The sequence below is a fragment of the Rhinolophus sinicus genome, linkage group LG07 (assembly GCF_036562045.2).
Source record: "Rhinolophus sinicus isolate RSC01 linkage group LG07, ASM3656204v1, whole genome shotgun sequence".
NCBI classification, from domain to species: Eukaryota; Metazoa; Chordata; class Mammalia; order Chiroptera; family Rhinolophidae; genus Rhinolophus; species Rhinolophus sinicus.
In genome coordinates, this window is record NC_133757.1 from 47,026,790 (window position 1) to 47,091,065 (window position 64,276).

The 64,276-nt window shown below is 37.5% G+C and overlaps 2 protein-coding genes across 6 annotated transcripts; both read left to right on the forward strand.

Annotated features, from left to right (window-relative positions):
- The first annotated feature begins 1,095 nt into the window (after nt 1-1,095).
- VPS26A (VPS26 retromer complex component A) lies at nt 1,096-29,951 on the forward strand. 5 transcript variants are annotated; one of them, XM_019731726.2, is made up of 9 exons: nt 1,096-1,296; nt 5,177-5,326; nt 16,254-16,329; nt 17,323-17,479; nt 18,072-18,236; nt 20,268-20,374; nt 23,420-23,488; nt 26,024-26,166; nt 28,242-29,951. In XM_019731726.2, exons 1-9 carry the CDS (start codon nt 1,294-1,296, stop codon nt 28,353-28,355), a joined length of 984 nt encoding a protein of 327 aa, XP_019587285.1. In that variant the 5' UTR covers nt 1,096-1,293; the 3' UTR covers nt 28,356-29,951. The 5 variants fall into 5 exon arrangements, with proteins under 5 accessions (XP_019587285.1, XP_074195634.1, XP_019587286.1 ...); XM_019731727.2 differs by lacking the exon at nt 1,096-1,296 and adding an exon at nt 1,297-1,704; XM_019731725.2 differs by lacking the exon at nt 1,096-1,296 and adding an exon at nt 1,423-1,658.
- A 6,126-nt stretch (nt 29,952-36,077) lies between these two features.
- SUPV3L1 (Suv3 like RNA helicase) lies at nt 36,078-61,545 on the forward strand. The gene is made up of 15 exons (XM_019731887.2): nt 36,078-36,442; nt 43,351-43,428; nt 44,061-44,168; nt 45,136-45,250; nt 46,391-46,559; nt 48,938-49,049; nt 51,852-51,929; nt 53,005-53,096; nt 54,086-54,266; nt 54,797-54,890; nt 55,580-55,799; nt 57,336-57,416; nt 57,686-57,862; nt 60,097-60,245; nt 61,069-61,545. Exons 1-15 carry the CDS (start codon nt 36,169-36,171, stop codon nt 61,502-61,504), a joined length of 2,364 nt encoding a protein of 787 aa, XP_019587446.2. The 5' UTR covers nt 36,078-36,168; the 3' UTR covers nt 61,505-61,545.
- Nucleotides 61,546-64,276: the final 2,731 nt, after the last annotated feature.

The following is a 64,276-nucleotide window of genomic DNA, read 5'->3' on the forward strand; positions in this document are numbered from 1 at the left end:
GATTTTAAATCTTTCTTTACAAATATATGCATTTAAACTACAGATATCCCTCTAAATACTACTTCAGTTGTATCCCATTGTTACGTTGTACTTTCATCTTTTACTTGAATCTATTTTTAAATTTCCACTATTGTCTTTGCCACAGTGATTTAGAATTATGTTGCTTAGTTTCCAAATATTTGTGGATTTTCGGGCTAACCTTTTTGTTATTTCTAGTTTAATTCTATTGTGGTTAGTAACCATACTCTAATTTCAAGCCTCTTAAATTTGAGACTAGCTTTATGGCCCTGCCTCACAAGCTTGATTTTGTTTTGTTATGATGGGATAATTATGGTGCATTCTGAGTGACTTTTTTCCTTCTTCTTCGGTTATGTATAGACTGCACTGTGGTGGTTCACCACTAAGTTTTGAAATCCTAAAACAGTATTCCATCATCTGGAGGTCCTCCAGGCTTACACTAGTGATTAGGATGCGGTTAAAGCCAGAGTACTCTTTAGAAGCATCATCAGGCTTTTTAGGAAGGCTTTTCCCTCTCACGGAATGGCAGGGTGATACAACCGATCTGTGAAGCCTCTAGCAGCTCCGGGCGGATAGTTCTCTGGACTGTGTACTTCAGGCAGCAACGGATGTAGTACCCTAACATTTTTTTCTATTGGTAGTCTCTTCAGAGTCAACAAAGTTAACAAGTTCTCAAAACCCAGAAGCTCTCAGGGGAAGAGGGAGCTGGGTAGAGTTCAAGAAAGGTGCAATAATGCCTCATCCCTGGATTAAGAGAGCACCTATCCTGCGAGGCCTAAGGAAGCAGGGCCCCGGGTAACTGCTTCCCTTCCCCTCGGGGGTCAGTAACCTAACCGCAGAGAGCGCCTCTGCAACAAACTCTCTCACCTTCCTCCTTCCCCAGCTACTCAAACTTTCTCAGGGAAGAAGAATCAATGCAGCAAAACCCAACACCGAACCACCCGTCACGTGACGGAAAAGAGAGCAAAGAAGACCTAGAGAGCTTGCGGCCCCTCAGGCCCCTCCCTCTTTACGACAACTCAGTGGCTCCGCCCCCTCCGTTGCGGGGTGGAGCACAAGGCCCCGCCTCCAAACAGCCTCTCCTCGCCGGGCCTGGCAGGCCAGTAGGGCGGGGCCAGAGAGCCGGAGGAGACCGGTGCTGGGGGAAGGGAAGAGAGGAAGGGAGGGGTCACATGCGGTGGGAGGCCCAAGGTCACGTGACGGGGCTCCGGCGCTGGGAGTTCTCCTGAGCGAAGAGGAGTGAAGTGGGGGGGACGCGACGGCGCGGCGCTGACAATGGTGAGTGCGCGGCGGCCCGCGCGCTCGCTTCCAGCCCTCACCCCGGAGCGCGCCGCGAGACGGCCAACTGCGGGCTTGGCGTCGCGGGAGGGGCCGCAGGGAGCGGCAGAAGGAGGCAGGCTAGCAGGGCGGGGAGCCTGTCTGACCACGGCCTTAGGCCTGTCTGACCACGGCGGGGTCGGGGAAGTGCGGGCGGCGCCGTCTCTTCCCGGTCTCGGCGAGGCCAGAGCATTCGCAGGAGGCGGCGCGCTCTCCCGGCCATGTCAGAGCCTCTGCCCGCGTTCCTGGATCGGCTGTGGGGGCCCTGGCTGGGTGCTCGGACCCCGCCTCTGCGGGGGCTCGCCACTGCCTCCCCCTCCAAGGTAGCCAGTCCCTCCTCCCCTCCCGGGCGGCCTCGCTTCCCTTCAGGTAGGATGACCCTGGAGTCCCCCAGTTCCGGACTCGGGTGGAAGGGGACTGGGTCACTCTCTTCCAGTGTGTCACGAGCTTGATAAACTGACATTATGCGATTTCCTGACCCCAGTTCAGCCTGATGTTGACACTTGTAGAATGAGAGAGAGAAAGAAAAGGACCTTGGAATGGGGACATTTTTAACTGAAAAGACTAAGTTTTGGGTCCGCTGGTTTAAGCATTGGCTTTCATTTCCTTCCCCAAGCCATTTCTACGGTAGAAACTTAACGCTCTGGGATGTTGAAATGGCCTAGGGAGTTGAGGGAGGCAAATCAGAGTACTCGAGCCACAGTTAGTGGGAAGCACAAGCGTGGGCACGATGGCGTTTAACTTTGTGTGTGTTGACACTCTCTAGATTGGATCTCATTTCGCTCATTTTATGGTAATATTCGTTTCATTTAGCAAGCATATGTTAGGCACCTACTGTGTGTTCTTATACCACCTGCTTTACCAAAGCTCAACGGCTCAAACTGCGTGAGACTTTTGGCTAAAGACCAAGCTAGGTTTATTTTTTAAAAGTTACTTTGAATAAATACTCTTTACTTACTTTGCATAAGATTGACATGTTCATTCTTAAACTTGGAGCCTTTTTTCCTTTCATTCAACAGATAATTAGGTGTGCTCAGGGGCGGTGAGCAATACTGAAACAGACCTTGCTCTCTTGTAGTTTACAGTCTAGATAAACATTTGTGTAATTATTTGTTTAATTGGAAATTGCGGTTGTGATAAATACTAAGAAGGAAGTATTGGGGGACTTTGCCTACTTGGGAGTCTTTCTTTAATTGAATATAATTTGCAAAGAAAACTTAAAAGGCCTTCCTAGTTTTGTGCTTCTATTTAAAATTACTGCTTTTAGTAAGCTTTTGAATTATGGTCAAGAGCGATTTATTTTTATTTTCAGATTAGTCAAACTAAATTGTAAGGCTTTGAACACTGAAATGGGCACATGTGTAATATATGTATGAAAATTTGCTGTTTCATTGCTTGTGTATGGGCTGAGTAAATTGTGAGAGCCTCCCTTCTGCCTCACCTTGAGGTGCATTTCTTTTCATCCACTTGACCTAGTGAAATTTCTTCAGTGGGAGCTAAAAGTTTGTTGTCTTTTAATGTATCCACATGTAATTTGGCTAGATGGTCATGCTCAATATTGGGTTTATAAATTATATCTTATATGAAAAAAATCTTAAATTAACGTAAAGTCAGTGATACGAGGTTTAGGCCACGATTAGAAAAGTGTAAAAACAATTGCTAATAATGTTTTAATAGTCATATATTGCAGACTAATTATTTAAGGGCTACCTAAGACTTTTAACTTGTATATTAATTGTCTGTCTAGTATTGCTCCTGAAAATCTCATGTTCTAAATGCTTACTTGAAGGTATCTTTTCCAGAACTGAGTAGTCTTTCACTTTAAAGATCTCAAAACTGTCTTCTGTGATTTCAGCAAAAGTGTACGTTAATGTACCTAACCCTCTTTACAACTTTTATTCCCTTCTTCAAGGCCTCACCATCCTGACAATTTTGTATTTTGTTTTCTCTTTACATATCAGGAGAAGTATTATAATTTGATTGTGAATAATTTAAAAAATATTTTAATTTTACGACTTTTTGTTTGAAATGACAAAAGATGCACATCTTGAAATAAAAACTTCACAAGTGGTACTTTGGGTAGAGAATCTTTCAACTCCTTTTAGGAGGAAAACAAAAGACAAACTTTTTTCACAGATTTTTTTCTCTGTGTTGTTTACTTGTTAAATGTAAGACAGCCACAATTTCCTGAAGGCTTTTAGTAAGACTAGTTCATTTTTGCTATGACTTAGAGTAAAAACACATGATGTTGACCCAGTGCTAAATTCTCATGACCGTCATTCACTTAACGTTGTTAAAGTGTTATAGTTTATTTCTCAGCCTACTATTCTGCATATGTAGAATAAGTTTTTTAAATATCTTGCAATCTCTCCCAATCTTAGTATTTTAATTGTGTTGAAAATGCAGATTATAATTATCTTTTGTGTTAAGTCATAAAGGATCTATACTTAAGGATTTTTAAATATCCAAATTAATAGAATTATATTAACAAAACTAATCTTCTGTTACTAAAATAGGACAACATAGAATATGGAAAAGACTTTGGGATCATTAGTGCAAATGATGAAAAGCAAGTGAATTATCAGACTGGTTAAAACTCTACTAAGGGGTAAAATATGTATGTTATTTTTCATTAGGCATTTAAAGTCATTATATAAGGAATGCATAATTGATTATTTTAAAATGCATGAATTATATAGCATGTTACCTGCATGTGGTGACTAAGAAGAGACTCAGAGATTGCAATAATGCAAGGAAGTTTCATGTTGCACAGATTTAAAGATCTTATACTACAAAAGTAATAATTTGTCAATACATGTACACTCACTTAAGTATTCTGTAATAGTCTCTTCTTAAAAGCTGTTCCACAATATGTAGAGCTTTTCTCTCAAACTCAGTCTTCTTTCTCAGTCTCTTATAGTTCTGCTTTCCTTTTAGAAGCTTCTTCTTGGTTCAAGGCACTTGACTATTTAGTACCTGTGTTTTGGGGTACAGGGTACAGGGCACTGATTCAGCCCCAGGGAGTGTTGTCAGATGGTCCTGGATGGACCTTTGTATCTCCCTCAGAGGCTGTAAATATTTTAAAGGACTAGAAGACTAGCTTTCGTTATTGATAAAAATAATCCACAAGTATATCTGATATTGGAATTGCTAATGGATTCTGTATTATTACTATAATATGCTTTGGCATTCTTAAGCAATTGATCTTTGTCCCTTATAGTTCTGTCATGTTTGGGATTTATAGAACAGGCTTATACATTTTTGGAGGGAAAAATTTACAGAAATTTAGTTACTCTCCTCCATTAGAACCCGTTGCTTTCCAAGGGCTTACACAGTGTAACATCCTGTTCAGACCTATGTAGCAGTAGATTTTACAGGAAGTAGTATATTGTAATAATTTGGATTTGTATGAGTAATTTGGATTTTATGACTTCTGCTTAATTGAAGAACCTCATAGAGGTATGACTAAAGGTAGTTTTTCAAATCCAAATGTGAAGAATTTTTTAGATTTCTAGTATATATAAGTATTTGGTTATTTGTAGTGGTAGTTATGGAAATAATTGAAATTACATATTTAAATTTGTTTAGTTTTTGTCTTTTTATTGTAAAACTCATGTAATGAATTTATCTTAAATTATTAAGTGTACAGCACAATATTAACTGTATGCACATTGTATTACATTTATTTAGTTTTGATGTAGAATTTTATGTAAGTTCATTTCCTTGTGAACGCACAGATTTACAGTCTGTTTAACTGTAGGTCATCCTTAATTAAAATTGAATTATAAAACATAGTGACTGGCAAAACATGGTAACGATGAGTATTTTTCTTTTATTTTAGAGTTTTCTTGGTGGTTTTTTTGGTCCCATTTGTGAGATCGATGTTGTCCTTAATGATGGAGAAACCAGGAAAATGGCGGAAATGAAAACTGAAGATGGCAAAGTAGAAAAACACTATCTTTTCTATGATGGGGAATCTGTTTCAGGAAAGGTAAATCATGTGTCTGGGAGAATTACCTAGTTGGGGATGTTAGAATTGGTCATCAAAGTGGTCTGTGCTATTTCTAAATTTGATTTTATTAGAGATGGAATTTTTCTTTCAGAGGGTCCGCTAAAATCCTTGATTCATTAGAACATTTGTAGGAAAGATTCTTAAACTGAAGGTTTACAGGGGCAGAGTCTAAATTAAATTGGATGCAAAATTTTGTGTTTGTGACTGGACATGTTTAGCTTCAGACAGTTTCTCCAGTGGGGCTGCAATCCATACAAAGTTCGTTTCCCCGTAACATAAAGTTGAGTTTTAGAGATTAAGGATAATTCTCTAGTATACCTTTGTAAAAGTTTCTTTATCATTCTTTGTAGCTTATCGCTCTGTTCTACCACCATGTGTCTCTCTTCGTTTCTTGGTACTCTGTAGAGAACTTAAGTACATTTGGAATGTATCTATGCGTGGTCAGATACATTTATGATACCTTCTATATGGTTTCACTTTTTCCCCTTTTCCTTATCAAGTGATATATAAGATTATTCTTATACCTTAGGAAATATCAATATTCATTAGTCTGTGTTATTGAGGAATGGTAATATTATAGAGCAAATCAAGCTGTGAAACATTTGAAATAATTTTTAAAATATAAAATAAGATAATTTTGCTTTCCTTCTTGTTAAAGTAATATAGACAGACACATGGTAGACAGTTCGGGAAATAATGTAACTTTAATCCCATCATATGGAAAGAAGTCACTGTTAAAATTTGGGTGTTTCTTCCTAGTCTCTCTGCATTAATTAATGTTTATGTGTATGTAGTATATTAAGCATACTTTTCCCTATTACTGGATATTTATGTAGTTTTTATTTTTCAGATGGCTTATACTATATCACTGTATCTTTGATAATACAGACATCTATATACATAAATTTTTCTCCAAATTTCTGTAGGATAAGATAATTTCCTTAGAATGAATTCCTGGAAGTGAGTTGCTGGACATGAGTATTTGAAGGGTGTTGATACATATGAATCTGGAAAATTTGCATCAAATCACATGTCCATTTATAATGTCTTGTTTCACCCAACTTTCATTACATATCACTTTTTAATCTTTTATTTTGATAGGCAAAAATTTTATACATATATATTATTTATTGGGGTGACAATGGTTAGTAATATTACATAGATTTCAAGTGTTCATTTTTACAATACATCATCCACATATCACATTGTGTGTTCACCACCCAGAAAAATGATATTTTTATATTTAGCATTTCTTTGGTTACTAGATAGGTTGAACTTAGGTTTATTAGCCATTTTATTGCATTGTCTGTTCTGATCCTTTGCCAAATTACTTCTATTGCCGTCTTAGTGTTATACCTGAAATAAATATTTTGGTTTTCAACTTTACTCTTCTGGTACTCTTCCTTTAAGAAGATGGAGAGAAAGAGAGGCCTAAAAGAGAGCAAGTTAATCAGAAGGATGGAGCGTGTCAAATGAAAGATGAGTAAAGAAAATAGTGTTTGGTCTGTGGAAGAGAAGACTTGTTAATATTGTGGAGTCGGAGAGGGTAGGGATACCAATCTAGTCTTTCTAGAGATAGATTGAACCTGCTAATATCTCACATATTTAATTTATAGATCTGACAAGTAAGTATCTGTCCTGCTAGGTTGAAAGCTTTTTAAGTGATCAGAGAATCAATGTGCTTCTGTAGTCTCCATAAAATACATTACAGTTTGTTTATGTAATAAACTCACTAAATATTTATTTGATTTTATTTACTGTTTTTAAGTCTAGTAGTGAACATTTCCTGTCTGGTTTAAAATAATCTATGTCATCTGGGTCAATTAAGAGTTCATGGCTGATGTTTATGGGTTAAATAAAGGAAGAAGGGAATGTTTAAGGAAATAGAACCACTTAAGTGTGGTTTTTTAAAAATAGCTGGTATTCAAATTACATTTTTGGAATTGCTAGGGATCATGTGTAGATCTAATCAATAACTATAGAGTATATTTTTAAAAATGATACATCTCTTAGAGGTAAATATTTTGCTCAAAAGATGTTATATCTGGAATGTGATTATTTATTGACCTGAGATTATTTTTTTCAGTTTTCACCTTTTTGTTGTGAAATAAAACATACAGAAAACCATACAAAACAAAAATAAATTATTATAAGGCGTATTTTCTTGTAATCACCATTCAGGTCAAGAAGGAGGCCTTTGCCAACCACTCCTTATGTTCCATCCCCTTCCCCTCAAAAGCAACCACTATGCTCACATTTATGGTAATAAACTTCCTGTGTTTCTTAATCACTTAGGCTTGCTCCTTTAAAAAAAATTAGTACGGCTTTTAAGTCTCTTTCAATCTCATGTTCCCTCTTCATGCCTTTCTCCCCCCGCCCCTTTTTTTTTCCAAATTATTTGTTGAAGAACCTGGGCCATTGGCACTGTGGAGTTCTCTGTGATTACACTCACGATACAGTTATTGCCTGTAAATTGGCAGCTGGATCCAGATACTTGATCAAACTCAAATTAAATTCTTTTGGCTAACATTCAGGTGATGGTGTGTTTTTTTAGCAGGGGTACATGATATCTAGTTTCCTCTTCCTCTCTTTTTTTTTTTCTTTGCAACTCTTGTAACAGTTGTTAATACTGATTTCTGGCATACCTCCAGAATAGGTTATTAAATATTCATGAGTACTTTGAAAAGAAAGCTTAAAAGAAAAAGAAAACAAGCATTGGTTACCTGTGACCTAGCATGGGTCACTAAGAACAAGTCTTACCACACCAGTTTAGGCTTTTTGAAATGTCTGAGTATTAATAAAAAGATCATTGGGATAGAGTTGGAAGATCTAGCCTTGACTTTACCACTGTCCTAGTAGATAACTCTTGGTAGTCATTTAACTTTCTGGATCTCACCTGTAAATTGAGGAAGTTGCACTGAATCATTGGTTTCCAAACTTGGCTTTGCATTGTAGGATTCTCTACATAAAAATCCTTCATATATTAGATGTGATGTCGGAGACGGGGGAGGGCTGACATCCCATCCAAAGCAAGAATAAATTCTTTTATGATATTCTGACAGTGAGCTTCTGTATGCACTTTGTTTTCAGTTTTTTTAAAAGACTTTTTTTTTTTTTTTCACGTTCCGCCTTCCCCGCACTCCGATTCAAGCCGTTGTTTCTCAGTCTAGTTGTGTAGGACACAGCTCCCTGGCCTATGCTGGTGGTATTATGAGCCTTGTGCTCCCCTCGGTTGCCAGTCGGCCGCTCACAGCAGCTCACGGCAGCTCTTGCAGCTGCCAGCCCCTTACGTTGGCTGCTGGCTGCTCATGGCAGCACACGGTAGCCTACTGCGGCACACAGCAACCCACAACACCTCACGCCAACCTCCGGCTGCTCACGGCAGCCCAGCTTCAGGGAGAGCTGTTGTTCACAATCTTAGCTGTAGAGGGCGCAGCTCACTGGCCCATGTGGGAATCGAACTTGCGACCTCGTTGTTAGGAGCATGGTCCTCCAACCACCTGACACACTGGGCTGGCCCCCTGTTTTTTTTAAAGGCAGTTTTAGGTTTACATCAAAATTGAGGAGTTACAGAGATTTCTCATGTACCCCATGCCCCCACACTTAGACCCCCTTTCCTGTCATCAACATCACTCCCCCAAATGGTACATTTCTCACCAGTGACGAACCTAATTGACACATCATAATCACCCAAAGTCCATAGTGTACCCAAGGATTCACTCTTGGTGTTGCATTTTCTGTGGGTTTGGACAAATGTATGATGACATGAGGTGTGATAAAAAATATATGGTGAATGTTTACATTTAAAAAATTTTTCTTATAGTAAAAGACACATTGCCATTAATCCCTCTCAAAATACTTTCTCTTGCTTCGAACACACTTATCCCATCATTCTTGCCTCTTTCTGAAGCAGTTCTGGAAGTCCTCTTTTGTGAATGTCTTTAGTTGTGCTGTCGTGGCTGCCTTGATGTCCTGAATCATTTTGACTTTGGGGAAGAGCCAGAAGTCGCATGGTGCCAAATCTGGTGAATAAGGTGGATGAGGACACACTGTAATGTTTTTATTTGATAGAAATTGCCGTGTACCAGAAGCGATGTGTGACGTGGAGCGTTATTGTGATGGAGGGTGATTTACGGCACACTTTAAAACACACCTTCTCTCAACTGTAGCTCACACCAGATTGACTGCACCGAACAAATTGAAACTTACACTGTTACTAAGGTTCAACGTGCCACATTGAAGATCGCTACCTTTCCGTTGGATGGCACTTGGCAGCAGCATTCACTGTATTTTGTGATCACAATGGAAAAGCCCTGTGTCACACATCATTTCAGGTTTGACAGCAATTTCTGTCAAATAAAAACATTGCGGTGTGTCCTCATCCACTTTATTCACCAGAGCTGGTACTGTGCGACTTCTGGCTCTTTCCCAAAATGACCATGAAAGGTAAACATTTTGAATCGTTTCAGGACATCGAGGCAGCCACAACAGCACAACTAAAGACACTCACAAAAGAAGACCTTCCAGAACTGCTTCAGAAAGTGGCAAGAATGATGGGATAAATGTGTTTAAAGCAAGGGGGAGTAATTTGAGGGAGATTAATGGCAATGTGTCTTTTACTGTAATAAATTTTATTTAAACATTCACCATATTGTTTGATCACATGTCGTATATCCATCACTATGTCATATAGAATCTTTTCATTGACCTGAAAATCCTCTTTGTTCATCTCCCCTGTCCCCAAAACTATTAATCTTTTTATTGTCACCATAGGTTTGCCTTTTTCAGAATGTCATATAGTTAGAAATCATACTGTATGTAGCCTTTTCACATTGGCTTTCACTTAATAATATGCATTTAAGGTTCCTCTACGACTTTTCATGACTTGATAACTGGTATCTTTTTAATGCTGAATAATATTCCGTTGTTTCAATGTACCAGTTTATTTATCCATTCACCTACTGAAGGACATCTCAGTTCTTGAAAGTCTTTGACAATTATGAATGAAGCTTCTATAAACATCTGTGTACAGGTTTTTGTATAAAGTTTTCAGCTCATTTGGATAAATACTTGTAAGTGCACTTGGTAAGCCTGTCTTTAGCTCTGTAAGAAACTGTCTTTTAAAGTAGCGCTGCCATTTTGTATTTCCACCAGCGATAAATGAGAGTTCCTGTTGCTCCACATCCTTGCTAGCATTTGGTGTTGTCAGTGTTTTGGCTTTTGTCCATTCTAATAGATATACAGTGGCATCTCATTGTTTTAATTTGCAACTTCCTAAAGTATGATGTTGAACATCTTTTCATACGTTTATTTGCCAAATGTATTTCTTCTTTGGTGAATGCCTGTTCAATATTTTTTAAATTGAATTATTTGTTTTCTTGTTGCGTTTCAAGAGTTCTTTGTGAATTTTGGATAATAGTCCTTTTTCATCTGTCTTTTGCAAATATTTTTCTCCCAATCTATGGCTTTTCTTCTCATCGTCTTGATTGTTACATGGTGTTAATTTCCATTTCCCTGACATCTAATAAGATTGTGCATCTTTTCATATATTTATTGGCCATTTGTTATCTTTTGTGAAGTGCCTATTCATGTTTTTTTTTGGGGGGGGGTTCATTTGACTTTTTTCCTTATTGATGTTGAGGATTTTTTTTGTATGTTCTTGATAAGAGTCTTATGTTTCTAAATATAGAGTCCTTCATCTGTGTAAACCTATATATTGTGAATACCTCCTCTCACTTTCTGGCTTGACTTTTCACTATGTTAACGGTGTCTTTTGATGAGCAGTTATTCTTACTTTTAACACATTACACGTGTTTTGTTTCCTTTTTATTAATGCTTTTTGTAGCCTATTTAAGAAATCTTTGCCTACCTTATGGGCATGAAGATACTCTTGTTTTCGTTCTCCTGTAAATTTTGTATTTTACATTCAGATCCTCAGTTTGCTTGGAATTGATTTTGTCTATGTGACATAGGAATTGAGGCTAGTTTGTTTTTTTATTTTTTAACATAATGGATATCTAATTAGCCCACAATATTTATTGAAAAAGCCATTCTTTCCCCCTATTGTATTGCAATCAACTGCTAATCCCATTTGTCATAAAGCAGAGGTCATGTGGGTCTATTCCAACCTCTCTCTGTTCTGTTCTATTGATCTATTTGTGACATACACTTTTTCTTTTTTTAAAAACCTTATTGACTTATAATTTACGTACCACAAAACTCACCCTATTGAATTGTACAGTACAATTCAGTGATTTTTGCTTTATTTGCAGAGTTGTTTATCCATCACCACTATCTAATTCTATAATATTTTCATCAGAAAAGCACCCAGAAAAGCACCATACCATTATCAGTCACTCTCTTGGGGCCATAGATTGGATATTTGTGTCCTCATAAGATTCATGTGTTGAAACCTAATTCTCAATGTGATGGTATTTGGAGGTGGGGCCTTTGGGAAGTGATGAGGTTCTGAGGGCAAATCCCTCGAATAGGATTATTGCCCTTATGAAAGAGGCTCCCAAGAAGTCTTGCACCTTCGGCCCTGTGAGGACACAGTGAAAAGACAGCTGTGTATGAACCAGAAATCGAGCTCTCACCAGACAACAAATTTGCTGGTGCCTTGATCTTGGAACTTTCCAGCCTTCAGAACTGTGAACAATAAATTCCTGTTGTTTATAAGCCACCTAGTCTGTGGTAGTTTGTTATAGCAGCTCAAATGGACTAAGACACCTATCAAGTACTAATCTACAAATGCTTTCTTTCACTATGGATTGCCTATTCTGGACATTTCATATGAATGGAATCATAAAATAATGTGGCCTTTTGTATCTGGCTCCTTTCATTTAGCATGATGTTTTCAAGGTTCATATCTTTAAAAAATCTTTTTTGGTTAAAAAAATGTATAAAAAATAAAATTAGCCATTTTGACCATTTTTAAGTGTGCAATTCAGTGGCATTAATTACATTCACAATGTTGTGCAATCATCACCACCATTTCCTAAATTTGTTCATCACCCCGAACAGAAACTTGGTACCAGTTAAGCAATAACTACCCATTTCCCTTTTCTCCCAATTTCTAGATACCTCTAGTCTACTTTGTTTTCCTACAAATTTGCCTGTTCTAGATATTTCATATAAGAATGGTCATACAGGATTTGGCCTTTTGTGCCTGCCTTATTTCATTTAGCGTAATGTTTTCAAGGTTCGTTCACGTTGTAGCATGTATCCAAACATCATTCTTTTTGATGGCTGAATAATATTCCAGTATATGTCCATGTGCTATATGGTTATACCACATTTCCTTTATCTACTCATCAGTTGAGGACTTTGGTGTATCCACTTTTTGGCTATTATGAATAATGCTGTACTTGTGTGAACAATTTTTTGTGCGAATATATGTTTTCATTTCTCTTCGTGTCTCTAGGAGTGGAATTGCTGGATCATATGTTAACTCTGTTTAACTTTTAGTGGAACTGCCAAAGTTTTCCAAGCAGGTATACCATTTTACATTCTCTCCAGCAATGTATGAGGGTTCCAATTTCTTCACATTCTTGGCAATACTTAGGATTGTATTTTTTATTATGGCCGTCTTAGTGGGTGTGAAGTAGTATCCCATTATGGTTTTGATTTGCATTTCACTAATGAATAATAATATTGAGGATCTTTTCGTGTGCTTATTGCCATTTGTATATCTTTGGAAAAGAGTCTATTCTTCTCTGACCATTTTTTAAAATTGTGTTGTCTCTATTGTTGAGTTGTAAAAGTTCTTTATATATTCTGGATACAAGTCCTTTATCAGTTATGTTTTGCAAGTATTTTCTCCTGTAATTTGTCTTACTTTCTTGATGGTGTCTTATAGCACTAAAGTTTGAAATTTTGATGAAGTCCAATTTTTGTTTTCTTTTGTTGCTCATATTGTTGGTGTCATCTAAAATAACCATTGTCCATCCAAGGTAATGAAGATTTACATTTAGGTTTTCTTTTAAGACTTTTGTAGTTGTAGCTTGTATATTTAAGTCTTTGATCCATTTTGAGTTAATATTTGTATATTGTATGAGGTAGGGTTCCAACTTCATTCTTTTACATGTTGATATTTAGTTGTTCCAGCACCATTTGTTGAAAAGAGTATTTTTTCCACATTGAATTGTCTTGGGACTGTTGTAGCACATACTTTTTGTAGTTAAAATAATTGCTATCTGTCAAAATTTTTTGGAGAGTTTTTGAAGCATTCCTTAAGGCAATGGGGGAAATATTTAGATTATCATGAGATTAATAGGGAACATCTACTTGCTCAGGTTCTTTTTATCCTCAGTTAGAATATTTACTGCTTTGGTTCATGTGACAAATATTCTTTAAGTCTAGAACAATTTGGACTATATCCTAAATTATTATGCTTTAAGAATATGTTTAACCTAGGTTTCCACTTTTTAAAATACAGCTTGTATCTCTGTACTTTCTGAATAATTTTGGGAGAGCCTTGCTGACTGTGTTTAATTACTGAGGTACAGGTTTGTTTGTTGTTTAGAATTGTGAAAAATTTGACTAGTAATTTATCTGGCAAGTTGGAGGGGGTCATAAGTTATAATTTTTTTAACCAGGATATTCTTTTAGATTGGTCAATGATGAGCAAATTGTCTTGAAATGGTGGTATCAGTGCCAAGCCACCTATAGTGAATTCTACATCTATTACTTGTTGCAAAAGTGAAGAAAGACATATGTTTAGTTTGAGATTATAGGAGTGTATAGTTTAGTTATTTAAGCCAGGAATATTACTGTAGTATCTTTCATCAACATAAATATGGACCATATTCTTCTAGCAGCAGTTGGAAACTTATCTTGGATGATCACGATATCCAGCAACGATCATGTACAGATACCTTGGTGCCCACTATAAATGGCATGTAGTACACTGATATATGTTTGTCTTAAACACAATATGGATGAATTTAACTCTTTAAATAGATCCTGAAGACATCATAATTCGAGACATCTATAGATATTATACGAGTATGTATGCATGCATATATGTATATAGAGAGAAGATGGTAAAGCATATGGGATAAAGTATAAACATATGATGGGTTTGAGTAATGGTTATGTGGGATTTCCTTGTGCTGTTCTTGCAACTTTTCTATAAGTTTGAAATTATAATAAAAGTTACAAAAATATAACTGAGTTGGTGTTAAAATTCTTTAACCCAGTTCATTGTCATTATTTCATTTATTTTTCCATGTTCCCTTGCAGAATAGCTTTTAAACCAAAATACTTAATTATGCCTTCCAATTCTGGCATCCTTCAGGTTCCAGAATAGCTTGCATTAGGCTTAAAAGCAACTATATTTAATAATAGTGGAAGATTAAGGAAAATTTCATAGTTTAGGCAGTTTGGTGGGAAAATTGAACAACTTTGCATTTCTACCTCAATAATGTGGTTTCAAAGGGCTTTTGAAGAACTCTAAATTTTAAAAATATCGTGTATAGCTGTGTTCAAACAAAGACATTCTCATAAACTGTTGCATAATAGAATTGTTTAAAGTATACTTTTTTCTATGTGCTTTATTAGGTGCAAATTAGGGAATAGCTGTAATTACTGCCTGGCATATGAAACAGTTGGGAGTTATACCTGTTTTATTTGTGGTTCAAACCAAAAATTCAGCTTGTTAATATATGTGAAGCATTTCTAAGTACTACCCTTTTTTTCTTAAAAGAAGTATTTTTCTGACTTTGGAAGTATTACTTGCCTGTTATATAAAAAAAAAAAACCTTGAAAACTATAAAGAAAACAAAATTACCTGTAATCATACATTCCAGAAATGACTGCTGTTAAGAGTATTTCTTTTATGTGGTTTTAAAAAATATAATTGGCATTATACTTGTATACAATTTGACCATGCTTCCTTCATGTAACATATCATGCACATCTGCTGACATCATTAAAAATTCTTTGACCGTATTATTTTTAAACTTTAATAATATTCCATCATATGGTGTACCACAATTTTAGTTATTTTTTTTTTCTGAGATATTAATATGGAAGGCAAGTAACTAACTCATCCTGGTAACAGATAATGGAAGATAGAGAAGAGTGACTATTTTAATTTATGTAGTTTATAAGCAGAAGTAATTGGAACTCTGTTTTTATTGGTCCTTGATTTCTATTATATTTTGAGAAACATTGTTTGGAAGAAAAGCTTTTAAGAATCACATTACCAATATTTTTATAGTAAAGAATAAACCTGGATGTATGCTTTTTTGTTTAGCTAATCCATAAACATTTGGCACTTTAGTTTTAATATGTCAAATTAAAAATTTATAAAATTAAGGTTTTCATTTGGCAGGTAATGAATTTAGGGAATTTGAAGGTATATATTTTACTTCATAAGTATGTAAGATAAATCATACTCAAAATTTAAATCTTTGGACATTCTGTTTTAGGATAAGAAGCAGACCCAGGGCAATAAGCATTGGTTTTATGGTTAGAAATTACAACAATATAGTCTTGGTTACAAAAAGCTGAAAGTGATCCTTCAGGTCAATTCTTGGAATTAGTGATTACCTGACATTAAAATGCTGTTGTCGTAGAATTGTTTAACCATTTGACCGAAAAACATATTTGAATAGTTGAAAGTTTTCCGCCTTTTTTTTTTTATTGAGTCTTTATAGTTTTCTAGCTATAAAGAAGGATTCTTTCCTAACAGAGCAGATGCTTTAAGTGATAGGTTCGTTAGTGATCGCATGTAAGTTATACCTTCTCTGGTGCTGTAAGATCATCATGATCTGGGTACGTGATGTCTCAAACTTCAGAAATGAATACCTGAAATACTTACAATTGCATTCGTCTGGAAGGAATCTACACTAGTAGGCCCACTCATAGGATTAACATCTCTTAAAATTTCATGTTTTGGCAGGTAAACCTAGCCTTTAAGCAACCTGGAAAGAGGCTAGAGCACCAAGGAATTAGAATTGAATTTGTAGGTCAAATTGGTGAGTTTTAAAATAGTATTACTTTTTTTCCTTGATAACTGAGTTTGAAGAGGGTTGTATTTGGCACTTAAATAATTGAATTTAGAGCTTAGCTTTGTGGAAAGAACTGATTTTGCATAATAAAAGGATTTATTTTATAAACATTAAATCATGTTTCATTTAATTGTGTTAAATGATATTTGACTCATCCTGCCTTTATTAAAATTAATTAGTAAAAATGAAACGAGTTATGTAAGCTACCAGCCTTGAAAAATAATTCTTGTAAATTAGTTGACTCACTGAAATTTCCATCTGCCTACATTTTTTTCACCAGCTTTAGTCACAATTATGTGTCACCTTCATTCATCACTTTCTAATTACCCATGCTATTTGTCTTCCTAAACTAGTGTGTATCCTAAGCCAGACTCACCTGTCAACAGAAAATTCTATGTGAAAAGGAAAGACGTAATTTCTTCTTGACTTAGATCAACTTTTGTACATTTCCATACATGTATTTCCAGAGACTTTCTTGATTTAGCAGGAGTGTAACTGTATAAATCTTTTAGTACTGCAGATTCAGAAAAGAGAAAACAGGTCTTTATAATACTGTAACATAGTTAGGTTTTAAATCTAGTTTTCTAAGTTTTACTGTATGTTTTTAAAGTATCAAAATTGGAGTGGGTGGATATTTATTTACATATCTGTTCTAGATGAGATTATACATGAGGGGCAAATTATAGTAATTGACTGGTAGTTGTTTTAGTCTTTTGTGTATTATAGTTTTATCAAGGAAATATATTCGCCTAACTAAAGCAAAACAAAATGCTTTTTGCCTTGAAGAGAGGAAGTTCAGATAATTGCTGGAAATCTGTTTTTTAAAACAGCTTCATATTGGGCAAACCCTAACTACATTAAAGGAATGAATTCATTTTTATTTGCTTTGGAGGTAGAAGATTGGGTTTTAATGAGATGATGTTAAATATAATTGGTATTTTTCTTTTTAAAATTTCTTAGAACTTTTCAATGACAAGAGTAATACTCACGAATTTGTAAACCTAGTGAAAGAACTAGCCTTACCTGGAGAACTGACCCAGAGCAGAAGTTATGATTTTGAATTTATGCAAGTTGAAAAGCCATATGAATCTTACATCGGTGCCAATGTTCGCTTGAGGTATGAACTAGGTATACTAGACACTGTAGACATAGTCAAAACCAGAAGTAATACAGTTACTACTGAACGTCTTATTAGAACTTCTAATTATAATTCTGGAGTGGAAGACTTAAAATTTTTAAAAATTCTGTCAAATCTTTTGTTTTGTCTAACTAATGCTGATCTGAGGTAATAAGAGCTTTCTATCATTCTAGATTTAGAGAACCGTATGATGAGACGTTTCAGTCATATACTTCCTTTGTATGAACTGTCCCTTAGGTACTCATTTGTTGTGTAAATGGAATTACCCTCTAAATGCATTAGTTTCCCAACAAGTCTCATGTAGTGTACAGTTAAGGAGTGATCTAGAGAGGTTTCTTCCAGTAGGCTTGATGGTAGCACACCAAATTTATCTGAAAGTTACACAATTCTTTAAATTGAACGTTTTTTCCATGGTGGGGGCATTTATTTAAAAATTAGAACTCCTTTGTGAAGTAAGTTGATCCCAAAGGAGTTCCAGGAGGAGAAAGCAGAGTTGTAGTTAATGTTTGCTTTTTTAAACACCGTGATTTATCATAGGAGATTTAACTTGACCTCTCCATTAACTTTGTAGGTATTTTCTTAAAGTGACAATAGTAAGAAGACTGACAGACTTGGTAAAAGAATATGATCTTATTGTTCACCAGCTTGCCACCTATCCTGATGTTAACAACTCTATTAAGATGGAAGTGGGCATTGAGGATTGTCTACATATAGAATTTGAATATAATAAGTCAAAGTAAGTACCTTTCACAAACAACTTAAATGTTCAGGGATAACTAAGAATCTTTTCGGGTCTTTGTAGATTGGTCAAAGAGAGGATAGAATTGACATTAATCTGATGTTAACAGACCAACGGAATCTCTGAGCTGAAAGGAGCTTTAGGTGTTTGGTCTGGCTTCTGATTCATTGCAGGTGTCTTTCACATTCTATTCCTGGTAAGTCTCCGTGTGGCCATTTTCTGTAGAGAATCTTACCATCTCAGAGGCAGCTAATCCCTTATGTCTGTAAAAATTGATTTTACTGGCCTGACATCACTTTAACTTGGTTATCTCTTTAAAACTAAATGAAAATACTTTTTATCTGACTACATAAACAAATACATTTTCATTACTGAAAATTTTGACAATGTAGAAAAGTCAAAGGAAGCAAACATCTCACATATTTTCACCTTTGCCATTTAAGCACAATTATTATTCTCTTACATATCTTTCCATGAGGGAGGGGAAGGAAAGTATATGTGTTTATATATGTTATATTTTTACAGAAATGGGCCCTTTTGTTTATTGTTTAATGCCTTTTCAAACTTTATTATGGAAAATTTCAAATACGTACCAAAGAATATGAATAGTATATAATGAATCCTCAGGTACGATTGCCCAGTTCCAACTGTTGTCAACACATGGTTAGATTTGTTTTGTGTGTATTGAGCCCTACATTCCAGCAGCAAATTTCAGGCATAAAATTTCATTCATAAAAACTATGTATCATTTTTAACATAACCACAATACTGTTATATCTAAAAATATTAATTCCTTAATATCTTCACATAGCCAGTGTTCACATTTCCCTAATTGTTTCATAAATGTCTTTTTTTTGTTTCTCCACATGGTTTGCTCAAATCAGTTTTCAAACAAGATTTGTCCAAATCTAGTCCATCGAGACACATCACATTTGGTTGTTTGACTCTTAAATCTAATTTATAGGTTTTCTCCCTATTTTTTTATTAAAGCTTATTTGTTGAAGAAATGGATGTATACTCTTTTATCCCCTTCCTGTGCACTCTTCTGTTACATGATTTTTATTAGTTGTCACTCCCCAGTTTTTATCGCTGAATATATGATGTACATGCCTTCAGAGTCTTATATTGTTAGTAAAATTATCAGATAGTTTAGGACCTAAAAACTTGTCACTGGAAGCCTCCCTTCAGACTGACATAATTGCATTAATCAACTCTTGGGATATTATTTTGAGATTCAAACCTGGGAGAAGCTTAAAAAAGTCCTCTGGGTGTTGTGGGAATTTCCAGGTTTATTATCTCTTCATTTCAAGGTACCTGGGGAAAGGTCTTTGATTAGTAGATAGTATAGCAACAAACTCATCTAGGGGGTCTCTCTTTGATGCCTGGTGATTTGTTAGGTGCACTAGTCTAGCACTTGGAGTAGTAATGACACTAAACTCTTGTGTAGAGTTTTAATGTTCAAAAACATCTTCATAACACCAAATGAATATTTTTTGTTTGTTTGTTTCTCAAATGAATATTTCAAGCATAAAAATCTTAAATTTTCCATGCTTAAGTTCTTTGAAATTTAAGTTAACCTCTGAGTAAGGACCAACAATTAATCAGGCTAATTCTTCCTTCTGAGATATAGTGATGGTCAAGTAAAAGTTTGCTTCCTTATTTTATAGTATAGTCGTGTGCTACGTAATGATGTTTCCATCAACGACAGATTGCACCTACAACAGTGGTATACCATATAGCCTAGGTGTGCAGTAGGCTGTCATCCATGTTATGTAAGTGCGCGCCAGGATACTCACACAATGACGAAATCATGGTACATTTCTCAGAACGTATCCCCATCATTAAGCAGTGCATATCGTAAAATGATTAAAACTTTTTTGGAGGAACATTTAACAATATGAATACTCAAAATGGTATTCTTAAATAGTTACTAATCTAAAGATGTGTATTAAACTCTTTTAGGACATGTTTCACTCTTTTTGTTTGTTTTTTAAATTTTAGTAAGTGAGATATATTATTTCCCCAAAGGTATCACTTAAAGGATGTGATTGTTGGAAAAATTTACTTCTTATTAGTAAGAATAAAGATCCAACATATGGAGTTACAACTGATCAAAAAAGAGATCACAGGAATTGGTAAGTTGAAATAGCATATGAATTAAAATTCCTGTTTTAGTTGAAATTTTAAAATCTTAAAATATTATTTAAACATAAAATAAATGTCTACATTGGATACTAACTTTGATACTTAATATTGCTGACAGTAAGTTATTCATTGATGCTTTTTTAAATTAATTTTTGTATATAGTAATTCCTCTTAGCCGTGGGGGATACATTTTTAGGACCCCCAGTAGATGCCTAAAACTGCAGATAGCACTGAGCCCTATATACTGTTTTTTCCCTATACATACATACATACCTATGATAAAGTTTAATTTATAAGTTAGGCACAGTAAGAGATTAACAAGAACAACAATAAAATCAACAATTAGAACAGTATACTGTAATAAAAGTTATGTGACCTTTCTCTCTCTCTCTCTCTCCCCCAAAATATCTTACTGTGCTGTACTCACCCTTCTTGTGATGATGTGAGATGATACAGTGCCTACGTGATGAAATGATGTGAGGTGAATGACATAGGCATTGTGACGTAGCATTAGGTTACTGTAAGAGTAGGCATACTGTGATAGTTGATCTGATAATGAGATGGCTACTTAAGTAATTGATAGGCAGACAGTTTATAGAGTGTGGATACACTGGACCACATGATTCATATCCCAGGCAGGATGGAGCGGGATGGTGTGATATTTCATCACGCTACTCACAACAGCGAGCAATCTAAAACTTATGAATAGTTTATTTCTGGAATTTTCCATTTAATATTTTTGAACCGTGGTTGACCACAGGTAACTGAAACCACGGATAAGGGGGGAACTACTGTAGGTAATAAATTTACATGGTTCAAAAATAAAGTGTAAGGGGCCAGCTTCCGTGGCTCAGGCGGTTAGAGCTCCATGCTCCTAACTCTGAAGGCTGCCGGTTTGATCCCACATGGGCCAGTGGGCTCTCAACCACAGGGTTGCCAGTTCAATCCCTCGAGTCCTGCAAGGGCAGCACCCCCTGCAACCAAGATTGAACACAGCATCTTGAGCTGAGCTGCCGCTGAGCTCCCGGATGGCTTAGTTGGTTGGAGTGCGTCCTCTCAACCACAAGGTTGCCGGTTCGACTCCCGGAAGGGATGGTGGGCAGAGCCCCCTGCAACTAGCAATGGCAACTGGACCTGGAGTTGAGCTGTGCCCACTACAGCTAAGACTGAAAGGGCAACAACTTGAAGCTGAACGGTGCTCTCCACAACTAAGATTGAAAGGACAACAACTTGACTTGGAAAAAAAATGTCCTGGAAGTACACACTGTTCCCTAATAAAGTCCTGTTCCCCTTCCCCAATAGAAATCTTTAAAAAAAAATAAAAAAATAAAAAATAAAATAAGTGAATCTAAAAAAAAAGTGTAAGACCACACAGTAAAAAATGTCCTATTTTTGTACTCCAAGTATTATCTACTCATAGGTGATAGGTTTATAAGTTTTAAAATCCTTCTAGAGACTTATGCATATACAAGCCAAGTACCTCTATGTTATGCCCTTCCCCCCTTTTTAGTTAAATGCTTACATAAACTACATACTTTGCTTTTTCACTTAATATATCTTAGAGATATTTTCATATCAACATGTAAGAAAGAGCACTTGCTCATCTTTTTTTATAGTATTCCATTCCAAGGGTGTACTAGAATTTAACCAGTCTGCTGTTGGTGGACAGACAGGTTGTTTCCAGATTTTTGCTATTACAGACAGTGCTTCAGTTAATGACATCATTTTGCCTTAGGGGTGTGTGTTTGTAGAACTGCTATTTCAAAGGGTATATTCATTTGTCATTTTGATACGTGTTAATCAGTTTTGTCCTCTTTAGGGGTTGTAATAATCTGTATCTGCCAGCAATGAATGTAGGAGAGTGCCTCTTTTTCCTCTGTTCTCACCAGCACAATGTTATAAAACTTTTAGCTGATTTGATGGGTAGGAGAAGAAGTTCCCCATTGTAGTTTTAATTCAGTTTTCTCATTCTGAGTGAGGGTGAGCGTCTTTTCATATGTATAAAAGCCATTTCTGTAAACTGGCTATTCCATACCTTTTGCCCCATCGATATTGGATTACCAGCCTTTTCTTATTTGTAGAAACTATATATATGTTACAGAATTCAATCCCTTTTACTGTTAAGAGCAGCAAAACTTTCCCCAGTGTATCTTGCTATGGTGGGTTATGCCATGTAGAAGTTCTTGATGTTAATGTACTAGTATATAGATTTAGTTTATCCTCTTCAGCTTTTGTTGGTTTTTTTGCCGAAAATCATTTTAGGCAACACTTTTTAAGAATTTGTAATTGATAGTTATAAATTTCTGTTTTTCTTAGTCTCCATCTTTTACCTTCTAATAAAAGTCTAAGTGATTTAAAAACATTAAAATAAAACCAGGTTCCCATTTACTGTTTAAAAAGAAATTGTTTATTTAAACATTTTTTGTGAGTATAAAGATTATGTTCAAGTTTAGAAAATTTTAAATGAAAAATAATCTGTACTCATCCAGAACAGACGTGTATTTTACATCATTGGGATCATTACTGTGTGTTTTGGTATATTTTTTTCACTTACCATAATAGCGACTTTTTAAAAATATCTGGGTTCCAATAATTTCTTTGAGGTCAAATTCCCAAATTTCAAAGAACTATATGTAAATCAGATATTCAGTTTGATATTTTGTTTATGTTAAAGTTAACTAACTCTGAGAGAATACAGTTTGGGTGTTGGAGAGAAAACTAGCATGTCAGTGGTTAGTTCTGATGTGTATTACTAGTTTCTATTTTAACAGATACTGGAAATGACAAGGACCTCAGAAGAAGATTCTTTCTTGCGCTGTATATTACCTTTGGGAGGAAGGGAAAGAAACACTCAGTTTGGGCGTTCAGTATGTTAAGTGTAGATCAAGAAATAGAAAAGCATTATCAACATTTTCACAAAATGGGAAGATAAATTAGTACTAAAATAATGTAGTAGGAAAATAGGAAGAAGGTATAAGACTGGAAATTATATTCTGGAAATATTTAAATTAATATCATTTACATTGTTGCACTAGGACCCAGTACCACAACAGAAACAGAAACAATCGCTAAATATGAAATAATGGATGGTGCACCAGTAAAAGGTAACACACTTTTAATTTACTACTTTTTTGGTATAGGTAGTGCAAACAGCAAGTGTTCATGGCAATTTAGTTTGAAAGTATTTATTCAGTATGGGCATGTTTGAGAATTCTTAGAATGATTCTTACAATAATGGTTTTTAAAATCATCTTTGTATAGATACTGAGAAGACTATAATAGTACTTACTAGTCTGAAGTAAGGTTTAATTTTTTTACTCAGTTTAAATTTAGAATTTAGAAGACACGTGTATCTCTTCCCTAGTTCTGAATTTGTGATACTTTGTCTTCTGTTATAATAGTTCATCTCTGTAAATCTTTTTTATTCTTGATGAACATAAAGTACAGTATAGCTGAGCATTAATTCCTGTAGGATTCAAGAAAATAAGCAGTTCCATTACTAGATAATTTTCATTGTCTAAGATAATGAAGCCAGTATTTATCGTTTTAAATTTATATCTTTGAAGTTGTGGTATATATACACAATGGAATACTATTCAGCGGTAAGAAAAGATGATATAGGAACATTTGTGACAACATGGATGGATCTTGAGAGTGTAATGCTGAGCGAAATAAGTCAGACAGAAAAAGCAGAGAACCATGTGATTTCACTGATATGTGGTATATAAACCAAAAACAACAAAAGAACAAGACAAACAAATGAGAAACAGAAACTCATAGACACAGGCAATAGTTTAGTGGTTACCAGAGGATAAGGGGGGTGGGGGGTGGGGGGTGGGAGATGAAGGTAAAGGGGATCAAATATATGGTGATGGAAGGAGAACTGACTGGGTGATGAACACACAATGGGATTTATAGATGATGTAATACAGAATTGTACACCTGAAATCTATGTAATTTTACTAACAATTGTCACCCCAATAAATTTAATAAAAAGAAAATGTATATCTTTGGCTTTTTTTTACTCTGTTAGTAATTACTTCAAAAAGTAGCTACCATTTATTGAGTGCCAGCTCTGGAGGAGGCATTGTACTCTCTCAGGTGCTCTGAAGTTCCCTACCACCCTTTGAGTTAGGTGTTGGTATTCCTTATTTTACAGATGAAAACAAGATGCAAAGAAGTTTTAAAAATTTGTTAAAGGTGATATAGTGTAGGGAGGCAGAACTTTACTTCTGCCCATCATAGATTTTCTGCTGGGACTGCATAACAAAAAGATTAATAAGAGAAAAGATTTATTTAATGCATGCAGTGTACATCACGCAGGAGAAACCTCAACAAAAAAAAATAACTCAAAGCAGTGGCTTAAAATTTTAGCTTATACAGCATCTTTAAAAGAACCATAAATTTGGAGAGAAATGGCTGGACAAAGAAAAGTAGTTTTAGACTTCCAAGAGTGGCAAACTGTGGGAAGGTAAATACATGGGAGGAAACTAATGGAGTAAGGGTTCATTTGCAGATTCCTCTGGTTCCACTCCTGAGCTGATGAGTCTGTCTCCAGTAAAAGGAGAATTTATATCCTGCCTTTAGGCAGAAAAGGGGGAGACTTTCTGTTTTTGCTGCTTCTTGATTGCCTTCAGCTCAAAATAATTTGTACAAAGAAGCATATTTTGTGGTGACGTATTCTACTTGCCTTCAATAGCTAATCATAGCAGAGTTGGAGTTTGAACTTAGGCCTTTCTGATTCCAAGACCCATGTGTGTACTCTCATGTTATGCAACAATTACTTTGTAAAATTCCAGCAGCCACAAATTTTTATGTAAATTGATGGGTTGTATATCTTTGAGGAAATAGATATACACAAGAAAAGTATTACATAAAAAGATTCCAAACAGAAGATGCAAATAATTACCCTTAGGAAAAGAGAAGCCATGAAAATCTATATAGCAATCTTTGGTGATGAAGGAATGTCATCATTCTGAACATGCTAGTTTCTTTGGATGAATTAGTAATAAGTATTCAAGCATTTACACACATGATTAGAAATTATGGTAAACGTCATGAAAGCAGAAAATAACAATTATTAAAACAACATCTCTCTGCTGGCATGTAGTATTTTTACATGTAGTATTAACCCGTGTAGCCCTTACAACTTCTCTACAAGATGGATATTATTGGTATTCCCCAGATGAGGGACTTAAAGCAGAATGGTTAAGTGACTTGGTCAAGGTCACACAGCCAGTAAATCATAGAGTTGGGATTAAAATCCAGGCATTCTGGCTCTAGAGCAGTGGGTCTCATTTAGGAGCAATTTTGCCACCCCCACACTCCTCACCCCCAGGACATTTGGCAATGCCTGGAGACATTTTTGGTTGTCACACTTGGGGAATGCTACTGGCATCTAGTGGGTAGAGGCCAGGGATGCTGCTAAACCTCCTACAGGGCACAGCACCTTACAACAAAGAATTAACAAGCTTAAAATATTAATAGTGCCAAGGCTGAGAAACCTGGGTTTAAAGTTTTTGTTATGTTGCTGTCTCATGAGGAACTGGAGCATTCATATCTTCTCCATCATGTTCTAGGTGTTGTGTGACTTTATTTAATAAGCTTTTAGAATTAAATGGAAATTGCTTTTCTTTCAGGTGAATCAATTCCAATAAGACTATTTTTAGCGGGATATGACCCCACTCCAACAATGAGAGATGTGAACAAAAAATTTTCAGTAAGGTACTTTTTGAATCTAGTCCTTGTTGATGAGGAAGACAGAAGGTACTTCAAGCAGCAGGTATGGTGCCACCCAGGCTCGTATCCTGTTCAATGGCAGTTCTAAAAACACCTGAAAAGACTCGTTTTTCTAAACTTGATTGTACTGAGCAAGGGGGTTACTAAGTAAGTGAAAACACTGAGAGTATAAGGAAGTACGTAGGCATGAATGGGATTGTGTTGTGATAGATCTCTTCTCAAGCATTCTGTAGGATCCAAAATGGGCTATAATTTAGCAGGGCTTTTATTTTTCTCTTGAAAGTTTTTTTTGTTTTTTTTAAATAAAAACAATACCTGCTGTTTGTTTAAAAAAAAGGGGGTGGGGGTGGCCGGTTAGTTCAGTTGGTTAGAGCGAGGTGCTGATAACACCAAATTTGCTGGTTCAATCCCAGCATGGGCCACTGACCTGCGTCCTCCTTAAAAAAAAAAAAGATTAAAAAAAAAAATCAGGAAATATAGAACAGAATGAAGTAAAGGGCAACAAAAATTTCATCATGACGATGAGTTTTCCAGACCTATTTGTGTGTGTTTAGATCATATAAGGCATGTTGTTCTTTGATTTGCTTTTTTACTCAAATGTCTTAAATATCTTTCCTGTGTCAACAAATACAGATTTCCGGTATCACTTTTTATGACTCATTAATATGGTGGGTTCTGGGGTTTCCATTTTTTCCTTATTAAACAATTCTGTTACAAATGTCCATGAGATGACCCAGATCTAATACGTTTGATGTAAAATGTTTATCATAAAACTTGTTCTCATATCAAAATCAAAGTCATGGTGAATTTTGAATGAAGATTGATTAGAATAGATTTTTTGTATTCTGAATCAGATTAATATTTGAATGTCAATTGAGTGTTCAAAACTAATTAGAAATTATTCTGTGCTGAGTGCTGTGAAGAATATAAAAACTACCTTTTATAAACAGGGTTTGTCCTCAAGGGTCTCACATTGCAGATATGTGGAAAAATAAAAATTATTTAAGTTAATTAAGAAAAAACTTAATAGTTCTAATACTTTAGAAGAGAAAAAACTTAATTCCACTAATGCTGCCACCATAATGCTGTGTAATTAAACATAGGTAATTATAAGTTCAAAATAGATTATATGAAATTTACAATTTCCAAATCAATTACATATTGTGGCCCTATTGAGTAAGTATATCGCTTCCCATGGGCATTCATTTAGATGTTTAAATTCTGATATATTGGTTAAAAAAACAACAGCCTGTCATGACTGTCTGAAGCAAATAATTTGCAAGTAATTTTAGGAATTTGGAAGAGATCTCAGGATGGATTGGTTAGGGTCAGATTTAGATTGGCTGAGGAACAGAGTTGGAGGATATATTGGGGAAGATGTAGGACAAGTTTATTTGGAGTGCGTTGGAGGCAGTGAGTAACTCAGTTTGGGGGGGATGCGGGTCTAGGGAAGGAAGAGAGTGAGGTTGGTACATTGGAAAAAGTTTGTGGAGGGCCTTGCGTGCTTGGCTGGAGATGGGTCCTGGAGGCACTGAGAACTACCGAAGAGCAATGTAGGCAGTGTTGTAGACTAATCCGTGATGGGAAGGGTGGATAAAGGGGCCTCAGGCAATCCGAGGCAGTCCTCTACCAGGACGGCATTTTAGTATCTAAGATTGAAATGACAAGGGCATGAACATGAATGAGGGCAGTGGAATAGCAAACCAAAGGACAGGTTTTAAGAATTCTTTACTGATGCAAATAATTAGTTGGAAACTCATATTAAATGAGCCTTCCTAGATTAACACATATTTTAAACAAAGGTTCTTACTATTAAAAAAAAAAAAAAGAATTCTTTAAATCAATAATACCTAGAACTTTGTGCCAGATTGGATTGGTAGTGGTGGTGTGCATGGGTGCTGATTGGGGGAGGCAGAGTTGGCAGAAAGGGCATTTCAAGATTAGAACCAGAAGAAAGTGGGTCCATCAGGAAAGAGGAGGGCTTTAGTAGGGAAGACTTTAATTTTGTTTTTGTTAAAATTGAAGTGGCATTATTTTCATGTTGAAAATTTAAGGCATAATATGAGAACATTGATTTGTTAACATTGTGCTTTTTTTTTTTTTTTTTTTTTAAATTAGGAAATCATTTTGTGGAGAAAAGCTCCTGAAAAACTGAGGAAACAGAGAACAAACTTTCACCAGCGATTTGAATCACCAGAATCACAGGCATCTGCTGAACAGCCTGAAATGTGAAGTGAATGGGGAAAAAAAAAGAAAAACCAAGGCCTCCTATATCCACTGAGATTAAGTTTGGCAGGATAAAGATGGTTGCAATATGTATGGGGGGGAGGAAAGGCCAAAAGTCCATTTATAATAGTCTTCCTTTATCTTACAGTGCTGCATTTATTTTATGATATAACTAAATGTTCTTCGTGTATATACATTAAAAAATGTGCTTTCTTTGAAACACTGGGACTTTCTTAAGTTGCCTTTTTTTTTTTACTGTATACTTTGATGATAAGCACTCATATGCATCAGTATAAACATTAAAGATTTTCATGAGTGGGCTGGTATTTGTAATTTTGCTTTCTTTCTGCATAAGTTGATTATAAATCCTTTTCTCCTTTTTCATGCTAATGATTACCTCTTATTCTCTACTTGCAAAAAATGAAATATTTTGTGTTCAAATAAAAGTAGAAAACCTGAATGGCCCTTACATACTGCAGAGATTTAAAACATGGCATCTTGATATTTTTTCGTACTACATTTATGGTTTTACATATGTATTTGAGAATTGTATATGGAATGTTTCACTGTAGGTGCATCTGAGTCTACCATTCCGTGGGTTCCTGGATTTTATTCTCTTTGAAGTCTTCTGTGGTAAGAATATTAAATTTTTTCCACAAGGGATTATGTGGCATGTCATTGTAGCTTTTCCCCCCATGTTTAAGTAACCATTTTGCTACTACCCATCAGGTTCTACTGTGTGCTTTCTGCAGTGTGGAGTTGACTCTGTATTGTTGGCATTTTAGAATTTTTAAAAACTATATAATTTTTCCATTAACACTTTGAAATTTTTTTAAGGAATATTTTTACCACATACACACAAATGTAATTTTCTTGACTTCATAAATATTTTCTTCCCTTTTCAGGGGAGAATTTGAGGATGGGGAGATTCAGTTAGACCTGTTAAGCATGTAGTTATCCAGATCTGGACAATTTTTATGTTTGTTAAATTGGGACTTTGGCTAGTTCAAACTCAGTTTTAAACTTCACCCATTCTGCTTAAAAAATTTTAACACTAAATTCAAGTCATTTTTTCAAAGTCTGTAAAAAAGAAGGCTGCAGTCATCTGTTCATATGCATGAGGTCTGATCTCAAATACACTAAATGTGGGGTGTAGGAACTAAAACGACAAAGCCTGTTGTTTGAAACTACTTTCACTTATGGTTCATTGGTTTTTGTACCAGTATTTTTTATACACTTCAGTGCAAGTCTCGTCAGTTAACCTTACTTTATGAGTAAGCTAAGTAACCCAAATTACATTTCTTTAAACTTGTTTTACTACTATGGCACTTTGATAAAATGGTCAGTAACCAACTTTACTGGCTAAAGGTTCCATGTACCATGTGCTGGAGCATCTATTTTACATGTGGATATCTGTAAATGGTAATGTTTTCCTTCATGTAAGTGCCTGTTCAGAATTTCAGAATTTTAAAATGCCAAATATTTTCATGGTCACTTGCATGTAGTAATCTAGAAAATATTCAAAGAAAATTTGAAAACCAATTGTATTTAATCAGCCTCAAATTGTGCAACCATGATGTATAATAAAGAATTTGAAACAGATACTGAGCTTGCTATTTGAATGATTAAAATAGTTCTATTTTCAAATCTCTTCTCATTGTCAGATTTATCATTGAGGCCAGAATTGCTCAGTAGTTCAGTAAAGCTATAATTGTGATGATTAGAAGTTTTTATAAATGTCAGTTTCAATTTTAAAGAGCTATGTAATGCTTTTAATTAGGTGGCTTAAAACACTTGTCATAAATAGGATGCTTATTCACTTTGCTTGAGACTTTGTTGCATAACCAGTTTGAAAAATAAAAATTTGAATTCAGTATTTGGTGAACTGAGTAAAAAGTTGGCCAGGTAATCTGAAGTAAACTGGAAAAGAAATTTGTGTCTTTAATAGTGTACAATATCTAATCCAGTTGTTCTGAACCCTGGCTGCATATTTAAATCACTTCTGGAGTTTTTAAAAATAACTATGCCAAGTCCTACCCAGACAGACAAAATCAGAATTTCAGGGACCTGGACGTAAGCGTTAAAACTACCCAGAGTTGAGAACCACTGTCTAAACAATTTAAGTAGTTGTTTTTCTCACTAGTGAAGAATTTTTGTTGTCTTGAATTGTTGGGGAAGAAAAACTTTTTATCTGCTTTTTGTATGTTTGGGAACCTGCTAACTAAACTGACAAAAATTAGCAAGAGAAAAGAGATTTAATTGAGTAGGAGGGAGTTCACAAAAATGTGACTTAAAGGGGTGGTTAGAATTGGGGGCTTACATGTCATCTTGATAAGGGAAAGGGGATGAGGGACATAAATGACTTAGGGCATTTTGGGGGGAGAAAGGGCACTTGAGGGGAAAGCAAATCACTTTCAGGAAAAATATATGGGCCCTTAGGAGAACGCCGGGGTGCCAAAAAATGTATACACATGACTTGTATTCATCTTTTGTTATCGATATACATTGAGTATTACAATTTTAATAGTTTTTTCCTTTCTTAAAATGTGTGTACATTTTTTTGGCACCCTCTGTAGATGGTAGACATAATAGTTTTGTGACAGTTGGTTTAGGTATGGTACCAAATTTTCACTGTGGTGATGAAGTTAATCTTGCCTGGTTGCTCCCCGAGGGCCTTTATGACAGTTGAGTTCTTTTGGGAGGCTCCGCTTTTAGGCAGATACAGGATTTCAGGAACTCAGATGCCTTCTACTCAGAAATGTTATGCCACAGTGGTATATTCTGGACTCCTAATATGGATCAGGTAGTTGGAATACTCAATTATAATTACCATGTGAGTCAGTAAAGTCTTATATTTAATTATGTTCCTTTATAGTCAGCTGAATCTGTTAGACATATATAAAGGCATACTCCAAAGGTTTATACTAGCCTGGATTGGAATATAGCATATTTTAAGTTTCAAGTTAGGTAAAGGCATAGTAAGGAAAATGTGCGCCCTTAAATATAATATATCCTTTTCTTAGGCTTGGGGTCTTCTATGAGCATAATTCTTATGTCATTCCCCTATCTAAAATCTTTTAGTGACTCAATTCCTGGATAAAGTTGAAGTTCCATATTACCAAACACCTTCAGCCCCAGTTAATGCCAGACTCCATGGAGAATGCCCACCCTCCTTCCTGCACTCCAGCTAACTTCTAGTAAGGCTCTCCTGGCCAGTCTTGCCTGACACCATCTTCATCTCTAAGTCACAGAGTTAGATGTCCCTTTGTTGTGCTGCCAAGGCACACTGCACACCTCCAGGACTGCTGACCACACTTAAAAGACGTTAATTCTATGGATTTAAGCCTCTTGAGGGCTCAGCCTGGTTTGTTTTGGTATACTTTGTGCCTGTCATATACACTCAGTATCTGAATAAATGGATGAAACTAATTTTCCTAGTGATAAAAGTCCTTTAGAAAAAGATATGGTTCCAAATGCAATAAAATTACGGATAAGAACTGTTATACACCTCAGGATTAGAATAAAGGAAACAGACTAGCTTCCGTAGGAGTGTTACCAGGTTTTGGAGAAGAAAGCAAAACCAGAGCAGGACCATGTGGGTGCTATCTACAAGTTGCACAAATGCATCTGATAGTTGTCCTCTCCCTAGATTTGGGGGAATTGGATGAGATGATGTCTGTCAAGACCCCTTCTTGCTTTAATACTCCATGATTTTAAGAGTAAATTTATAAACATTCACTTAGGATAAACAATATAGTATCTAGATGATAACCTTACATAAGAAAAATACAGGAAACTTCAAATTACAGAATTTGGTTTAGGCAAGATGTGAGGAGGAGAAATCTACAAGGAGGTGCTTTTGGGAAACCTATACCAGGTTTTGTCAATAGCAAAGGCAGAGAAGAGAGAAGAACTTGCTCATTTTATTCCCTACCACCTGGGTTATCTTCTCCCACTTCCTTTCCCCCCCTCCCATTTATTTCTGTATTTACACAATGCATTCCGTATGTTTCTTGAGTATTTCATTAGCGCTATTTCATTATAGATTATAGTCCCTTCCTAACCTTCAGGTTAGGAAGGAACTATCCTCTATAGCAGTTCTCCAAGTGTGGTCCCCAGACCAACAACACCTGGAAACTTGTTAGAAATGCAAACTTGGGCCCCTCCCCAAACCTACTGAATCAGAAACTCCGGGGATAGGGCCCAACAATCTTTGTTTTTAACAAGCTTTTCAGATGATTATGATGCAGCCTAAAGTTTGAGAATTACTATAGAAACAATGGATAGAGTTTTAGTGCTATGATAGTGGTGTACTAGGTCCTATGGCATACCAGAAATGCACCCGATGTGTTCAGAGGTATGGAGGTGAGAAATGATGACAACTGGTACATAGTTCTGGCATAAACAGAATAATAAATTTGGGGAGTAGAGAGGTTAGGCTGGAAGAGGAGTATAAGGAGAGCCAATTTAGGAAGGGACTTGGATGCTATACAAATGAATGGAATATGGGCTTTATCTGAACATTTATTCAGAATTCACTGAAGCATTTTAAGCAAGAGTAACAACCAGATTTGTATTTTGAAAAGATTGTAGTGACTGCAAAGTATGGATGGAGCCTTGATAGACTAGGATACCAGTTACATGTTTATTGCATTCATTTTTTTCAGCAAACAAAACACATATGGAGGCTCTAATATGTGCAGGTGCTGATAACAGTGCTATAAATCTCTCTCAAAGGGAATGACAGCTCTATCCTGTAAAAGCAAAATATTTATGTTGAATTTTTCCATTTCAGTGTTTATAAAACTTTATGAATTGCTGAAGAGGAAAATGTATATACATGCTTATCATAAAATTCAGACCGTACTTTATACCTGCAAGGAAGTACAAAGTTACCAGTTAAAATAGTTTTACGATCTATTTTTTCTGCAAAACTATATTAGAGTATGTTACTACATTCATAAGATTAGCAACAATTGTTGGTTCTGGCCCAATAATATAAATGGTTGTAGGAATACTAACAAAAGGAGTAACACTAGCCTCAGATGCATATTAAAAGTTTGGCTTATCCTCCCAGTTTCCAAATATGATGAGACATCCTTGTTTAATGCCATTCTGTCATAGTCACTAAATTGTCTAAGGACTCTTTTGTAAAGCCCATTCCATATACATGGTCTCTACCATAATTCAGATGCTAATCCACCATCTTCACCTAGAACATTTGCTATAGTTATAATTGGTTTTCCTTCCTCTTTTATTTATTTATTTATTTTTGGGTGGGGGGGTTTGTTCCAGTTGTGAGGGAGGAAAATAATTTTTCCTCCTATTCTGTAAGTTCTGGCTGGACTAATAATCAAATTAGCATGAAGACAGATTAACGGAACCCTTGTATGTATATACTTATTATGTATATACATACAAGGGTTCCAAGAATGAGACAGAGACCACATAGGATTGCATGCTATCTTGAGCTAAGAAGGGGGCGTTGGGTTGTGATTGGGACTTCAAAGAAGGAAGGCAATATACGTGGAGATGGAACAGCAAGTGTTTGGTAAATAAATGTTTGCTGGGCCATCTTTAACAATGGGATACAGAGAGGACTTTGATCAAATGGGTCTTGCTAGGTTCCTCCCTGCCTATCACACCTAGTTCATATTAAACTACAGGTATCTAGTATAAGGATAGCTCCCTACCAGGAGCAGGTCCTCTACTGAAATTGTTTTTTTAGATTTTATTGGGGAGCAGTGTGTTTTTCCCAGGACCCATCAGCTCCAAGTCAAGTTGTTCTTCAATCTTAATTGTGGAGGGCGCAGCTCAGCTCCAAGTCCAGTTGCCATTGTTCAATCTTAGTTGTGTGGGGGGCGAGGGGGGAGGTGTAGCCCACCATCCCTTGCGGGAATCAAACCGGCAACCTTGTGGTTGAGAGCACGTGCTCCAATCAACTGAGCCATCCAGCTGCCCGGGAGCTCAGTGGCAGCTTAGTGGCAGCTCATTGTCTTCATTCTAATTGCGGAGGGCACAGCCCGCTGGCCAGTGTGGGAATCGAACCGGCAACCCTGTTGCCCAGAGCTCACACTCTAACCAAGTGAGCCACCCATCTGCCTCTCTAAATTCTTTTAGGCAGTTATTGGTCTTTTGTTTCTTAACAATAACCAGCTTAAAATAATATCAAAAAAGTGTATTTTAGAGTGGCAAACCTGTTTCCCTTCACAGTCTATCCTAGACACTTTCTAAATTGAGTTCTCAAAAATTTAATGATTTTTTATAGAACATAGAATGAGGCCTGCCTTAACTCTGGTATTTAAAAATTTTCAGCATGCCTTTTCCATAGTTAAGTCTCTACTTACACCATTTCCTCTGACTGGAATTTCCTTACCTCTTCTCTACTTGTCTTGTTTTGTTGGCTTTTAAGTCTGGCCGAAATCTCCTTAGCTCTGAAAGTGCTCATTATTTTCTTTCTTTCTTTCTTTTTTTTTTTTTTTAAGATTTTATTAGGGAAGGGGAACAGGACTTTATTGGTAAACAGTGTGTACTTCCAGGACTTTTTTCCAAGTCGAGCTGTTGTCCTTTCAATTTAGTTGTGGAGGGCACAGCTCAGCTCCAGGTCCAGTTGCCATTGCTAGTTGCAGGGGGCGCTGCCCACCATCCCTTGCGGGACTCGAGGAATTGAACTGGCAACCTTGTGGTTGAGAGCCCACTGGCCCATGTGGGAATCGAACCGGCAGCCTTTGGAGTTAGGAGCATGGAGCTCTAACCGCCTGAACCACCAGGCCGGCCCAGTGCTCATTTCTTTTAACTCTCATTAGCGTAAGAATAATAAGTATTTGTATTATTTAACGTGTACACTTTCTTTCAGCAAAACCAGATCAGAAACTCTTTGAGGGCAAGGGTCCCCCTATTTGTATCCCTGATGTTTAAAAAGTATTTTGTGAATCAAAGGCACATAGCACATTGTTATTGGAATCCTATTTGACACGTAATATTGCATATTACATGGCACATTTCTTGAAGTTACCAAGTCTTAATGTTTTAAGTATAATGAGAGAGACAGGTGGAAAAATCTAACAGCATATTTTGAAATTAATGTTGCAACCTCGTATGCACACAGCCAATGCAAATGAAACTAAGATTGGCAGGGGTACAGAAGACAATTTTTTGTTATGCGGTTGTGAAACACTGGCTGCTAGGATGATGCACACAAACTGCTCACATTACAGTACAAGTACTTAACACGCGTCACACGAAAGGTTTTCCTTAAGAAACTGTAGAACAAAATTCCTTGGCAACGTTCCTGTAGGGCATGTCAAATTATGCTAATGCTACGCTATCAGAAAACGAAAGTTAATAATTCAAGGAACTTTTGGGAAATGCTGGTTAGTGCTGGATTCAGCATGCCAAGCTGGTCATCACAGTACAGTTGCTTCTACCTCAATCGCCTCTGCTGAACTCCCCGCGCTGCCCACGTGCTGCTGACCGCGCCAGCTTGCGTCACGTGACACAGCTCGCAGGCCCCCTCTTCTCACATGTGACAACCCCAAAAGTGCCTGATTATTTTCCTTTGGGAAGCTGGCTCCAACTTCTAATGAAAGAGAGAGAACAAGAACTTATCTTTTCTAGTTTTCGTTTCTAAGCTTTCCCTTCCTTTTATGAGCAGTCTTACGGCACCAGTACTTTTTCCTTAGTGATCGGGATTTTTCCTGGGCAGCTTTCCTGCTCCCTCTGGGTCTTTCCGAACAGTAGTCGCTGGCGGTGTGCGTCACTGTTCGCCGCCGTGTCCCTGCGCTGCTCCAGCCAGTCTCCTTTAGGGCTTGTGGCCTCGATGTCCTTCCCTCGTTGTGCCCTGTTGTGGGCTCGGCTCCCGGCGGGGCGCCACGCTGGCCACCCGGCAGCCGTCTGCTCTGCCCTTCGCGCCCACGTTGGGCTCTTTCCTGGGGCCCTGGGGCGCGTTCCTGCCGTTGCCTCCGCCTCCTCCTCTGCCTCGGGGGGTTCTAAAGCCCCGAACACATCCTTGTTCGTGCCGCTGACTGTGAAACCTCAGGGCCCTAGCGCGGATGGCGATGTCGGGGCCGAGCTAACCCGTCCTCTGGACAAGAGTGAGTGCAGGAGCTAGCGAGGGTGTCGGGGTGGTGTCTCTAGGGCCGACGGGCGACCGTAGGGAAGCTGAACCCCTTTCCCTGGAGACCCGAGGTCCTCTCGAGCGTTGTCCTCGTGCCTGCCAGTGTCTGTCTGCCTTGCTGGTTTGTGAGCCCTCAGAACTTGGGATTATGTCAGTTTCATCCTTCTATGTGCCGCCCCAGAAATGGCCTTTTCCCTTTCACTCTCCTCTCAGTGTTAGTTTAAACCCTCCTGTGATGGGACGATTCACCTTTTCTTTTTTTCAGACGTTAGGTGGGCAACCAATTTTCTAGCATCCTTCTTTGTTTCTTACCGCTGCCCAGCACTGTTGTCTTCAAGAAGGGGCAGGGGAGTGAGTGGGTCAAAGGAAAGCCGGTGGGGGAACTTCTTCTTTCAGGGTTCTTGTCACTGACTGGGCACTTAACGCAAACCAGACACTGTGAGAGGCGGTCTGGTGGTTGCCAAGAGCAACCAGATTCAGATCCACATCTTTTCCTCTCCAGACACATGTCGTGGGCAGGAAGGGCACATGGATAACAAGGTAGAAGATGACATGGGTGTCCTTGCCACAGGTGGTAGGCACCATGGTCATCCCGGGCGCCAGGGAACAAATCGTTTAGCATCAGCAAGTGGCCGTGGGTTTGGTCCCCCAAACTAACTTTGGATGGATTTAGCAGGGAGGCGTGTAAATGTCTACAAGGGGAATCTCGGATTACAAGGCTGTACCTCTCTCGTTTCTGGATGGTTAGGGAGGTGAGGCAGTTTCCTCTGTCCAAAGGAAGCTCTGGGAGGCTGAGGAAATGCTGTCACTTCACAGGGCACTAGCTCTCCAGGAACTATCTTTAGGCATTTCACTTCAACAAGCAACATTGATGCCTTCTATTGTCGCTTTAAAATACAGACTACAAAATGCTATGGGTCAAATCTTGTTTTTCAGGACAAAGATACAATGCTTTCGCTGAAAATGTGATGGAACTCGCACCGTGTTTGTTATTCTTTAACCAGTCTTCCAAACCACTGTTGAGCAAGCCCTTTCACTTTTCTTGGAGCTGGGGGCTATATTATTTTGATTACTTTAATAGTGTAATTATTTATATTAGTTTATTATTTATTTTAAAATTGTGATAAAAATATAAAATTTACCATCTCAACTATTGTTTAAGGGTATTGCTCATTAGTGTTAAGTACATTTACGGTGTTGTAAAATCCATCTCCAGAACTTTTGCATCTTGTAAAACTCAAACTCTAAACCCATTAAAGGTAATTTCCCCATTTATTATTTTATTTTATTTTTCAATTATAATATGCATTTTGATTTTTTTAATTAAAGTTTATTGGGGTGACAGTTGTTAGTAAAGTTACATGGATTTCAGGTATACAATTCTGTAATACATTATCTATGTATCACGTGTGTTCATCCCCATTTATTTTACATTTTTTAAGATACAGTAATTTGTTGGGCTAGAAAGCGGTGGCCAAGATCACGGCCCTGGCTGAAGCTCCAGAGATGAGCGGCTGAGAGACCCGGCGTGAGGGCCCGCGCTCTCGCGGGGTGGGGACGTGGCGCGTCTGGAACGTGAGGTAGAAGGCCTGGCGCGCGCACACGCGAGGAAAAACGCCTGCGTCCGGGGTTCCTCTCGCGCCATGGCCCCCAAATCCCGCGCGTGGGGCGTTGGATGGCAGGACACGCGGGCACGGCCGGCGGCAGGGGTTACCGCGCTCGCCTGTCCCCCTCTCCTCGTGGGGGCGCTGTGGCGCTCTTCCCCTCCTCGCGGGCGGTCGGAGCCCAGGTTGGCGCCCAGGTTGGCGCTGCGGCGTCCGCACGGGGAGGCGAGAGTCAGCAGGTTGTTTACCAAGGATAAAAAAATAGGGTACAGACCCTTTGTATCGGGAGTTTGGAACCAGGGGGCTACTTTCACCCGCTGAAGGTCCGGGGCTGCTGGACGCCCGGACCCTGCTTGCTCAGCCGGAGGGACATTCCTCCGAAACAGCTGCGCCCCTGTGAGGAATGAGCGGGTTAATGGACGGTTCAGGGACAGAGCAGACTAACTTTTCCTCCAGTGAAGGGCGCCGTGCTCTCAGGGACATGGAAGGAACCTTTTCTGCAATGGAAAATGTGCTTCCTCAGATTACCCTAAACTTGTCTGCCCATTGTTTTTAGTGGCATTTAAGATTCTGCTGTGCACTTAGTGGAGGAACAAATGTTTTTAAAATAAAACAGATACAGGTCACAGCCTTAAAAAAAGATACAGTAATTTACGTGAGATAATTTGTTTTATTTATTAGATTTAAATATAGAAAAATCCTTATTTTACGCAGCGATTCCAATTTACCTGAAAGTGGAAGTGTTTTTGAGGCTTCCAGTAAGGAAATACAATGAAGACATACCGTGTTTCCCCAAAAGTAAGACCCAGCCGGACCATCAGCGCTAATGCGTCTTTTGGAGCCAAAAATTGGTATAAGACCGGGTCTTATATTAATTTTTGCTCCAAAAGACGCATTAGCGCTGATGGTCCGGCTGGGTCTTATTTACCAGGAAACACGGTAGCACCCAGACATTGAGTTCAGCCAGGTGACCACCAGTGACAGATGCATGGTCTCCTGATTTTTGATTGATCACTGGCATGTTTATAGGAGCTGGCAGCAACAAATAATATTTATGGTTGATTTTATTAGCTGTTGTGAATCTGAGGGAGGCTATCAGGTTAATTGAGGCAGGCTGTGGGAAATTCCTCATAGATTCTAGTCCTGGTAGATGGGGAGATGCAGACTGGAACTTGGATTCTTAGAGCTGCGGCAAGAGTATTGAAGCCACTCGCCTCCCTATTAGGAGGGTGAACTGGAGTCAGAATTTTTGGGAAGCTTGCTTGTCAAAACACCTGGACTGATATATTCTGGCATACCACTGACGAAGTACGAGTACAAAATTAGGGTGTAATGCCAAGGGGCTCAAGATTATGGAGATAGGCCCTGTATAGACTCTTAGGGGATACTTTCCTAACTTCACATCTAGCTAGCTTCCTGGATGAGAATCGTGCTGTTGGTTGTGAGAAGAACCTTGTGGAAAGAGCAGAGACTTAAGGAAGTCATTGTAATTTACTGTAAGTTTATTGGGTACAGACCCATTTCGGCGTATAGGGAATAAATAGCTCGGGCTCCTGAGTCTTAATGCTGCTGTCACGCTGTCACCTGAGCTAGATGCAGAAAGGTCAGACGCATTTCTTCTAATACAGCTATCTGCTGCAAGAGTGGCAATGTTTGTATACCTAGTACCACTTTTTAGAACTTTCTTTGTGATTATGTGAAGGGTTCAGCACGAGTTCCTACCACAAGAACAATATTCAGGCACATCTTAATATTCAGTGACAAGGAGTCAGCTCTGACTCCTGGGGACCCTGTGAATGAGTGATGTCCACCACGTCCTGTCCTTAAGAGCCCTGCTCAGCTCCTGTAGACTCACGCCTACGGTTTCTGTTATGGAGTCGATCCATCTCATATTGGGTCTGCCTCTTTCCTGCTGCCTTCTTTTTTTCCCAGCTTTATTATCTTTTCCAAAGACTCCTACCTTTTCATGATGTGCCCAGAGTAAGACATCTTCCGTTTTGTCATTTTTACCTCCAGTGATGTTTCAGGCGCAATTTGCTCTAGTACCCACTTGTTTGTCTTTCTGCTGGTCCAGGGTAACCATCGAGCTCACCTCCAACTCCCTACTTCAAATGAATCTTTTTTTTTTCCTGTCAGCTTTCTGCACTGTCCAACTTTCACATCGGTACATAGTAGTCGGGAATATGAGAGTGTGTGGATGATCTTAGCTTTGGTCTCTAATGACCCTTCTTTGTTCTTGGTGGCCTTTCCGAATTCTTCCATTGTTGTCTTTCTGAGTGTCTGCCTTGATTTCTTGGCTGTAGTTTCCATTTGAATTGATGACTGAACCAAGGAAAGCAAAATCTTGAACAATTTTAATGAGTTCACTGTCTGTAATAAAGTTGTGTATTTCCTACCCCTTTAATGCTACAACTAGTATTAGTAAAGGATAATAAAACTAGTTATAATATTAAAGGGGAAGGAGCTAAATGCCGCTGCTCAGTAGTCTTTTGATACAATCTCTTCAGGGTTGATTCTGCCTTTCTCTTTGGATCCTAGAGATTTTCTAGCCTATTTCTGATCGCGTCTCTCCACCTGTTTGCACTGTGACTTTGGACTTTTCAATTTATGAAGAGGTTGAATCACATACCTTCCCATCTGCTTCTCCAACCTTCAAATGAGCACGTAGCTTCTGTGTATTGAGATGGGCTTCTAGTTGATTACTGATGAGTACAGTGCAACAAGTGAATTAAACCATTTTAACAAAATGGGTAAATCATAAGGTTTAAGCAGTCCCAAGCCCATAATAGCTACTTTGTTCTTCATCAGGATGTAAGTGGAGTGAGTAACGTGGATCATTTTTGTGTACAGATTCTTGGAAGGTAGTGTTAGATTTTAGAAAAGAACCTATTCTGATGGATTGTCTTGAACATTTTGTTTTCTCTTCAGAAGAATATGTAATCATTTAAAACACAACGCACCTGGTTTAGAGTTTATAGTGGGCTTTTTAATTTTAGCATACACAGTTTTGAATCCCAATACAGCCATAGTAAATGCCAGGCTCCTATTACAGGAAGCTGGAAGAAAGCTGTTACCTGGTTAAAAGTTGTAGTGACTGAATAATTTCTACCGTGGCTGAAATCCAGAGAGTGTCTTCATTAATCACTGTTAATTTTAATGAGAAGTAAAAAAAATCAGGTCATTGTGTTAACAACAGTGAAACAGTTAAAACTTATTTTTATGAAAAACAAAGCTGTTTCCATATACTTCTGTAGTAGATTAAAATTTTTCTCAGTGTCATTTCCATTGTCTTAATGTTCTTGCAGTTATTTTTAAAAAATTGATAGTGGATTTCCAAAAATCCTTTTATATAAAATAAAGTATTGATGCAGATAAAACTCACTTAAAAAAAAAAAAAAATTATTGGGGAGTATTGAGGAACAGTGTGTTTTTCCAGGACCCATCAGCTCCCTGTCAAGTCGTTGTTTTCAATCTAGTTGCGGAGGGCGCAGCTCACTGGCCCATATGGGATTGAACCGGCGACCTTGGTGTCATGAGCACTGCGCTCTAACCACTGAGAAAACTGGCACCCGAAACCTCACTTTTTTGTGTGGGTAGTATTCATTTTTAAAACAGCTTTAAAATATTTGCATACCATAAATTTCATTCATTTAAAGTGTCTGGTTAAGTGGAATATTTGCAGGGTTGTACAATTATCACCACAATCTAATTTTAGAACATTTTCATCACCCCAAAAAGAAATCCTCATACCCAGTAGCAATCACTTGCCGTTCCCCTAGCCCCTACTCCCCTCTGCCAAGCCCATGGTACACGAATCCACATCGTTTCTGTTTGGACATTTCATATAAATAGTATTCAGTATGTGGTCTTTCTTGACTATCTGTCACTTAGCATTAAAAACCTCATATTTTTTAAGCATTTAAAATTGAGTAAAGTATTGTGATTCTTGCATAACACTGGAATGTTTTAATTATAGGAAATGGGTTAGTTCTAAATAAATTTGATGTCTTCAGTTTTTATTAGTTTATAGGTTAGCAGAATTTCCCCAAGTAATTGCATGTGCTTCATTATAGTCTTTTTGTCACTGATTTTTCTGCTGTTGCTGCAAAGAAACTGTTGCCCCCAGTGGATACAAAGTAACAGAAACCCAGAAATATCAGGATAACTGCCTGTGGTAGGGCAGACGTGTGTATAGCATTCAGCTGTGGGCAAACATAGTGGCCAAACCAGCGATTCTGAAGTTGCCTCATTCTGCAGAACAAATTTTTGTTAGTGGAATGCTTTATTCAGGCTTAATTTCTTCAGTGAGTGTTGTATGTATTATAGCTTGAAAATGTGGTTCGTACTTTTGTGGGAGGTAGAAATATAGGCTACTTGACTTTTTTATGTTTCACGGGCAAAGACCGTATCTTCAGTTTTGGCCTGCTTTCCCAGAAATGCAGAGTGTGAGGCTGGATCAGTAAAATGTTTCATCTCTACAGAATAATGCAGTCGTATTTTAACATGTACATTGGTAATACAATCTCAGCTTGATTAATTTAAAATATTTTCGCCTATAAAATTTTTGATTCATAGTGGCATGTTACTTCAGCAGGCATCTAATTCAGCCTTTCCTACAGCACAGTAATTTCTCTGCTGTCACCCTTGACATACAGTCATCTAAGCCTTGCTTGAGTACTTTCAGTGACAAGGAGCTGGCACTTTTGTGAGACAATCCCTTTTCACTGTTCTAATTGTTAGGAAGTTCTTATATAAATTCAACTGAAATCTGCTTCCCTCACTTCCCACTGACTTTAGTTTTGCTATCTAGAACAAAATAAGTAATCTGTTCTCCCTGAAATCATCTTCAAACTAAAAAATATCCCTGGTTCCTTTAATCATGTGCATAAAAGCATAATGATCTGGTCCTTGCAGTATTGGTTGTCTTTCTAGACACCTTTTAGCTGCTGGCTCTTAGATGTTCAGAATGGTTGTAAGTAAACAAAACAGAACGTGGTTATCTAAAAGTGGCCTGATGGAGGCTAGGGGCGATGTCTCACCCTGTAGCACCTTGCTTATACCTCTGCAGTATAACAAGAATATTGCAGTTTGACTTTACAATTTTTCTAGGCACTTCATCTCACTATTAAACCATAAAGAGCTTGTGATCACCCAAAACCGTTATGTTCTTGTAACATTCAGTAGACTGCTACCTTGAGTGTTAAGACTTCAAGTTTCTTTTGCTTTTTGGGCATTTCTCTTTCTGGGAAACAAATGTTAAACTTTGATATCTTTCTTCCAGATGAAGTAAAGAAGATCTTAGACAAGTTTTACAAGAGGAAAGAAATTCAGAAATTGGGTGCTGATTATGGACTTGATGGTAAGGCTAATAACGTTCCATTAGAGATATTTTATTACTTAGATTGCAGCTTTGTCAGTATTGTGTGGCACCTTGTGTGGCCTAGACATACATGCCTACTGTGTTTCCCCGAAAACAAGACCTAGCCAGACAGTCAGCTCTAATGCGTCTTTTGGAGCTAAAATTAATATAAGACCCGATCTTATTTTACTCTGATATAAGACTGGGTCTTATACGCTATAAGACTGGGTATAATATAATATAATATAATATAATATAATATAATATAATATAAACTAGGTCTTATATTAATTTTTGCTCCAAAAGACGCATTAGAGCTGATTGTCCAACTAGGTCTTATTTTCGGGGAAATAGGGTAGTTATAACCTGCAGGACGTCCCTGAACTTTGCTTCTGTCTGGGCAGGAGATTGGCTAGATACCTGGTGAACCAGACACAGCAAAGAAACTGTGTTCAGCTTTCCTTCATGTTGTGCTAGAATTTCAATTTTAGCCCAGATCATAATAAACCAGCTATACTATCAAACAGAAAAAGACACTTGATGAGTTAAGTGTGATTTGTATATGTACCTTTTAAAATGAGAAATGAAATGAAAACTAAGCCCTGCCTATTTTGATTTTGTGTTTCCTGTAGCTCGTCTCTTCCACCAAGCTTTCATAAGCTTTAGAAATTATATCATGCAGTCTCACTCCCTGGATGTGGACATTCACATTATTTTGAATGATATTTGCTTCAGTGCAGGCAAGTGTTTATAATGACTTTTTAAAATCCTTGTTGAACATACTTTCTGTTTCTTTCATGTTTACTTCTCTAGTCAGGTCTTTATTTTAGAATAGGCCGTATTAATATTCTCTGTAAATAATTCAGTGCTTGAGTAGAAGGCTGTCTAGATCCTTTTTGCTTTATAGTGGGTCCCTGAGCTAGTTATTAAATCACCCATGTGTCAGAGACTGGAGGTAGCCTTGATCTGTCACCATCTGCTCTTCACTATGTGTTAATATAGGACATAGTGAAATGAACTCTCACACAAGATAGAATTAATACATAGCAGATTCCATCTACTTCTGCCACTGGCTTCTTCCTCATATCAGGAAAAGAGCTCTTGCCATAAAATAAAAAAAGGTAAGAGCATCATTATTTTGATCCTGTGGGCAGCTTGGCTTTGGTTATGTGTTTTAAATGTATTTGACTATTAGACCTTTACGCTGTGCCGGGTGCTGAGGTAGAGCCTGGGTACATAGCCGAATGTGACACTGCCCAGCCTCCTCAGACCCACGACTGAGGTGTGGAGACTTCTTGTTGAGGAATCAGTACGCTTTCATGTTTTGTCTTGCCGTGGTCTCTGTAGCGTAAAAAATGTTTGCACCTGCAATTCTCTTCAGTAACCACAGGCCTCTCTAATGTATATTTCCAGGTTCTTTAGTTTTAATTTAGCTTTCAGCAATGCTGATCTTTACCTGTTTGCATGGAAGGAGTAGAACATGGTGGTTGGGAGCCAATTTTCTGTTTCCTTAGAAAATAGAAGTGAAATTAGGCAAACATAAGACAAAGCAGGATCTCAGAAAAGGGTATAGTTCCTTGCTCCAGGGTTTTTCGTTTTATCCTGTCAGTGTCCCTCTAACTTAGCTCACTAAGAAAAAAGGTTTCACTAAGTTAGCTATGGATAACATGTAAATTGCACATGTTAATACAGTGTTTTATTTTCCAGCTCATGTGGATGATTTATTTCCATTTTTCTTGAGACATGCGAAACAGATGTTTCCAGTGTTGGAATGTAAGGATGATCTACGTAAAATCAGTGACTTAAGAATACCACCTAATTGGTTAGTGTCTTCATTTGTGGATTTGAAATGTTAAGTTTCTAATCTTGGGAGATTAATGATTATTATGTTTTTCTATTAATGCTGGATGATAAACCATAAGGAGTATAGATTGTATTGTTTTACCTTGAAAAACAGGAAGTTAATCCTGGCAGGAAATTAACTGGTGTCTCCCCTTGATCCTGAGCTTGGTTTTAGGTTTTTTTACTACATATCTAGAGTAGCCCTTACTTTAGGGTGTTGTCCTTACAAGGTGTGGCCTTTCTGGTGTCTCAGCTGAATGCCTGGGGTGTTAGTGAGCTCTCTCACCAGCGCTGTGGCCGGAACGCCAACATCTCCTAGCACTTAGCCACCTCACAGAGACTTTCTGCTCAAACCCTTAGCAAGCTGTCCTCCTGGGGCCTGCACATATTCATCCTGCCCTTGGCCAAGGACCCATGGGTAACTCCCACGCAGACCCCATGCAAGGCTCCCCTCCACTGCTCCTTGTCTTCTCTTCCACATTCTGTCCTGGAAATTCGAGATGCTTCAGCAACTCTGAACTTGGTCTCTGCTGCTCAGCTCAGGGGGACTGTTGTACAGTGCTTGGGTTCCACCTCTCTGTGCCCTGTGGGGTGCAGAAGGGCTCATCTCAAGTGTTGTCTTCTTTCAGGGCCTGTAGTCTTGCACTGCCTGTTGTCCATGTCCCTAAGCAGCTGTTTACTTAGTCTGGTTTTATACTTTTTATGGTGGGAAGGCAAGCCCATCATGGCCAGAAGCAGAAGACGTGGCCATTATATTGTATATGTTAAAATTCAGAAGCCTGGGAATGTTTGCTTATAGGGTCATGTGTTTAGAGCTGTGGAAATGATGTGAACGTATCTATGGAGCGGATGGCAGTTCAAACTTATTTTAAGTAACCCTTGAGGAAAAGGAAAATATCCAAGAAATTAATTTGCATTTGGAGTTTTCTGTCCTCTAGTTAGTAAATGTTAGAAAGCAGCCATTATTTTAGTGTGGATACGAAACTCATCATTTCACTTAAGTTCTTCAAATATGTTATCTTGTTCATGTTAAGAGGATGTTTCATTGGAATTTTTTTTTAGTTGATAACTTGGCCAAGATGGATTTTGAGATTAAGCTGTTTACCTACTCATCTTTTAGGTACCCAGAAGCCAGAGCCATACAGCGGAAGATAATCTTCCATTCAGGCCCCACAAACAGTGGAAAGACTTATCACGCAATCCAGAGATACTTGTCAGCAAAATCTGGAGTGTATTGTGGTCCTTTAAAATTACTGGCACATGAGATCTTCGAAAAGAGTAATGCTGCTGTCAGTGTATTACCAAATATTCACTCTCTTTATTGTTAATTTTGTGTGTGTGTGTGTGGGGGTAAGAGTGAAGATGGGAGGCAGGGAAGGGGCATATGTAGTAATTTACCGTTAACAGAAATTGCTATATTTCATTGCACCTAAGAAGCCATCAATTGTAAGATGTGCTATTGTTTTATGTACAACTGAGAAAGAAAAAGATACTGCTAACTGAACTGTGACATGCCAACAATTGTTAAGATGTGTCTTGATTTCAGAGACACTAAAATGTGAAAATATTAGAGTACAGAATGTTTCACATACAGAGATATGCAGAGAATAGCACAAATAAGCTAAACCCAGTAGCCAACTCCCATCAGATTCTAACATTTGCCATACTTGTTTTATTTACTTTTTTAAGAAATAAAATTAATTGATCCATTTGAAACTCTCTGAACACCTCTTTTGCCTCCTCAGAGTTACAACCACTACTCTGTTATGATGTTTAATTTACCTTTATTTAGATTAGACCTCTGATACTCTCAATTAGAACCAATGATAAAGACTGAAGCCACCTTTTCAGACCTGAGAAGGACTGAATGCCCTGTGGTCTGAGGCATCATTTTACTGAATGGTCCAAAATTTGGTTCATTGTTATCATGGCTTTTTAATGTGAGATTACCCAGTTTTGGTAGGTAATTTGCATTCTCTCTTTTTTGTTTTGAATAATTTGTGTAGGTTGCTTACATAATTGCCTCGTTATCTATAAATACTTGAAGTATTGCCTCAGAACAAAGACTTTCTTTTACATAACCACAGGGTATTTATCGAAAGCAGGACATTTAATATTGATAGAATACTATTATTTAATCCACAGCCTATATTCAAATTTTGCCAATTGTCCAGTAACAACAGCAACATTCCCCTTTCCCCTTTCCCTGCTGTTCACCCCACCCCCAGATTCTGTTCATGGTCTCACACTGTATTTCATCATCATGTCTCTAGTTTTCATTAATCTGGGACAATTTCTTAGTCTGCCTTTGTCTTTCATAACCTTGACACTTTGGAAGACTACTACAGGTTATTTGTGTTGTAAACTGTCACTCAGTTTGTGTATGTCTGATGTTTCCTCATGATTAGTTTCAGGCCACTAGGGAGACCAGCTGTTCCAGTTTGCCTGGAGTTTTCCAGATTTAGCACCAAAAGTCATTTGTCTTGGGAAACCCCTCAGTGCTGGGTGAAACAGGGTGATTGATCACTCTAATATATACCCTGGCTTTGATGTTGGTCCTTCTCAAGGAACTATATTAGGAGGACTTTACATTTTTAAATTTTATTTATGATATTCTTGAATATAGAAACAATTCATGTTCATTTTATTTTAATAAACTGAAAGTACAGAAACGTACAAAGTTAAAAAGTGAAACTGCTACAATTTCTCACGCTTTTGTTATCTTAGAAGTCAGCTGGCTTGAGATGTTTCCAAGTTTACTTAAGTTATGTAAGAGAGTAGCTTTTATTTTATCTTTTATGAAAAAATTTCTTTAGGGGCCGGCCCAGTGGCTCAGGTGGTTAGAGCTCCATGCTCCTAACTTCAAAGGCTGCCGGTTCGATTCCCACGTGGGCCAGTGGGCTCTCAACCACAAGGTTGCTGGTTTGACTCCTCAACTCCCTCAAGGGATGGTGGGCTCCGCCCCCTGCAACTAAGATTGAACATGGCATCTTGAGCTGAGCTGCCTCCCGGATGGCTCAGTTGGTTGGATCGCAGGCTCTCAACCACAAGGGTGTTGCCAGTTTAATTCCTTGAGTCCCACAAGGGATGGTGGGCAGCGCCCCCTGCAACTAAAGATTGAGCATGGCACCTTGAGCTGACCTGCCACTGAGCTCCCAGATGGCTCAGTTGGTTGGAGCACGTCCTCTCAACCGTACGGTTGCCGGTTCAACTCCCGCAAGGGATGGTGGGTTGCAGAAGCGGCAACTGGACCTGGAGCTGAGCTGCGCCCTCCACAACTAAAACTGAAAGGACAAAACTTGAAGCTGAACGGCACCCTCCACAACTAAGATTGAAAGGACAACAACTTGACTTGGAAAAAAAGTCCTGGAAGTACACACTGTTCCCCTTCCCCAATAAAATCTTTAAAAAAAAAAAAAAAAGATTGGAACAGAATAGGCATTGAGGCTGTTAGCTACAAATATGAAAAGTTTGTTAATGAAAGGAAAGAATAAAATTACAGAAAGTAAAAATTAAAAAAAAATTTTTTTAAAGGATTGGAAATATTTTGTTTCAGCTATTAGACAAATACATTTGATGGTAATGGAGAGAATACTCTAGTAAACATCCAAAACTTTTTGCTGTTGTTTTCAAGGTTAAAATAATCCATTTCTTTTTCTCATCCTAGGGTGTACCATGTGACTTGGTAACCGGTGAAGAACGCGTGACAGTAGGGCTAGATGGGAAACAGGCGGCCCATGTTGCTTGTACTGTTGAGATGTGCAGTGTTGCAACTCCTTGTACGTATATACCATTTAAAAAGCTTTATGGTTTAGTATTTTTTTAATTTTAAAATGCTGATGAGCATATGAAATGTTCTTTATTGTGAAAAAAATTTTAAATTGAGATGAATAAGGGAATAATACAACAATTACTCAGTACCTCCTATCACTTACAAATGCCCAAAACTCTCCATCACGTTTGAATGTTCTTTCCCTTTTTCTCTTATAAGAACTAAAATGGTAACAAGTATGACATTACCTTTATACAACTCCTCACTTCAATTCCTTCCCCCTCTTTTGACCCCAACTGCTATCAAGTATTTGGTGTATATTTTTCCTGTTTTTTTTATATCACTGATATATATTACCTTTCAATACTATAGATTGTGGGAGTTTTTTTGTTTGTTTGTTTGTTTGTTTTTAGTTTCAGGTGCACAAGACAAAGCAAAACTTAAACATTTATCATTTATATCCCTCACACTGTGTGAACCCCCCTCCCCCCATCCACTATCCCTCTGTACGTTCCCCAAATTAATTTTCAATCCCCCATGACCATCTTGTGGTTACCGACTATTTTTCAAAACCTCTCACCTTCCCCTTATCCCCAGGAGTTTTTTTTAATTAAAAAAAAATTTCTCTTCTATGTATTGATTCATTTTTAAATGTTTAACATAATTTAACTTACAGAAAAGTTACAAGAACAACACAAACTATTCCTATATACGTGTCTCCTGGGTTCCCCAAATATTAATATTATGTTATTTTCTGTATCTCTATCTCTCTAACTATATATATATATATATATATATCTCCATGTATTTTCTTCTGAAGCCGTTTTTTTTTTTAAATTTATTTTTCAGTTACCATTGACATATAATATTATTTTAGTTTTAGGTGTACACACAACATAGTGATTAGATATTTATGTACCTCACAAAGTGATCGCCCCAATAAGTCTATTGCCCATCTGACACTGTACAGTTATTATAATATTATTGATTATATTCCCTATACTGTACTTTATATCCCCTAGATTGTGTTTTAAAACATTTACATGATTATTCTATTGTATTATTGTTCCAACTTGTTGTTTATTCTAGTCTTGTTTTATATGCGTATATATATATATATATATATATATATATATATATATAAAGTTTATTCATTTAAACTATTATATAGTATTCCATCTTATGACTAAAATTATTCATTCCTCTATTAAAGGATACTTAGGTTGTATAAAATCTTTATTAATAGTCATTTTGGAAATATTTTAAATGAAAATTAACTTTTTCTTATTGCCTAAGCAATTATATCTTCATACAGAAAACATAAAAATAAACACAAAGGAAAAGGGAAAAAATACATAATCTCCCAGTCCCACCCATTGAGAATCAACAAGTGTTAACCCTATAGTGTATATTTTTCAGATTTTTTTTCTGCATTTGTGTTTGTATTGTGTATGCATATACTTATTTGCATATTGTGGGTGTGTATATTAAATAAATAGGGATTATATGTTGTGTACTATTACGTGTTAGAGCACATTATATACTATTTAGTAGCTTTTTAAATTTTATCATCTTTCTGAGTAAATGCATAGATTTTTAAAAATTAATTCATTATAAAATAATACATGTCAAAATTCAAATAGCACAGAACTTTATAAATAAAAATTCCCCCTTCTCTCTCTTTTCTAATCTTGTTTGCATATACTCAGAGGTGATAAGTAATTTAAAATCAGATGGTTTTTCGGTATACCGGGGGTGCGGGGTGCCAAAAAAATGTATACAAGTGGACACTTTGGTCAACGTTGCTCAAGCAGTAGTTTGCCGTAATCAGAAGTGTCTGGACGCTGATGGTAACCACTTTGAGCACCTCTTGTAATCGCAGAAGTCAAACGTGACTTGTATTCATCTTTTGTTATTGGTATATATTATTAACAATTTTAGTACAGTTTTCCTTTCTTAAAATGCGTATACATTTTTTTGGCACCCTCTGTAGAATTAGCTTTCTTTTGTTTCCTAAATGTCATTGTGCGCATATTAAATTTTTTAAATTTAATGTGTTCTTAGCTCTTTGGTATTTTGGGAAGAAAATTAAAATATAATTTATATGACTTAAAATAAATTAGAATAAAATAATATGGTTGGAAGCATTTTGGCATCAGAAAATAAAATGAAGCACTAATTTTTGCTATAGTGATGAGTTTAAAACTCCTAAGAAGCTGGAGGTCGGGTAATTACACTTTGCACTCTACTTTCTGCTCCTAGCACCTGTCTGGGTTCCTGTGGTAGAGATGCTTCATTTACTACAGGGCTGTATACTCCTGGTTCCTGGAAGCATAGATACTTTCTTTTACTGCTGTATATGTGTGTTAGTTTTTATTAGGCAGATTCTTCAGGCTGCGTCTGAGATTGCAGAAAATAGGACAAATGAACCTGCTTAATTTGGGAGGCAGTGCAGTAGAGTGCTTAAGAGTATAAACTTTGGAGCTAGATGGCGTGGGTTTGAATTTCGTATTTTTTGATCTTACACTTAACTGCACATACTGTGTAACCTTGGATTAGTAACTTAACTTCTCTGGGCCTCAGTTTATTTTATAAAATGGAAATGATGATGACTTTCCTCATACGTTTGTTGTGAGGGTTAAATGAGTATCATTGTAAAGCATTTAGAACAAGACTGCCGGAAAAGAAGCACTTAATGATTCAATGATGATGATTATGGTGGTGATGAAAGCTTGAATTTTGGTGTTGTAATTTGTTTATAATACTATTTGCGTAGATCATATTGCTCACAGTAACTTTTTATTTTAAGATGAAGTGGCTGTGATTGATGAAATTCAAATGATTAAAGATCCAGCCAGAGGATGGGCCTGGACCAGAGCACTTCTAGGTTGGTGGTCTTAATGCTATAACACCTGTGCTTTGTGGCATCTGCACTGAGATGCATTTATCTGCTTGACATTGCCAAGTAGAGCCAGCTAGATCCTTTCTTTTTTGACACATCAGACAAAAAAGTCAGCTAAGTGTGAGTTTTATTTTCCAAATATTATTTTTATAATGGGAAGACCATTTTTCCTGTTACAAAGTTAGCGTAACCATTGAATTAAAGTTAAAATGTTCAAATCTCACCATATTTACACACCCACTATTCAGATTTTGGTGTGTTTCATGCCAGTCTTTTTTCTTATGCATATGGTGTTTTGTGACTATATAACTTTGTATCTTGCTTTTTTCAGATCTATTTTAGGCATTTTTGGTACCACATATTAATATTGCATATTCTCTATGGAAGAGCTGTACTATGATTTTTTCTACAGAGTTTCCCCTATTATGATTAATGCTGCAGTAAAAATCTTTGTGGCCATAGGTTTTTAGTTTTTTATTTTATTATTTCTTTAGGATAGGCTCCTGGAAGTGGAGTTCTTGAGGTCCACGGACATGAATGAATGTTATTGGAGTGAATTTTTGATCAGCATGTTGTAGGTCAGGTGTTTTCAAATTTAAGAACAAATAGCTGACCTCTTTCTTCAAACAAGAGTATTCTTTGAAGCCTATAATGTAAAATCGATGAAAGTGTGTCTGCTAAGGGGTAAAGAAGCTTTTCCTCCTACCCTCCAGCTCCCAGCCTCTGTGGCACCTCAGTGATTCCACGGAGCCTAATTTGGAAAGCACAAGTACTGGACTAATGTTCAGTACTAACCATAAAATGCCAGGTTCTAGTCCTGGCTGGCATCACCTCTAAACCTTGGCCAAAGCAATTTAAAAGCCTTGAGATTTATAAAAATGGAGATAATCTTTGCCCGCTAGAAAGTTGCTTGGAGGTTTGATTAAAAGGGATAATATTTATGAAAACATTTGGTAAAGTTGTAAAGCAAAAGGTAACAAACTATTTTTGCTATGTAAAGTGTTGCACATTTAATTTTATATCTTTAAAATTTTTAAAATTGTAATTTTGCATTTAACAGGACTCTGTGCTGAAGAAGTCCATTTATGTGGAGAAGCTGCTGCTATTGACCTGGTTACTGAGCTGATGTACACAACGGGGGAGGAAGTAGAGGTACACGCTTCGGTCTGAGGACAGCACAGCAAACAGCCCCGAGTACCCAGGCAGTAGCTTCATAGGCACCAGACAGTGGCAAAGTCAGAACTTGACTACAAAGAAAGCTTCGTTTCCTCATAGTTGACTAGATCATAGATGTTTGATTGAACCTCATGAGCTGAAGTTCTGACCGAGTGGCCATCACACCCTGCGTCTTCCCAAAGTGCAGCAAAGTCTTCATCATCTTCTGACAAAAACCTTCTGGAGTTTGAACAGATAGCTTTAGAATTAAATAAATCAGGAGTGTTGGAAGTTTGGGGCTCAGCAAAAGTTTGGGGTTTTTAAAGTCTCAGATGTTGCATAATTGGGGCCTTTGATATACATCTAATTACTAGAGATCGTTTGTATCCCTTTCTCAAATTCCTAGACTAGGAAGTTACTTGTTTTCTTTTAATCCTACTTTTCATTTTCTTTACCAGTGTTCTATAATAAGATGAAGAAATACTGTTAAAGTCGTCCATTAATTTTGTGCTCAGATTTCAGAGAGAACTAGTGAAGTGTAGTGGAAGAAGTTCTGGATTCTAGTCTTTCTTGGTTTTGCTATTACTAGCTTAGTGTTCGTAGGCAAATCACAGAAAGCTAGACCTGAAAAAATCCTTATCAGACTTTGTCTTTTATTGGACTCTATTTTACTCTTTTATAAAATGGAAATAAGTTAATATAATAACCCTTCTGAACTTACTGAGTTGCCACGAAAATCAAATATATATGAAAGTGCTTTGAAAAGTTATGAAACACTTTAACCTTTTATAAATTTAGAAATACCAATGAGAAATGAAAGTAACATTTATGATATTAAAATAAATATTTTCCTGCATTTTCCCTTGAAAAACATTGGAACTTATCAGTTTTTAGCTACTTTTAAATGCTTTGCAAATTTTTCAGTTAATTAGTCACAAGAAGTTGAATTAAGTGTGTTATTTTACAATATCATGTCTTTATTAAAGGTTCGAACCTATAAGAGGCTTACCCCCATTTCTGTGCTGGATCATGCACTAGAATCATTAGACAACCTTCGGCCCGGGGACTGCATTGTCTGTTTTAGCAAGAATGATATTTATTCTGTGAGTCGACAGATTGAAATTCGGGGATTGGAATCAGCTGTTATATATGGCAGTCTCCCACCTGGTAATTGTTGGCTTTCATCATGACAGCATCTGAAATCGAAATTCTGTTGAGATATGTATAGAAAACACAGTAAAAGATACTGAATTAAGTTGCTTGACATATTAGTAATTTGTTGTAAGTCGTATAAAATAAATGTTTCTCTAGTTCATCTTGGTGAGGATAGAAGAATTTTGATTATGTCTAGCTCTTGTCATTAGACTATAAATGTTGAGCTGATGATTCTCTTACAGAAATGTCATTAAAATTTGAACTTAGTAATATTCCTCAGGTTGTAGTCCTGAAACCTGTTACTGTGTGTCCTCAGAAATGATAAGGCTATTGTGGGGGTTGTGTTGCTCTCTGGGGGGATACGTAAAGGAGTGGAAATAAAGGATAAGTGGCTCTTTGAGGATATAAAGAAATAAGTTTGAAAGAATAAGGGTTTTATCCATAAAAATGGAGAGTAGGAGGTGAAGGTTTCCAAGATCTACTTAGTGTGATATAGTAAAAGATTGAAGACACTGATTTAACATAAACTGTTCTCATTTTAGGAACCAAACTTGCTCAAGCAAAAAAGTTTAATGATCCTGATGATCCCTGCAAAATCCTGGTTGCTACGGACGCAATTGGCATGGGACTTAACTTGTAAGTAATTTGTTAACGGTCATGGATATTCAGTGGGTTAGATGTCAATTTAAAAATTTATAGTTGGCGTTAGACCAAACCCTTTAATTTAGGAGAGAGGGTATGACAGTATAGAGCTGAGATTTATGTAGCTTCCATCTGTTACGGGAGTAAAAAGAAAATGTCATATAGCACTAAGTCTGTGAGTGCTGCTCCCTGCTGCTGGTAACCTGTGCATTATCTCACTTTATTTTCAGTTTCTCAGGCAACAAGTGTGTGAGTGCCTGTTATGTTTGTGGGGCTAGCTGTGATCTCTAGGGGGACCAGTATTAAGCCAAATGCTCCCCTCTGGGGAATGACTCAAAAAACGATTCATAGCCATTAATAGCTTTTAAACGCAGCCTGAGAACGCTTTATGTGGTTTCTTTGTGAAAAAGTTATTTTCTGTAGCCTTATTGAGGTAAAACTAACATATGGTACAATTTACCCACTGTAAATATACAATTTGATGATTTTTAGTAAATTTACACAATTGTTAAAAAATACTATTTAAAGGGAAGAAAAAGAATTACCAACAAACTTATTTTCTTTATTTTGAAAACAGTGGGCAAGTTTGCAAATAGGCTAGAATCAGAGTCATTTCTACAATGACCCAGTGATGGAGGGTTTTGCATATACTGTCTGTGAGATCACTTTTACTTCTATTTCAGGAGCATAAGACGAATTATTTTTTACTCCCTTATAAAGCCGAGTATCAATGAAAAGGGAGAGAAGGAAATAGAACCAATTACCACTTCTCAAGCCTTGCAGATTGCTGGCAGAGCTGGTAGATTCAGTTCAAAATATAAAGAAGGAGAGGTTACAACAATGCATCGAGAAGACCTCCGTTTATTAAAGGAAATTTTGAATAGGCCTGTGGATCCTATAAGGGTAAGGTGTATATAACATGTTAATTACTTCTCTGTGGAGGACTGTCATTCCTTTCTTCACCTACCCTCCAAACTTGCCTCAGACACCTGGAAACAAATAAAAGAAAAATTTTATGCTATAAAAATCATGTCAAAGAAGCTCTACTTTATTGCTTTGGAGAGAGATAGAGACCCCCTGGTTGAGAAGGGTGTGCAAATGAAAGATCCAGATGGAACATGTTTAGTAAACCTGCTTTTCCTTTAGTTCTTCCTGTCATTTAGCCGCAGGTGGGGATAGGGGCCCAGTTGCTTAGGCACACAGCTATGTCAGCAGATTGAAAAATTGCCTGAAGTTTGAATGTAGAAGAAACCCTTGAGTGTGGGGCAAAAACAGCACTAAGCAATACAACTTCGAGTCAGTGAGGACAAGGTTAAGTTTTGGTTAGTGTCGTTAATGAGGCAGAAATGTACGTGTTTTAAACAAACTAGCTTAACAATTTAAAGTTGCCTGGAAAATTTACCTAATGTGGCTCTTCTTGTTTTTCAATGGCCCTAGATCAGGGGTGTCCAAACTGCGGCCTGCGGGCCAACTGCAGCCCGCGATCCATTTTTAATTGGCCTGCAGCAAATTCCAAAAATATATTTAGTTTACTTAAATAAACCAGGTGAGGCAATCCGTACTTCACCTCGAGTGAGTGGCCCGGCTGTTTGTGTATTTTACCGCATATGGCCCTTGGTGAAAAATGTTGAAAAAAGTTTGGACACCCCTGCTCTAGATAAAGGGGAATGTAAATGAGATAATGCAAGAAAAAGTTGTTTGAGGAAAGCTGTGGTTAAAATCATTTCTGTAGCTTTTGTTAGAGTACGGGTAATAATGACACACCCACCCCCATTTGCCTTCTGTGTACCTTATTTCTTGTGCTCATGTTCTTCTTCCCTCCCACCATGATGACTCATATCGCTCTCCTTTCTTCTTTCTCTTTCTCATTCCTTCTCTCTGTTTTTTTCTAGCTTGTTCTTACCTGTAGGTATTTCTTTCTTTCCTTTTTTTTTTTTAAGGGCACAGCTCACAGTGGCCCACGTGGGGAATCGAACCAGCAACCTTGGTGTTATTAGCACCATGCTCTAACCAACTGAGCTAACCAGGCACCCCATTTCTTAACACTGCAATATACAGTTAAAGAGATACATTTTCTCATGTACTTATGTATGTATGTATGTCAGTTATATTGTCCTGGTTAAAGCAATTAGGTTCTCCTTGTTCATTTTTGTTCAGTGGAAAGAATTGAGACCCTGGAAAGCATGTTGATACTCTATCAGATCATAATAGATTTTAGAAATATAACTGAAATGGAGGTGAAAGATTGATTACTCAGTAGGTATAATTGGTTACTTTTACTGAATCATCTCATTAGCTTTCCTAATTGGTTATAGGAAAATGATGATGCACTTCTCCCTTTTACTCAAATTCTTATATAGGACTTTATCTTGAAATAACTTAGGAAAACTTACCCTTTTAAAAAAATGAACTTATGGTTGTTTTTTCCTTTTACTAAAGGCAGCTGGTCTTCATCCAACTGCTGAACAGATTGAAATGTTTGCCTACCATCTCCCTGACACAACGCTTTCTAATCTCATTGTAAGTAGAAATTCACTTTTAAATCTTTTTTAAAAAGAATGTTGATATGTCAGACAATTACTGGTTAACCTTATGGGTGTGAATGGATAGTCTGTTTTTGTGAATTTGCTATTAATATTTATGAAATTCATCTTGAAAGCGAAAACTTTCCTCTCAAAATCTCCTGGTCTGATACGGATTAACGAGATTGTCTTTTGTAGACTTGAGTACTTTATTCATGCCCAATTAGGCAGTCCAGTAATTTAATATATCTTTCCCCCTCCCTCTAGGATATTTTTGTAGACTTTTCACAAGTTGATGGCCAATATTTTGTCTGCAATTTGGATGATTTTAAATTTTCTGCAGAGTTGATCCAGCATATTCCATTAAGTCTACGGGTGAGGTATGTTTTCTGCACAGCCCCGATCAACAAGAAGCAGCCTTTTGTCTGTTCTTCATTGTTACAGGTAAGCCTATATTTTTATGGTAGTTTGAGTTGTTCCAGGTTAATGTATTTCCCCAAAACAATACTTTGTTACTCAAAACACTTGTAGAATACCTTTTAATATGAGATAACTATGTAAGAAAGAACTTAAATGTAAATGATTCTTCTTCTTATAATTTTTTTGGGAAAGGAGAAACCTTAATTTGTATTTGGGCTTATATGGTAGCTTTTGTGAAGGAGCTAAAACAAAAATTAAATACAATTATTTTCAAGGGATGGGGACCTCTTTGCATGATGATACACTATTTCCTTATTGGTATTGGGTAATAGTTTTTGGAAGGGAGCAGGGATTGGGGGCTTAGTAGTGGCAATACTATTCAGTTTTTTTAAAACTATAAGGTACTGAGCCAAGGATTGCTATCTTGCATGAGTTTGGTGTCAAGGGTTCAGTCTCTTTTCTTTTAACTTAAAAGGGTGTATAAATCTCTGACCTCTGAGAAGCATAGGGTTCACCCAAACAAGGGGGCCAGGGAAGGACAGTAGAACCTGAGCTTCTAGCGCCCCACCGTGTTCTTTCTCCTCCTGGGCCCTTACTCACCCTGTTGGGGTGCCCTCCCCACCCCACTAAACCCATATGCTGAGGTTGCTAAGATCTATAGTAATAACGAAATCTTTTACCCGTGAAATTGTGAGGAAGGAAAAAAATGTGTGCTATTTTGATGGGAGAAAAAGACCACATTCATGTAACTTTTATTATAGTATATTGTTATAATTGTTTTATTACTAGTTATTGTTGTTAATCTCTTATTGTCCCTCATTTATGTATTAAACATTGTCGTAGGAATGTATGTATAGGAAAAAACAGAATATGTAGGGTTCAGTACTAGCTGTAGTTTCAGGCATCCACTGGGGATGTTGGAACATATCCCCCAAGGATAAGGGAGGATTACTATGTTTTACCACAATTTGTCTAAAACTGCTCTGCCTCTCTGAAGTATTGACCTTGCTTAGGTTAAACATTTAGAGATAATTATCCTTAATTAGGAAATGAACCCTTTGAAATCAGCTTATTCTTGATGCTAATGATTTTAACCTCTTGCTTAGAAGGTCTTACATGGATGTATTCCTGTCTCGTAGTATGTTGTGATGTGTAATATGCCTGATGTTGTCTTGGGGGGCAGCATGGTTTTCAGAGCACGTTCTCCAGCAGTGTGTGTTGCGGCTCAGGCAGGTGGGATGGTGGTCATACGGTACTGACAGAGTAGCTGAAGCACACAGTGGTGGCTTAGCCGGAATCACACAGCTGGGAAAGAGGCAGAGTCTTTTTATTGGTTTGATAGACTCATGACCAGCCTTGCACCAAGCCACCTCAAAGAGTTTCTTTATAATAAGGGAAGACATTAATAAGATAGAGAAAATGAAGCTCATATTAGAGGTTATAGGACCATTACTAAGAAATGAGAGTCTTAGGTACTTTCTGCCCAGAACTTAGAACATCAAATCATAAAAGTTAACAGACTTTATTTAGGCCCTGGAAAGTTAGTTCTTATACAAGTGCTGATGCACTTAGTATTGTCCTGGTTTTGTAAAAAAGGAAATTATCTCCCCACCTTTCTTAAAAAGTAGGTTTATAAAACATTAAATGTTCTTAAAAATAATAGAAAAGTAGGGCCGGCCCGGTGGCTCAGGCGGTTAGAGCTCCGTGCTCCTAACTCTGAAGGCTGCCGGTTCGATTCCCACATGGGCCAGTGGGCTCTCAACCACAAGGTTGCCAGTTCAACTCCTCGAGTCCTGCAAAGGATGGTGGACAGCGCCCTCTGCAACTAAAATTGAACACGGCACCTTGAGCTGAGCTGCCGCTGAGCTCCCTGATGGCTCAGTTGGTTGGACCGTGTCCTTTCAACCACAAGGTTGCTGGTTCAACTCCCGCAAGGGATGGTGGGCTGTGCCCCCTGCAACTAGAAATGGCAACTGAACCTGGAGCTGAGCTGCGCCCTCCACAACTAAGACTGAAAGGACAACAACTTGACTTGGAAAAAAAGTCCTGGAAGTACACACTGTTCCCCAATAAAGTCCTGTGTTCCCCTTCCCCAATAAAAAAAAAAAAAAAAAAAGTATAAAGAAGGAAAGAAACCAGCCTGTCCATTGAAACACAGTCACAGTTAACATTTTATTCTTTCTTTTTGTTTGTTTTCTAATCACAGACTTAAGTGAATTCTGATTCTCATACCAAACTCTTTCTGCTGTTTCTCTTAGTTTGCCAGGCAGTATAGCAGGAACGAGCCCCTGACCTTCACATGGTTACGCCGGTATATGAAATGGCCATTACTTCCACCTAAGAATATTAAAGACCTCATGGATCTTGAAGCTGTCCATGATGTCTTGGATCTTTACCTGTGGCTAAGGTATCAAATTTTTCCTTTTTCTGTGCTGTCAGTTTTATAAGTAATAGGGCAAGTTAAAGGTTTTATAGATGGTCTTTTGCTCTTTCAAATGAGGCGCATATTTGCAGGGTACTCTATGTTTATTGTCAATAATGCAGTTGATCCTGGTTTATTCCCTTTCCAAAATGACTTAAGAAATTCCTCTTACGATTCTAGTTAAGATAGGTAGATGGGAAGGTCCACTAGGTTCTTGCTACTGAAAGGGCGGTTCCTGAACCAAAAGCATTGGTGTCACCTGGGAGCTTGTAAGAAATAGAGAATATCAGGCCCACCCCAGTCTTAATCAAATTCTGCATTTTAACAGGATCCCCAGGTGATTGATTTGCACACTAACATTTGAGAGGTACAGTAAGTCCTCAATTAACGTTGCGATAGATTCTGAGACTTTAAGCAAAAAGGTATATAACAAAACCAGTTTTACTGTGGGCTGATTGTTGCAAATAAGACTTAAGCTCCTCTAGTTTTGCATCATGTTATAATGAAATGATGTTATTTGAGGACCTGCTGTACTGCTCTAGATTAGAGGTTCTCAAAAGAGGGGCGCGTCCCACTAGGGGAGCATATTGTAACCACTTAAGATAGGAGTGATGCCCTATCTTCATAGTGACATATTCCTCAGGTGTATTGGGGCAGAAATAAAGGTTGAGCAAAGGCACTGGACAGGTTTTGCAAAAACTTAACATTTTGGAATTAATCAGTGTCATGATATGCTTCTGTCATTGAGATTAATTTAGCGACTATACAAAAAGAACTGTTGCTATATAACACAATGTCTTTTTCCCAGCTATCGGTTTATAGATATGTTTCCAGATGCCAGCCTTGTCCGAGACCTCCAGAAAGAACTAGATGGTATTATCCAAGATGGTGTACACAACATCACCAAACTGATTAAAATTTCAGAGACACATAAGCTGTTGAATTTGGAGAGCTTGTCAGCAGAGAGCCAGTCTCGTTTGTCGGGAACCTTAAAGAGCCACGCTAGAAGGATGCGTCTTACCAAAACTTTAGAGAGTAAAGTTGCGGTACCACCCAACTCCAGTGCAGCAGAGAAATCCCTTGCTTCCAGATTGGTGCAGCAAGGACTCCTTACTGCAGACATGCTGAAACAGCTAGAAAAAGAGTGGTTGACACGACGAACTGAGCATGGCAAAGAAAGAACAGAATCTGAGACTTACTCAAAAGGGACAAGAAGAAAGAAGAAGGAACCTGATTCGGACTAGTTTTATTTTTATTTTTGCAAATAAAATCTGTTTTAAAATCCTTTTTTCCCCTCATCTGCATTTACTGTGTACTGTAGTATTGTGGCTATCTCATACTGTTTGTTTTTGTTTTGCCCAGAAAAAAAAACTTTTAAAGATGAGTAAACTGCTGTTTGTTTCTACACTTTAAATATACAGAATGTCATAGAGATTTTATTTAAAGCTTTATATAATGGCCATTTGTAGTATAGAACTAAGACAATGCACTATAAGGAATTCTGCATGGGAATAAAATCAGTTTGGTGAATTGTGTGACCAGTTTCCAACACCACTGCTGAGGATATCATGGATGGAATTCTTTGACAAATAGTGCATGTACCAGAGGCTCTTCTAGGTGCTGGAAATATGCAGTAAGGAAGACATAGGGAGATTTTGATACGGGAGACAGAAATAAGTTCAATATTGTCAGTTCTGTGAGGGCTGAGATTGTCTGTCTAGTTGACTGCAATCTCTTCAGTGCCTAGACTATAGGAGAAGCACAATCAGCCTTTGTTAAATGAATGGATGTAATTTCAGAGATAACTGCTAGGATAAAGAAGAATAAGGGAAAAGAGTGACAAGTGGTAGCAGTGGGCTGTTTTAGATACAGAGGTCTTTCCATGTCCAAAGGCCAGTCTGATGCACAGTGGCCTCTACTTGTCCAACAAAGTTTTCGGCACACGTTAGAGACAGCTGAAAGGAGCATAAAGACACAGGCTTTGGAGTTGGACAGGCCTGGGTTCAGTGTCTCATCACTACTAGCTCAGTGACCTTGCCCTCTCTGGGGCTTGGTCTCTATCTGAAGACGATGGACAATAACGCCTACAGTTATTTGGGAGGTTAAATGTCATGAGGTGGCATTTGGCACTGTACCTGGCGTATAAGGAAGTGTTTTATCGGTGAACCTGAAAGTTGGGGTTTGTTCTGGGCTGTGAATTGGGCTCTTAGCTGATTTCAAGAACTGAACTAATTTCTTGAGCAACTGCTAACCAGTCTGACTTCAGACTAGGGATTAAATTGGTTTGGGAAATTGAGTCAAGGGACAGCCAAGTTTGCCAAGCTAGTCATCTCTCTACCTTTTTCTTTAGTTCTGAGTTCATATGATTTTTCATTTAATTGAGATGTCAAGCTTTATTCTTGTAACCTTTGCCTCTGTGGAAATAAAGGCTGAATAGGTGGCACTGACTATATTTCTCCCTTGCTTGTGGGTAAACAGTAGTGAAATGCCTGGAAGGGCATATTTCTTTAGATATTCTTCATTGGACAACAGTTCATAGAGTTTGTCTTCCCCTGTGACTTACGTCATAGCAGGCATAGTCCATTCTTGCCCAGATGGTCTCAAGAAATACCCATGAACTGAACTAGATAATGGATTTGGTCTCATTGTATTTAAGTGAGGTATATCACATAGAGGGTTAATTCTCCCACTTTTTCCGTTTTGGGGGCCAAAGCTGGTAATTCAGAGCAGACAGACAAGACACTTGCAAACTTCGGCAAGTTAAATGTTAGTAAAGCCTCAGATAAGAGTGGGGGTGGGGAATGCTGTAAGGAAAGGGCTGCTTGAGCACTGAGCTAGGGTGTTTATAAATAGTGATAGTTTTCACCTTTGGGGGTGGACGGAAAGCTCTGTGGTTAGACGCAAGAAGAGACTAAAGAAATGCAATCAAGTGAAACTAAAAGGGGAAACAATTGGAGTGACCCAGAATAATTCTCTGCAAAGTGCTTAAAACTGTCACTATGAAAACAACCTGATTTTCCTTCTCTACGACAAGCTGGACATGTCATTTATCTTTCATTGCGGGCTTCTGGGCCAGCTAAGTCCCAGGCGTATATTTCACTAAAGTCATGTCCTCAACCCTTCCAAAATACAACTTTTTTTTTCTTGCAGTTTTCTAACAGGTTTTGAAGTACTTGCCTGAAATAATCCTGTTTGGATTATTGTGGATTCAGCTGAACATCAACATGGAGCGTCAACGGAGGCTTAGATGTTGACCTCAGTTCCCGTCAGTACAGAGCTGGGTAATTCAGTAAAATGTGGTTAGTACAATAACTGGTTAGGAATAATAACCAATGATTTGTAATGCTTTGTACATTATATTTGTGGCCGAGAGTAAATCTACAAAATGAAATGGGGTCTTTTGAAAAATGACTTACTATGACTCACAAGCATACAAAACTACGACAAATCAGTGAAGTCTTACAGCGCAGAACTGGGAGTCTATTTATGGTGCAGTCATTCTATGTGTGTCCACCTCAAAGCAAACCCATTAGGACATAATGAAAAGTTGTGGTTTGCTAAAAAGACAAGCAAATGAATAAATGAGTCTAGTTATTTCCCTCTGTTTTGCAGCTATAAAATACATAAACTGGAACAGAGCAGTGTTTATAAACATGTTTCTGAGTTGTTACCTAAAAACCTGTCACTGAATATAGACATTTCCACACAGGACTGATAAACAGTAGTTGTCTCTATGGGCAAAAAGATGCCAGAGAAGAAAAAAAAAGTCCGTGAAGTAGGTAGGATCAGCCTTTTGAGGGCTGAATTACAAAAGCTATTTTGGGCAAATTTTGGTAGAGGCAGGAATTTTGAATTTCTTTAAGGCTACACTCTTGGAATCTACTCAAAGAGTCTATCACGTGCTCCCTATCCACTCCTTGCCCTTGACATGCTCCTGATGCTCACAGAGCCTTGGCAAAGTCCTGTAACCCGGTGACTGTGAATCGCCATTGCACACACCGGTAAATTGCGGTGAA

Bases quoted from the DNA above. Each gene is read 5' to 3' on its own strand.
- SUPV3L1 (XM_019731887.2), top strand. From the start codon at position 36,169: ATGTCCTTCCCTCGTTGTGCCCTGTTGTGGGCTCGGCTCCCGGCGGGG. The intron at 46,560-48,937 runs GTCAGTGTATTA...TTCTCATCCTAG, and splicing joins TCGAAAAGAGTAATGCTGCT to GGTGTACCATGTGACTTGGT. The intron at 55,800-57,335 runs GTAAGGTGTATA...CTTTTACTAAAG, and splicing joins GGCCTGTGGATCCTATAAGG to GCAGCTGGTCTTCATCCAAC.
- VPS26A (XM_019731725.2), top strand. From the start codon at position 1,557: ATGTCAGAGCCTCTGCCCGCGTTCCTGGATCGGCTGTGGGGGCCCTGG. The intron at 16,330-17,322 runs GTGAGTTTTAAA...AAAATTTCTTAG, and splicing joins TGAATTTGTAGGTCAAATTG to AACTTTTCAATGACAAGAGT. The intron at 18,237-20,267 runs GTAAGTACCTTT...ATTTCCCCAAAG, and splicing joins TTTGAATATAATAAGTCAAA to GTATCACTTAAAGGATGTGA.